Genomic DNA, 72089 nt, shown 5'->3' with positions numbered 1-72089 from the left:
AATATGCATGTTGAAAACAGCCCAGGTATGAGGTTTGGGAACTGCTGAAGTGCATGACCTTTAAGGTTCTTTCTAAGCATGACATTCTATGATTCCAAACTGACCTGACATTTGATCGGTATCCAGAAGTTGGGAAAGAAGGATATAAGTGGAAAAGAGAGAGGCAAACCCATCAGTGTGCATCAAAGGCAGGGTCAATGACATTCTGACGTAGTCACTGTGGCACGGGATCATTTTGATGCTGCCTAAAACAGAAGGCATCACATGTTATCTAAAAATTACACACCAAAAAATCTGTCATATTCACCCCAATGCTAAGCTTCAACCCATGCCTGCTACTCAACTCAGTCCACCTATGAATCTTATTTCCCCTCCCACCACATACATGAACCTCTCACCACTCTCAACTCTCGCGCTCTCCCTGAACTTCATGTGGCTCCTGAGTTTTGCCCACGGCGACGGCGCAAGGGAGACTTAGGGATGGAGTGTGTCCCGGTTTCTCTGTTATACACGATCCTTATGAATTACATATAGTATTTTTATGTCTGACAGAGCAAAAATAAAGTATCAGTATTCTCAGCCTTACCTTCCTTTGTCCTGTTGTGCAAATTCTGTCTTTGATAGCTTGTTGCTTCCTGGAGTTGAGGAGGTGGAGAATCCAGGCAGTGCTTGAGAGAGGCAATATTTAACAATAAATAAATAATAAAGGCCTTAATTTTAAGATCAGCTCCTGGTCTGAGAGATACTGGGTTTGAGAGAACTAAAGAAATATTATTTTAATAAAGGTGGATGGGATTTTCAGATTTTTATCTGCCTTGACATTATTCAAGAGATTCCAATAAAGATTTGAATTGTCTAAATTACTTTTGATTGATAGCTTATGTTTTTTTTGAAGGCAGCAGTGAACAAGTACTAGGGTATGTCAAGCACCAGCTTTTATTTCGGTTACATGCATTTTGACATAGCCATTTGATGAGATCAGATCTAAATGACTTGCCTAAAAGTCCCATGAGCCCAGGCTCATGGAATGGGTTCTTTTTTCAAATCTCAAGCTAGATCTTCATAACCTACACAGCTCCAACTGGCATATTTCCACAAAGAAGAGGGTAATTTCTACTTAGTTATAGCAGTTCATTTGTCTAAAGACATAGGTGTCAAATGTATTTCCGTTTAATTTCAAATTTAATGGAAACCTGAGTCTTGTGCCATCTCAAGTGTTAATCACCTCCTCAGTTTAAAGGCATTTGCTAAAAATGTCTGGCCTCAGTTTAACTATGTTCTCAGTAGAAGTTAATATAAACATATTAAAGTGACTTCTCTGAGGTGTAAACTGGTGTCATGGATATTTCATAGCTGGCAATTAAGTTACTATGAGAATAAGACAGAACTGGGTTCAAATCCTGGCTCTATAAGTTGTTAACTGCAAGATTTTAAGCATTTCTTATTTGCCCTAAGCTTCAGCTCTTGCAAAGTGAAGCCGGATAACAATATCTACCTCATGAGATTGTTGGGATGAAGAATGATTTGATTTTTCTAAAGTCCTTAGTGCACAGAAACCATGCAAACAAAGAGTCTGAAAAACACACTTTGCATAAACATACAGAAAGAACGTACAAAAACTTCAACTCCCCATTGGATGAAAATTGTAAATGTTGAAAATGTGATAGATGTGTCAAAAGTACATCAATCACCAAAAATTTGTGAAACATAAATTTTTATGTGACACACAATTTATTCTTCTGTTTATGTAAAAAATGTTAAAAATAACAAATTTTTCATGAAGAAAATAAAAAGATCAAAAATTCAACAGCTAATTGTGCTTCACCTGTTCCTCTTGTGCCAAACGTAAAATGTGTTCCTCAATCTCCCAGCCCCTCCCAAAGCATATTAATCATGTTTTATCTGTACCAATGTGGGACAGGCTAATCCAGGTGAATCTGGAGAAAATATGTTAATTTCAGTTTCTATGTGGGTCACAGGTTCTGCTTGAATTCTAGACTCCCCAGTCTAGGAAAGAAAAATCTGAACAAATTTACCAGTCACATCTTCAGTTCTTCACAACCAGTGAGTGATCACCCCACATTGTTAATGTCAACCATTATGCCATTCATTTTACTTTAAAAAAAATGCAACTGTTCCCAACATAAATGATATGGGTTGCCTGTGTCCCCATTCAAAATCTCATTTTGAATTGTAATACCCATAATCCCCACATTTCAAGGGGAGGACCATGTCAAGGTCATTGAATCATGGGGGTGGTTTCCCCCATGCTGTTCTCATGATAGTGAGTGAGTCTCATGAGATCTGATGGTCTTATAACCACCTGACATTTCCCCTGCTTGCACTCACTTCGTCCTGCTGCCCTGTGAAGATGCCTGCTTCTCCTTTGCCTTTGTTATGATTGTAAGCTTCCTGAGCCTCCCCAGTCAGACGGAACTGAGTCAATTAAACTTCTTCTCTTTATAAATTACCCAGTCTCAGGTACTTCCTCATAGCAGTGTGAGAACGGACTAATACAGTAACAAAGAAATGATAAATGTTTGAGATGACAGATATGCTAATTACCCTGATCTGATCACTTTAAGTACCAAAACATTACTACGTACCCCATGAATGTGTACAATTATTAGGATGGTGCAAAGGTAGCTAAGGTTTTCGTTTACCTTTTTTTTTTTTTTTTTTTTTTGAGATGGAGTCTTGCTCTGTCACCCAGGCTGGAGTGCAGTGGTGCAGCTCACTACAAGCTCCACCTCCCAGGTTCAGGCCATTCTCCTGCCTCAGCCTCCCGAGTAGCTGGGACTACAGGCGCCCACCACCACGCCTGGCTAATTTTTTGTATTTTTAGTAGAGATGGGGTTTCACTGTGTTAGCCAGGTTGGTCTCGATCTCCTGACCTTGTGATCTGCCCGCCTCGGCCTCCCAAAGTGCTGGGATTACAAGCATGAGCCACCATGCCCGGCCTTGTCTACCTTTAATGGTAAAAACCGCAATTACTTTTGCACCAACCTAATATTATTTGTCAATTAAAAAACAAAATAAACAATTTTAAAAATGCAACTGAAATATATACCCTCTACCTTTTTCTATTCCACCCTACAGAATAGAGCGGTAACCACGACCAGATACGTTATTTCGTAGATAATGTACATAGTTAATAACCAGTGAGAAAATGGCCCATTGCTTATTTTGTTAATGAGGCTAGTCCACCTACATGGTTTAGTTGAGACATTTCTATCTTTCAGCATGATATAGGCAGCAGGTGAAGACATGAAATTTGTGGTCCAAAGGAATAGAAGTTCTAGCTGGGTAATTCCAGGAGTTACTCAAGACCCACAACCCAGTGATTGAGCACATGCATCTCTTCGGCCAGAACACAGAGCAGACAATTTCTTTTGTGTTGGAGATGATGCTCTGGACATAAACTCAAAACATCAGCAGAGAATCTGGCCCGAGTCCTCTATGAATCCACCCTGGGGAAACTTCAGATAAATTGCTTTAGTCACTCTCAAGTTAGCAAGTAGAATCAAGGGGTTTTTATTCCCCTTACTTTTTTCAAGTGGAAGTGCAAAATACTCCCATGTCATGTGCAGCAGTATATGCTAAAACTTTCCACTGTGAGTGGAGAACCAACTCCTCTCACCCCCCACCAAAATTATATTAATTGCATGGGTGTCATTCATTTGTCTTTATCTGTCTGTTACATTAACTAAACAGAGTCATTATTATTAGTAAGTCCAGGCAATCTCTACTGTATTAGTCAGGGTTCTCTAAAGGGACAGAAGTAACAGGGTATATGTACATATGAAGGGGAGTTTATCAGGAGAATTGACTCACACAATCACAAGGTAAAGTCTCACGATAGGCCGTCTTCAAGTTGAAGAGCAAGGAAGCCAGTGGTGGATCAGTCTGAGTCCCAAAACCTCAAAAGTAGGAAAGCTGACAATGCAGCCTTCAGTCTGTGGCCAAAGGCCCAAGAGCTCCTGGCAAAAAACTGGTGTAAGTTCAAGAGTCCAAAGGCTGAGGAACTTGGAGTCTGATGTTTCAGGGCAGGAAGCATCCAGCATGGGAGAAAGATGAAGGCAAGAGAGACAAGAAGGCAAGAAAGATGAAGGCAAGAGATGAAAGCAAAGAGTCAGCAAGTCTGCTCTTCCATCTTCTCCTGCCTGCTTTATTCTAGCAGTGCTGGCAGCTGATTAGATGGTGCCCACCCAGATTAAGGGTGAGTCTGCCTCTCCAAGTCCACTGACTCAAATGTTAATCTCCTTTGGCAACACCCTCACAGACACACCCAGGAACAGTACTTTGCATCCTTCAATTCAATCAAGTTGACATTCAATATTAACTATCACATATACCAGTTGGTTATTTACACGAAATCTCAACTTAAAAGACTCCTGTAACTACTGGCAAATACGCCTTGATTGGGTGAACACTACTTATTAGAAGAATTTACAAATGAGAAGCCCATGAGCAGGATGTAGCCCAAAGACATTTGAGCTATTCTACAGAGCTTTTAAAAATTTGACTTAGCTGCTATCTTGACATTTTTAAATGGAATATTTCACCCAAATTTTGGATTCCCAGTTTTTCTTGGCAAAGCCAGACCCACAGTCTCAGAAGATGGCAATCAAATAGGACTGAATAGCAGCTGCCCACTTTAGACACGGCACATCCTCTCCAATTTGGCACAGTCCCTACCATGCCACTTTACTCACTTATCTGCCAGCCCCCTGCAGACATCTGGGATTGTGACTGCTGGAGTAAAGAATCTAGCAGTTCCATGAGCCAAACTAGAAAAGCAGCAGTCCCCTCAAAGAACTCTCATTTAATACAATTTACATCTGTCTTGCTGCGCTGCTTATTATATTTGTATCTCTCACAGCACAGTGCCTTTCACAGAATAGGTGCCATATATTTTAGTCAAATAAATGAATAAATTAAAGACCGCCGCTCAAGTTCAGCAAAACCTCTCCTCCCTTGTTTTCAGCACAATACTTCTTTTAATGAAGCCCAAGGTCATATTAGCTCTTTTGGCAATATTCAGCTGAAGCCCACCTCCCTTCTGCCACCCTAAAAATAAAACGCTGAAAATCATCTCTTTCAATCTATGGGCACATACCCAGGAACATCTTTCGAGCAGCAGAAGGGAATGTTTCTAGTTAAGTGATTTTAGCAGATTTCTCCAGCCTGGTTTAGGGGATGATCCCAACGACCCAGTGCTGAACCATCTCTCAGAATCTGCAATGCCTTTCGCCATAAGAGTGTCTGGCTCTGCTGATTCAATCATCCGGAGGAGAGACCTAATGTGAAGACCAGCACAGCCATCATACAACAACATATGCCAAGGATGCTGAATGAACATTTGGCATAAAGCCAATCACAGAAACTGCTTGGTGTGGAAGAGATGGAGGGAGGGAGGAAAAGGAGAGAAAGGAAATTAATATGGGAAAAGTCAAGCTCACTGCTAATGGGTGACATTTTCTCCCCTAGGCACTCTTAAAGAAAGCCCTTAAGAGCTTCCCAAATGAGCAGACCGACTAACCGATTATGTTAACAGAAAATTAGAAATTACAAAGAAGTTTATCTCCATTTGGCTAATGTGGGGTTGCATGCGCTGCTTGTTGCTGCTTATAAACTACAGGCCCCACAGTTAGCTTTGACATTTCAACCATGTTTTCTCAGGCTCATGGGCACAGAAGGATTTCTGCCTACTTAGCATGGCAAGGTATACCTCTGTCCTGTCTCTACCACCTTTCACTGCCCTTGCATTTGCACATGGCAAGGAAATCACATGGATAAAGGGATTAAAATGCAATAATTTAGGTAAGATAAAGGCTTCAAGAGGATATGTTCTGAGCTGGCTCCTCTTATACATATATGACATTAACATTCACGGTGGTATGGTAGGCTTGCAGTATAAAATGCAGATCAAAAACTAAATATTTGCTGCATATTTTATTCTAAAGGCATTACGAACCAATCTCAGCAATTTGTGTTCCCAAAATTTGACTACACTAATTTCTAGAAGCTTTTAGGAGATAGCCAAGACATGAAAAGGAAACGCTTACACTTGGGGAGTTTACAACAATTTTGTTAGTAACTTGGAACACACCCAATGGAAACATTTAAATAGCATGACCAGGGCAATACATGAAGCATAAATGAAGAAAGGCCAATTCAGACAAGCGTGTGTATGAAACTTCTTATCTCTAAGCCAATGTGACATGTTTTCTTATTCAAAAGAAAATGAAAATGTAAATGCACTCCCTCTCTGTGCTAGGCACTTGTGCACATATTATCTCATGTAACCTGTTCAAACTCCCAGAAGGTGGGTATTTCTGCTTGTATAGAGGAGAGAGCTGAATTTCAGAGAGGTAATCAATTTGCCAAGAGTCATCTCAATAGCAAGAACTAGAGCCAGGGTCTGAGCTGCTCTCTTAAATCTCACTCCAGACTTCTCTGTACTACATCACCGCCACATCCCAGTTCAAAGCTTTTCATTTTGAATGCAGGGAATTAAATTCCTCAAAGGTAGAGAGGCTGTCCAAGAGGGGATGTAAAACACGTTAACATGACCAATCTATCCCAATTTAGCAGAACCTCCCTGGCTTTAGCATGAAAATGCCACATCCTGGGAAAGCACTCAATCCTGGTTTTAAAAAGAACTGTTTTATGACTGAGACAATCCCTCAGTCCCAGGCAAACTGGGATGGTTACTCATGCTATCTGTGGTTTCCCAACATATACGGGGCAGAGGCAACCCTAATGTCTCTTCTTTAACGTAATTCCTCATGTCCCCACCTCAGCCCCCATATGATCCTCTCAGGCCTTGCTAAAGCTCAGAGACAAAAAACAGTTCTTAGAACACAGCAGAAACTCAACAAATATTTGCTGAATTAGTGTCCACGTTTGTCTAGTCTCCCAGTTCATAGGCCATCACGTTTTACATGTAGCTGATGTTTGTCAATGTCTACTGAGTCAAATATAGATGAAATCAGTCCGTAATTGATATGGTTTCACTGTGTCCCCACTCAAACCTCAATTTGAATTGTTACTACCACAATTCCCACAGTGGGAGGTAATTGAATTCTGGGGGCGGGTCTTTCCTGTGCTGTTCTCGTGATAGCGAATGAGTCTCACGAGATCTGATGGTTTTAAAAATGAGAGTTTCGGCCGGGCGCGGTGGCTCACGCTTGTAATCCCAGCACTTTGGGAGGCCGAGGCAGGTGGATCACGAGGTCAGGAGATCCAGACCACAGTGAAACCCCGTCTCTACTAAAAATACAAAAAATTAGCCGGGCGTGGTGGCGGGCGCCTGTAGCCCCAGCTACTCGGAGAGGCTGAGGCAGGAGAATGGCATGAACCTGGGAGGCGGAGCTTGCAGTGAGCCGAGACTGCGCCACTGCACTCCAGCCTGGGCAACAGCGCGAGACTCCGTCTCAAAAAAAAAAAAAAAAAAAAAAAAAAACGAGAGTTTCCCTGCACAAGCTCTCTTTTTGCCTGCCACCATCCATGTCAGATGTAACTTGCTCCTCTTTGCCTTCCACCATGATTGTGAGGCCTCCCCAGCTACATGGAACTGTGAGTCCAATTGAACCTCTTTCTTTTGTAAATTGCCCAATCTTGGGTATGTCTTTGTCAGCAGCATGAAAAGAGACTAATACAATAATAAACATCAAGGGTAATCTTTAAGAGTTAAGGGAGACTCAGAGGGAGACTTTGTCCCTATGTCTTGGTGATGATGGAGGACTTGTGGGTTGATGGCACATTTATGAATATTACATCTCTTGCTTTTCCCCTCCCCAGCAGCAGCCTCCCCAAATCACTGCTCAGCTGCTAATACCATTTAGGCCCCATCTGGGCCCCCAAAGATCCAGCTAGGGTAGGTGCTCCAATGACTGCATTAGACAAAACATCTATTGTCTCAAGCAATGTGCTAATAATTTAACATACATCGTCCTATTTAATCCTTGCAACGTGATGCAGTTACTATTATTATTCCCATCTAATGGATAAGTTAACTAATGCTTCCAAAAGTCAAGGGAATAAATCCAGAGCCCAAGCTCTTAGGCAAAATGACATGGTGTATCCCAAGTTATCATACAGTGATGGACATATTATGCCTAATAAGATGGCACCTCATCGATATCTGATGTCTTTGGGGTACCTTGATAACAGTTATTTTCTGATCATTGAGAGACTTTAGAGAGCCAAACATTATATAAACAGACCTCTGTATAATTTAAGGTAGCTTAAGTTTGCCCACTCCTTCTTTGGACTTTTGGAGCTTTGTGCTAGGGGCTTATAAATTTGAACTTGTACTAAACACTGCAGGCAGTTTTCCTATCTGCAAGTACTCTCAACTTAAAAATGCTTCTCTTGAAAAACTCCAAATCTACTCTTCTGGAAAGAAATCCCATAGAAGACTTTTGTCAAATGTTCCCCTTTTTCCTCCCTTAGCCTCCCTTTCCTTTTATGTGAATTGGGTAATGTTGTATTGATATACCTATTGAAGAAATCAACTAAAATGTAAATGTAGACAAAGCCATACTCCTTGGGTATAATGTTCTTAATTACTGATAATTACAGAGAATTTATTGGAATTAGCCAAGACCTACAGGAAAGTACTTGTTTAAACACCTCTACTTTAGTTTAACCTTGGAAAACATAGAATCAAGGAATTTTAGCAGTAGAGAGAATCTTAAAAATAATCTAGTTTGGTCCTTATCTGACTTTGATGTGCAGAGCTTTGGAGACCTGTTCAGTGTATGACCAGCCAACAAGGCACCATCAACCCCAAGCAACAGTGACAAGAGAAAGTCGAATAGGGGCTCCTGCTCTGGCCATCTTCAATGAGTGCAGATGGCAGGAACAGCGAGTTGGCCCAAAAAGCACCAAGTCCTGGCTTCTAGCTGGCTTCCTGTTCTGCACTGGGCCTAGGTTTGGTCAAGCAGCACAGAGGCACCGTGAGCTACATAAAAAGACAGCTATGGCTAGGGGCTTAGATCTTCTGGCAAGGACAATGGCAGTATCATTTGGGAGAGGTGTGCAGTTTCTGACCAGACCAGACCATAGTGGGATAGGTATCGAACGATGGGCAAGAATGACAACATTGATTCCAGCAGAAGAGGCACATGGGATGTCAGGGGGTTTTCTCTGGGGGCTTATTCCCGGAGAACATCCATGTTCTCCAGCCCTTCCAGAGACCCTGTAGGCTAACTGGCACCTTTTAGTAAATATCTTCCTGCCCAATTAGCTAGAGTAGATTTGGTTGTTGTGATCAAGAGCCTGGATACATTTGCTGTTATGTCTTGAAATGGTTTTTCTCTTTTTCTTTTCCTTTTTTAAATTTTTTGAGATGGGGTCTCATTCTCTTGCCCAAGCTGGAGTACAGAGGCACCATCTCAGCTCACTGCAATCTCTGCCTCTCAGATCAAAGCGATTCTCCTGCCTCAGTGACCCCAGTAGCTGGGATTACAGGCACATACCACCATGCTCAGCTACTTTTTGTATTTTTAAGTAGAGACAAGGTTCCACCATGTTGGCCAGGCCAGTCTTGAACTCCTGACCTCAAGTTATCCACCTGCCTTGGTCTCCCAAAGTGCGGAGATTATAGGCATGAGCCACCATGACTGGCCTGATATGGTGTTTTCTTATGATTTAATTTAACCTAAAAGTTCTGGGGGAAAAGAAACTATGAATATCACAGATACTTTCAGTGGTCTCATTCTACACATAAAGAACATAGAGGGTCAGAGATGGAAAGTGATGAGTGGTAAGATCGAGTCTAGAATCCAGTTCTCACCAGAGGCTCACCAGGAAACATTCCAGGAAGTGAACTGGCAAGCCACATCCCATATAACTGCCCTGCCCTTAAGAATCAACCACGTGGTCAGCCGGGCGCGGTGGCTCACGCCTGTAATCCCAGCACTTTGGGAGGCCAAGGTGGGCAGATCACGAGGTCAGGAGATTGAGACCATCCTGGCTAACACAGTGAAACCCTGTCTCTACTGAAAATACAAAAACAAAAAAAAATTAGCTGGGCGTGGTGGTGGGAGCCTGTAGTCCCAGCTACTCAGGAGGCTGAGGCAGGAGGATGGCGTGAACTCGGGAGGTAGAGCTTGCAGTGAGCCGAGATCATGCCACTGCACTCCAGCCTGGGCAACAGAGAGAGATTCTGTCTCGAAAAAAAAAAAAAAAGAATCAACCGCATGGTCCATGGCTGGCCTTCCACGCGCCCCAGTCAGAAAGCTCCAGAGTCATAAACAGAAATTTCATTACCTTTTACATATCAAACATTTTTAAATCCCCTACTGTTCACTTTCCAACATTACTTTGTGAATGTGACTGTTATTCTAATAAAATGTGAGCAGTAGTCCTCATGTTCCTCATTTTAGAAAGAATTAATATATCTGGGGACAGCTCCTTGGACACTACTTCAATCCATTTTGTTTTTTGAATTTAGAATCTTTTCCCCCAGTAGACATAGTATCAGTGTTGATATGTTCAAAACAGTGCAGGCCTTTCAGATTCTAGTATTATGGCATAGATAGAATCCGGGACTATAGATCACATCAGAGTTGAGAGCATAAGCTCTGGTATCAGATTGGTGATCCAGGGCACATGATCTAACTTCATTAAGGTCTCAGTGGCCTCATCTGAAAAAAATGAGAGTAATAATAACATCTCACTGTCTCAAGGGATTATTCTAAGAATTGCATATAATTCAAGCAGAAATTGCACCATGCCTAGCACACAGTTCATACTTAATTAGCCATTATTATTACTATTATTATTGAAACTAAAACTTACCTGTGATGGAAAAAATTCCACAGAAAATTGCTTCCTGCTTTCCGGACCCAGATTCCTTCAGGAAGAACTGAAGTCTGAGAGGCAGAGGACTCTCAACTGTCTGGAGGGCATTTAGTCGTTTGTCCCATGGTCTGCTGGCAGTTCTGTTTTCTTCTCAGGCACTGAAATGAAAGGGAGCAGGTCCAGTTGGCTGGTATAATTCTACACTAGACATCATCCACATGGCACAGGCTGCCACAGTCTGTGGGAACCCCATTCTGGAAGCCCACCACTCACAGAGCCTTCCACTATCCCAGCATCACGATAAAATGGTCTACACATCCCGCCATTTGCAAAGTACTTCCCTGAACAGTTTGATTTGATCTGGAAACTGAGGAGGAAGGCCAGATGGATGTTTTTACTATGACTTCTCAGGGAGCGTCTGAAAGCTGACAGACTGTCAGTGGCACATTGAGAGGTACGCGGCTGGTACGTGACACACTCAAATCTTCTGACTTTAGTTCAGAGCTCTCTCTCTCCAAATATATATATATATATATATATATGTATGTGTATATATGTATATCTATATTATATATAGATATATATATTATATATATATAGAGAGAGAGAGAGAGACATGGCTGGCAAGTGACACACTCAAATCTTCTGACTTTGGTTCAGAGCTCTCTCTCTCCAAATATATATACACATACATACATACATATATACACATACATACATATATACACACATATATATACATATATACACACATATATATATACATACATATATATACACACATATATATACATACATACATAGAGAGATAAAGAGACAGCACAATTAACATATTTGGATAGTCAGTTCTGAACCAACTTATACAGCAGTGGGTAAGTGTTCTCTTTTCTACACTTCCTTGCCAAAATTTATCTTTCATCTTTTGATAATAACTACTGTAACAGGTGTGAAGTGATAGCTCATTGTGGTTTTGATTTGCATTTCTCTGATAATTTGTGATTTTGAGCATTTTTTTTTAAATCTACATATACCTGTTGGCCACTTGTAGATACTCTTTTGAGAAATGTCTATTCAGATATTTTGCTCATTTTGTAATCAGGTTATTTTCTTACTATTGAACTGTTTATTTATATATTTTGGATATTAACCCATTATCAGATGTATGGTGTGTATGAGACATATATGTCATCCCATTCTGTAGGCTGTTTATTCACTCTGTTGATTGTTTCCTTGGCTGTGCAAAAGTTTTTTAGTTTGATGTAATCCTTTTCATATACTTTTGCTTTTGTTATCCGTGATTTGGGGTTCATACATAGCAAAGTCACAGACTCTTAAGAGTAAATCCCATGAACTTCAGGGAGGCCTGAGGATCCTAATTAAAGTTACACTAATATAAGAGAAAAATCAAGAAAACTAGATTTTAGCCCAGCTCTCCTATTAACCAGCAGTGGGACCTTGGATAAGGATTTAAATCCAGTCAAATTTCCCAGATGCTCTGAAGTACATGGAAGTGTTGGCCTTCTTGAGACTTCAGTTTGTTCATCTATAAAATGAAAGGGTTGAGCCAGATCATCCATAAGGCTCTTTATAGCTCCAAAACCCTCTGGTCCTTACTGAATTGAATTACAATATGACCTTGCTTCTAGTAACTAGATAAGTCACCATTCATACATCACATATGCATCTGCAGCCTTCTTTCTCCAAAGCTACAAAACTCAAAAACTCAGTCTCCTTTCCAAAAGATAGCTCGGATATGATGCAAAGTTTGAGGAAAGTGATACAGACTCAAGAGTACAATGTGAACTGAATTCAAAAAAATATGGATTTCAACAGATGATTGGTCCAGTAGGTGAATACTTAGTTATCCATGAAAATGCAATATGGGCAATGTTTTACTCAAAAGAGACTGTTAACATACTCAGAGATAACAAGTATGAGAGTTCTCTATTATAAAAATAAAATGAAGTGCAGGCAAAATGGAGACAAACTTGACAGAAGAAGGTACTAAATGAAATGTAGAGGAAATTCTGTGGGCTTCAGTGTTTCCGCAAAATGTGTATAAGTCGATTGTGTCTACTCTATCTGCCAATCTTTCTTTTATAGCCTCATAGGGCCCTAGGACTAAAAGTAAGTGTGGATATTAAATTTATGATAATAGGGGCATTGAATTCCAGTGCAGGAGTCTCTGAGCACTTTCTTATGAGGAACAATTCTGAACTTCCTTAAAGTTTTATGGTAACTCAAAGAAGAAAGATGTTACTGGAAGAATAAGAAGTACGAGCTGCCGGCGAGGCAGCTGACAGTCTTCCTTTCCCTGCTTGAAGTCTCTGGGAACTTCAAGAAGGCACTGTGTTGATGGTAATTAGGTTAGCAATCAACCAAGAATAGTTTTAAACGGAACAGAGAACTGGAAAGCACCGCTCCAGTAGCTGTTCTATACACATTTTGTTTGCTATAATGATGCCCTCCTACTTGCAGGATGTCCCTGAACTAGTCATTTTCTCTCTTACCTTACCAGACTTGTTATGAGGACTAAGTAAGATAATAGCCAACAGTAGGAGAGATGATTGTGTTTCTAATCTATGTTGCTATATTGCTAATACAGATTGAAATATGTTGCACAATTTCTCCGTCTACTTTCTAGGCACATACTTAGCCTACATCCCTCTGCTTCCCTTGCTGTTAGACATAGCTATGTAACTGGGTTCTCACCAATAATAATATGAGCCATTTCTTAGGCTGGCCCATAGAATGTTCCCAGGTGATCCTTTATTCTCTTTCTTTCTCTACACTCTGTGTGAATGAAAAAAATGTCTATAGCCATAGAGGAGGAAGAAGCAAAAAATGGAAGTCACCTGGGCTTGGAATGACTAGGTAGAGGCTACCTGGCCAGAAACATACTCTGTTACTTGAGTATGAAATAAACTTGCCTTATTTAAGCCACTGATGGTCTTTGGTTTATTTGTTCTCAGTGACCATTATATTAACTAATACATTAATGTTAGTGAGTGCTTGCTATATGCTAGGCACATACACACTTCTTTTTTTTCCTTGTGATAGAATATACAAACATAAAATTTACCATCTTAACCATTTTAAGTGTACAGTTCAGTGTTACTAAGCACTTTCCTAATGTTACGCAACCATCCCTACTGGCCATCTCCATAACTCTTTTCATCTTATAAAACTGAAACTCTACACCTATTAAATAACTCCACATTCCCTGATCTCTGCATGCCCTGGCAACCACTATTCTACTTTCTGTATGATTTTGACAACTTTAAGTATCTCATATAAGTGCAATAATACAGTATTTGTCTTTTTGTAACCGACTTACTCCATTTAATACAATGTCCTCATTTCATATTCATGTTGTAGGGTATGTCAGAATTTATTTCCTTTTTAAAGTTGAATAATATTCCATTGTATGTTGATATGGTGTGGCTGTGTTCCCACCCAAATCTCATCTTGAATTGTAGGTCCCATAATTACCATATGTTGTGGGAGGGATCATTGTGGGAGATAATTGAATCATGGGGGCAGTTCCCCCATACTGTTCTCATGGTAGTGAACAAGTCTCACGAGATCTGATGGTTTTATAAGGGGAAACCCCTTTCACTTGGCTCTCAATTCTCTCTTGTCTGCTGCCATGTAAGAGGTGCCTTTCACTTTCCGCCATGATTATGAGGTCTCCCCAGTCACGTGGAACTGTGAGTCCATTAAACCTCTTTTTCTTTATAAATTACCCAGTCTCAGGTATGTCTTTATCGGCAGCATGAAAACAGACTAATACATATGTATATATCACATTTCGTTTACATAGTCATCCCTCAATAGATATTTGGGTTGCTTCCATGTTTTAGTTATTGTGAATAATGCTGTTATGCATGTGGGTGTACAAATAATTATTTGAGACCTTGCTTTCAGTTCTTTCGGGCACATAGTCAGAGGTAAAATTGCTGGGTCATATGGTAATTTTCGTTTTAATTTTCTGAGGAACTCCCATACTGTTTTCTACTGTGGCTGTATCATTTTATAGTCCCACCCACAGTGCACGAGCATTCTGTATTATTCTGTTTTCACACTACTGTAAACAAATACCAGAGAATGAGAAATGTATAAAGAAAAGAGGTTGAATTGGCTCACAGTTCTGCAGGTTGTACAGGAAACATTGCTGGGGTGGCCTCAAGAAACTTTCAATCATGGCAGAAGGTGAAGGGGAAGCAGGCGTGTCTTACATAGCCAGAGAAGGAGGAAGAAAGAGATGGGGGAGGTGCTACACACTTTTAAACAACCAGACCTCATGAGAACTCTATCACAAGAACAGCTCTAGGGAGATGGTGCTAAACCATTCATGAAGGATCCACTACCATGATCCAATCACCTCCCACCAGGCCCCATCTCCAACCTTAGGGATTACAGTTCGACATGAGATTTGGGTGGGTACACCAATCCAAACCATATCAGGTTCCAATTTCTCCACATTCTCGCCAGCACTGGTGTTTTTTGTTTTGTTTTGTATAATAGCCATCCCAATGGGTATGAGGTAGTATTTCATTGTAGTTTTGATTTGCACTTCCCTAATGATTAGTGATGTTGAGCATCTTTTTTATTGTTATTCTTTCAACTTTTATTTTAGACTCCAGGGGTATATGTGCAGGTTTGTTACATAGGTATGCTGCATACGCACCTCTTTAAGCCTCACAAAACTCCACGATACAGGTACTATTACAGGCACAGAGAGCTTAAGTAAATTGTTCAAATTCACACAGTGTGTTGGGCTGGAATGTAAATCTAGGGACCCCAAATCAAGAGCTCTGGCTCTTAATTGTTGCACTAGACTGCCTCTCTCAATTAAAAAAAAAAAAAAACTACTAAATGTAATGTAATGACAAAGAGTTAGTTCTTAGTTTATGTTAACTATTGTTATACAGACAAAAGAGAAATCAGAATGGAGAGCAAACAATTAAAAACAAAGAAAATTCTAAAATTCTATCAACTGAAATCTTTACAAAAGCAAACAAATATTTTTATTTTTTAATAATGTTTGGCTGGCTAAAGGTAAACAGTAAGGAAATAGAAAAAGTTGAATATGTTGACCTGATAATCCAAAGTGTAATTTATATCTATAGCTCAATAACCAAAATAGCATTTTAAACAAGTTTGTTTATTATATGTGATAACAAATAATTGAGAAAGTCCTTATTTCCCACCAACAAAAAGCTGGTAGAATTACACAGCCATTAAGCATTATAGCTTCAAAGACTTTTTAATGATATGAAGAAAATACTCATGAAATAATGTGACCCAATTACATAAAGACATTCACTTATTGATTCATTTATTTTAAAAAATTTGAGTACCTATTACATGGTATATGCCCTGGGCTAAGAGCTGGTCACATCATCCCCCTCCAAAGAGTATATGGTCTAGCTTTCAGTGTAGGCTTTGTAAATAGACTGGCAGAGTTCCTCTTCTAGGGCTTAGTTTCTTTATCTACAAAATAAAGAAGTTGGATTTGATGACTGATATGGTTTGGCTGTGTCCCCACCCAAATCTCATCTTGAATTGTAGCTCCTATAATCCCCACATGTCGTGGGAGGGACCCAGTGGGAAGTAATTGAATCATAAGGGTGAGTTTTTCCCGTGCTGTTCTCATGACAGTGAATCAGTCTCAAGATCTGATGGTTTTATAAGGGGCAGTTCTCCTGCACATGGTCTCTTGCCTGCTGCCGTGTAAGATGTGCCTTTGTTCCTCCTTTGCCTTCTGCCATGATTGTGAGGCCTCCCTAGCCATGGGAACTATGAGTCCATTAAACCTCTTTTTGTTTATAAATTACCCAGTCTTGGGTATTTCTTCATAACAGTATGAAAACGGACCAATACGATGACTGTCAACATCTCTGCAACAACTAAGTTCTACAAGTGGAAACAGGACCCTTTATTCAGTCAGGAATAAAACATTATTTGGTATATCTGCAAAGTTGCAACTCAACTAAAATTGTAACAGCACCATAAACCTATTAATGTTAGTTCTATTTAGAACCACCCACCATCTTGCTTTATCCAAGACTAACGTGCTAGCTGAGATGTTGAGATTTTTAGGACTAAAACCTGGAGATTCCCAGGCAAACTAAGATGGTTGGTCACCTTAGTTCTATGTCAAATTTTTAAGCTTAAATGCAAAAACTAGTTTTAATTACAGAAACCTCAATTAATCCCTTTTTTGTGTTGGGATGTTTCCTATGCAGTAAACAAACAAACAAACAAAACCCTAGAAGAACAAGAATTACGTATATGTAGTAAACCCACTCATTGTCAAAAATTCTTAGAGAAACCATACATTTGGTATGAAAGTTAACAATGATCACAATAGTCACATAATTTTAAGCTGCAGTCATCACCCTCTAAGAGCTTGGTGGTGGTTGTTTCAAAACTATAATTTTAGTTCAGAAATTGGAAAGAACTCTGACTACCGGTACCCTATTAATATTTCAATTAGAGACAGACATATTTTCAACTTTGAAAAATTGCAGTTTTAAGTGGCAGATGCTAATTTTCTTTTCAAAATACAGATGCTCTTCTAAAGATTATTCAAATATGATTATCTTCTGAAGTTTCATCTTTCTTTTTTTTCCCCATTTACCACATAGATCAGTACAATTAGGCTAATACCAATTATAATGTTCCTTCCAACCAAAGCTAAAGAACCTCAAGGGGCTGGTGGGGGAATCCAGAGGGATTTGTAGTGTCTCAGCACAGCCAATCTAGTGGCAAGAACTCTTTACATCAACCATAAGACCTTGTTCTCTTGGGAACTCTTGGGCTCTTGTCTCCAATTCCGTTCTCCTTCAAAGATTCCAAGGTCTTCTACCACACCTTAATAAATAACTATTAAGTGCTTTTTTACTAACTAATAAATTCAGGATGCCAGGACTGGGTGAGCTCACTAGGAGTAATTCAGATGGATTTGAGCTCTTTAAGCAAGAAGCAAGTAAGAGACTTGGTTATGCTGGTTCATTGATTGCGTGTTTCCTCTTCATCCATCCCAATGACAAGGAGCTTTTAAGTGTCAGTTAACAAGACAGTCCCGAAACCCCTTTGAAGAGTTAAAAAATGGTAATTTCTAAAATTTGGACCAAGTACCAATTCAGGGAATTCAGCAAATTTCTAATAATTACACCAATTTCAGACTCTTTTATAATTGTCGTGCTCATTTGTCCTCTTCTGTCCACAGCAAACTCCATCCTCTCACCCAAATTCCTTCCCCCATCCCTGACACACATTTCTTCCTAATGATAATGCTCTTCTCTCTGTCTGGAACCAAATGCATGCACTGGTCAAGTAGAAATCGGAAAAGTTGCCTTTCTCACTCTTGCTTTGGGGAAGAGGGAAATTAGTTTAAATAAATGATATGCTAATTTGAAAAGAAATGAATTGAACAGTGGGGAGACAGAGTCCACCTCCTCCACTGGAGCAGCTAGTGCCTTTGAGATATTCTGTCACATGTGGAATCATTATCCCACCTGTCTGAATTGATGTCTTGTTTTAGTCTTCAATACCTGCCTAATAATGCCTAGAGTTTACATCTGTCGTTGAATGCTTACTATATACTAAGCCCTGTCCTAAGCATTTTACATGTTTACTCCCACTTAACTGTCACAATCCTTTGGGATAAGTACTGTTATTAACCCTACTTTAGAGCCAAGGAAACTAAGGCTTAAAGAGAGAAAGTGACTTGCCCTTAGGGACACACAGCTCATAAATTGCAGCTGGGACCTAAGCAGTGTTGGCCTGGTTTCAAAATTCATACCTTGGTCCCTGACTCATACCTTTCTCATGAAGTCTCTTCCAAAACCTGGAGGCTGTTCTAGATCTGGCCTCCTGAGAGCAACTCTCACCATCATTAATTGCTCCAACTGCTCCTCCAAGACCTATCTCTGTAAAGCTCCTCCTCGAAGGGCACAACCTCATCTCTCTTCCACTCCCAGGAAGGCAGGCTGGAAACCAAATAGAGACTCCCTAAGAAACCTGCATTCTATCTTTCCCTGACCATTCAATTTCAGTACTTCTACCACAGGCCATCTTCTATCAGACAAACTCCATGCTATCCGCATGCTAACTCCATGGATAATCTGCATGAAAAGCGGGAAAAGAGACAAAATCATGTTACAAAACTTGGGTGAGGGTCTAGACTCAACTTGCTTTGAAAGATCTTAAATCTTCCTATTCATTTGTAGACAGCAGTGGGCCTTTTTCTTCCTCTGCTCTGCAGGACCTTCTAGCCCAAGTGCTAATATCATCTTTTCCTAAAGCCTTTTAAGACAAATTGTGACCACTTATATCTACATGACACAGTTTCAGGATAACAAAGTATGAAGACACACAAAGACATCAAACATTTATCAGAGACCTATGCAAGACGCCAAGAAATGTTATAGGGATCAAGAATATGATTACTGACATTGAATTTATCCTGTGGCTTTGAAGAATCCAATGGATGATTCTCTAATAATGTATCCTTCCCAATTCTCCAGAAGTTCTAAGTTTAGACATCATAATTAAATGTCACCACGTTCCTTTGCCAGAAGTTGTTCAGTACTGAGGGGCTAATGATGCTTTCGCTTAAAGCTGATTCCCCCAATAAAGGGTGCCAAGGCTTCTCTGGAGCCCTGTTCCGGGCTGGCGACTTTGAAGTTGAGACGCAGGTTCACGTGCAGTTTCCGAAGACCCATTTCCTCCCCACCCTCCTCCCCTTTCTCTGAGACACCTCCACTTAAGACTGCCTTCTCAGTCCGCCGCCGCCGATTTAAACACAACTTCCACACCTAACAAATCAGAAAGCTGTAATTTCAAAGTTTCAGAAACGTTTTCGGAAAGCCTCCTCAAATGGGAAGCTGCTTCACCACTGAGTTAAGCGTCCGAATCCTCCTTCTCGCGGCAAGGACACCGGCCCGGGCCAGGTCCGCGGAGGACGCCCCGGGGCGCGCACACATAGCCCGAGGACGCGCCCTGTATTTTAAGACGCAGGGTCGGATTTCACCCCGAAACTTGGCTCTCACAACCCCAGGCCGAACTGTGTCTGATCCTCAGCCCCCGAGCTCGAGTTCTACGTTGCAAAGAGATGTGGCCCCATTGTGCCTAGCTGGCCTCCTAGCACGGACGTTTATTTTCTTTTGGTCTGTCTTTTGCTAAGAAACGGCAGTGCGCCTCGCCTCCCTACTCAGCCGCAGCCGGCTGTCCCCTAGACAAAAAGCGGCGGCCGGCTGCTCCCAGCAGCGGCGACCGCGGCGGCGCAGCGCGGCCCGGCCACCCGAGTCCCGCCGCGCTGTGCCTTTGTTGGGCGGTCTACAGATGGTGCCCAGCACGGGGCTGCACCGAGGGCGGGGGCGGGGGCGGGAGGCCGGGAAGAGGCTCGGGCGGGAGGGGAGGAGACGGCGGAGTAGCCAATCCGCGCGCGGCCCATCAGCTGACCGCCTTTGCTTACACCAGGTGCACGCCGGCTGCGGGGAGCACAAAGCGGGGCGCACCGAGGGCGCCGGCAGCGAGCCGGGGAACGAAGCGAGGCCCGGGCGCCCGCGGCTGCAAGCGCCCGCTTGGCGAAGAGAGGGGCCGGCGGCGTCAGCCCGGGCGGCGGCCACGGCGCGGCGGCATCCCTAGGCGCCTGGGGCGCCTTCTTGACCCGGCCGCTTGCTGCGCCGCCCTCTGCACCCCACTTCTCCGACCCTCCTTCCCAATCCTGCCTCCCCCTGCCCTGGCCTCTAAGAGCCGATTGAGCCCAGCCCCGTGCAGCAGCTGTTGCGTGTGTCGCCGCCTAGTCTCCAGTCTAGGTGCTCTGCCGGGGGTCCCCCAAGGAGCCAGTGCGCGCTGCGGGCTGGGAAGGAGGCGCCGCTCAGCTGGTCCTCCTCCTCCTCGTCTTTCTCCTCCTCCTGCTGCTGCTGCTGCCGCCGCCGCCGTGGGTGCCGGGTCCGTGCGCACCCCAACACCCCCCACCAGGTGGGCCTCGGGGTAAGTGCCCTGGCCGGCCGCGCCGCGGCGGGAGGTGTGGGAGGCAGCGAGGGGGAAGTCGAAGCAAACTTGGTGGCGTGGGAGACCCTACAGGGTCTGGGGAACCTCAGGGTAAGATCGCGGGCCTGAGGGGGACGAGGGGGCGCGGCTCATGGAGCTGGGGAAAATGACGAAGTCGGGAAATGGGAATATAGTGCCCCGTTTCCCCGTTACCCTTGCCAAAAAAAAAAAAAGATGTGGGAGACCGATAGTTGGGAAGGCAGGCCAGATAGAAATAGGCAAAAAAAGGCGGTGACTGGAGCCGAGCCTGCTGGATTTCAGGGGCCGACCAGGGGAGGGTGGTGCCCGGGGATTGGGAGGGAGGAGGGCTGCCAGGATGTGAAATGGGGAAGGCAGCTGGGGCTGGAGAACAGCGCGGAAAGGGGGCCCAGGGAGTTGGAAAGAGGGCCAAGTGGAGGGAAAGGAAGGTGGCGGGTTATGGGGAGAGAAAAGAAAAAGGGTGTCTTGGCGGTGGCCTTGGTAAGAGAAAGGGGCAAGGGGCATAATTGACAAGGCATTGAAAGTATTGAAGTCAGAGCGTTGGGAAGAATCTACCCAACTCTCGGCGGTCCACGCGGGGACAGACCTCAGCCTGTGAGCCTTGAGTCCAGAAGGAGTGGCAGCCTCAGGACGTTTGCCAGAGAGCCTGAAATGTTAGGGAAGCCTCATCCCCGCCAGGAACAGAGCTGGCGCTGAGTTCCCGGCTTGGCCGGGGTCAGAAGCGAGGAAAGTTTGCCAGCAAGTGTCCTTTGTGCTGCGTGGAGGAGGGTGTGGGCAGCCGCCGACTCGGCGCTTCCCCGCCTCCCGCGACGCCCGCCTCCCGCCCAGGGAGTCCCTGCCTGGCAAGCTGGGGCTTGGGGGAAAAGTCCAGCAGCGGGAGGGCCGCTCGTCCCGGGACGGTTCCAGGGGAGCCTGCGCGGAAACGCGGACCCGGCGATTCGGCCCGGATGCCAGATCCAGGAGAAGGGGACCTTGCTTGCCGTGTTCACCGCTGTAGCCCCAACGCCAAGAACGGAACCTGGCCGTGAGTGAATGACTGGCCGGGGTACAAATGGTTTTGAAGCACTTGAACCTCACAGGCAAAGGCTAAGAGTCTAAATCCCATCCCGCCGTAAGTATTTTCATTCCCAAACCTAAATCGTAAAGGAAAAGTGGAATTCTAATTGGGTGAGGGAACAGGTACTGCCGACTCGGGCTTTTGTGTGGAGGATTTTCTAACAGAGAACATGTTTTGTTTTGTTTTGCCATGACAGTCTAAATAATATTAGTGGAATATGCTCATTATTTCATTTTTAAAAGCTAGGGCTGGGGGAGTGGAAAGTTCAGGAAGGCACTTTGATCAGTATAAATCTAGAGTAAAAGTGTTATTGGCTCCAGGGCCATATGTGTCCCGAAGTCTCTGATTTGCATGCAAATGTGAGCGGATCCTGGCAGATGTCTGGCCTCATCCATTCACATGAAGGAATTTGAAAAGACAAGGAGTCTTCAGTTAACAATAGACCTTAAGAAAATAGAATAAAGACGCAGTGTGAGTTTTTCTGTTTGGGAATTCCATGGCTTGCTGACACCTTTATTCAAGAGCCAAATTCTTTAAGTGCTATTGTATTGAAAGCTCAAAGTGCTGCTTGCTCTTTACCTGGCTGTATATATTCGTGCAGTATTCTAGCTGGATATTCTGAGCTAGTTAGGAAAAGGTTTGTGTGAAGCAGACAGTAACTTTAACCCACTTCTGGCGGCTTGAAGTGATTTCTGAATTGACCCCTCAACTTTTCGAGTTTTCTTTTAATAATTTGACTCTTGCTCAAATTTGGTCCTCATCTTCAGAGCTATTCATTATAGTAGAAGATCGTTGTCGTTGACCGACATGAAGATCTCCTGAGAATGTCCACTGTCTAGCTGAGAATGTCCACTGTCTAGTCAAAGTCATTTCGGTTCTTAAGGCACCAAACTGTAGAACTGCAGGTGATGCAACTGTCCCAACCCTAGTTACCCGAGTGGTTTTCAGGTCACAGAACAGTGAACAGGGAGGTAGTTGTGCAATAGACTCTGGAGCAAGGGCCTTTCTGCCGTGTCTAACATTAGCTGGGTGACCACACTGCACTGTTCACCTCTTGGCATTGTGCGACAGCTGAACAAAAGGCAGGCAGTGTGGGCCGCATGTGAGGCAGGAGATTATATTAATACCTACGACTAACCAGCCCCAGTGGCCTGTTCTTTTGTCAACCTCAAACACTGTTGAAGGGAAAAAGAACCTATTCATGGAACAGCATTTGCCCCAGTATTCTATATATTCACTGAAAGGGACATTAACATACAACACCCCCCCACCAACTCCCACCAGAAAAAAAAGACAACATTGTTTTGGAGGGCTCAGTGTTTGGGGGGAGGGGTGGACAACAGATGTTAGTCTGCTATTTCACATGTTCCCTTAAGTTATTTTTGCAGGTTCAGTGCCTTTTATACATAAGGCAATATTTTCACAGGAGGGGAAAAATGAATTGAATCAAATTTAAGTAAGAAAATGTTATAGCCGGGTTTGCATTTTCTGTCTTAGAGCTATATAGAAGTCAGAAAGTAACAAATCATTGTAGTAAGCTCTTCATTTGACTCTTCACACCTCGGATTCTGTCTTCCTGATAGAGTTGAAGGGAAACTTAAAATAAACTTGACATTTCCAGACTATAAACCATTTTGTTGTAAAGTTATCTAGATATTTTTGAAACCTGGTAATTTAAAAATGACCCTCACATTTGTGACACCTTATCTTTGGCAATTAACCTGCCTGTGTAATCTTTATTCTGCAAGTCTAATGAAAGGAAAGATTAGAACTCATTCCTTGGTAAATAAAACTAATAAAGTGTTTAATTATTAGAAAAGGATCATCTGCTAAATAAAGGATCTCAAGGACCAGATCCAACTGCAGACTGTGGTTCAAAAAAATAACCTCAGCTAGCTCTGGTTCATGTCTGAAATTCTGGGAAAGCAAGGAAAAATTCAACCATTGATCTCTTTCTGATTAGTCTGTGCTAAGACTACCTTCTTGACCTAAACTGCTAGAGCCATTACCACATACTCTAAAGCAGTGACACTCACGGGAATATACTAGGTACTAAAGAAAATCGGTCTCTACAGGGTTATATTGCTACTTCCCAAGCCAGTGGAATATAAATAATGATGATAAATAATTAGAATGGTGGGCTTTTTATACTACCATAAGTAGGCCATAAGTCATAAATAAAATATGGTAAATTATAGGATGCAGATGCCATTTTTACGAGACTTGCACAATGCTTACTTAAAATTTATTTTTAAGTTACAAAATAATAGTTCTCTGAATGATTCATTTCAGCACTAATGTCAGGTTATTCAAATATTGTATTTAATTTTTAAAAATTATGCTGAACATCTATTTTGGGTTAAGCCAATCTGGAGATAAAGCAAATTCTATTTTAGAATCATATGATCATTTAGAATCATATGTTTCTGGGAACAATGAAAGTATCTTTAACTCATGAATAGAGCTTTGATTAATATTTAATTCAGGATGAAATTATATGGATGAAGTCAGAAAAACATTTATTCTCTCTTGTTTTGGCTCAAAGTACAGAATAGAGACAAAAGTTAAACCCTATCTGTAAAATTCAATACTTTAGTGACCAAGGGATCCATTTGTTCTAGAAGTCTTTGTAGGTGAAGTTTGCTTTTTAATTTCTTGTTTTAGCATATTAGCATTCACCTACTTTACAGATCTATTACAGAATGAATGTAGCCTCCCAACTTTTGAAACATAGATAAATGCATCATAAATGGTTTATTGACATTGCATTATGATCCATTTTAAAATGATAAATGTTTCCAGACTTTATGGGCACCCTGTAGAACTGTTAAGCATATTATCCAATAATTAAAATACATACCATTTTATGTTACAGTTTTTTAAAAGAATATGCAAGCTTTACTACTATTATATTTTTTACTTTTTGAATGTTTTCAAAGCTCTAGGCAAATGTCGGGAGTTATTAACAATTTTATCAGTTGATTGGTTGGTTAGCAAGCTATTATCCAGTCATAGCTGGATGATCTTGGATCAGTTGCTAAACTCCATACCAACCTTCAATTTTGTCATGTTTAACATAATCGAGTTGAGAGAATAAGGCTGGAAGGACTAACTGCCATAATCCGTGAGATTACTAAAAGGTTTATGTAAGCCATGCCTCCAGTACCACAATTAACATAAACATTTAACTTACATGGAACCATTGTACCTAATGAACTGAGGGTCATCCCTGAGATGCGAAGAAACTAGGGGTGAACTTGGAATAATACATTCGCAAGGTCCTGTCTACTCTGACTTCAGAGTACCCTCTGAAGATGCTGCTGTATCTGCTTAAGACACTTAGTTTTAAAATTTGTGGAGTGAAAACTGCTTTTAGAGTGGCTTATTGCCTTCCATTTATACTCTTTATTGCTCAGAGGTTGGAGTGTTATTTGAAAGCTCTGATTAATATAAATGAGTTGTAATTTTCCAACCCAGGCTGTCCTAGCTCACATCTATTATACCACTGGCAGACATGTGGACTCCACAGCTGTCCCCTCATTTGTGTATGAAACAGACACACTGGTGGCATTTTTTGGTTACCATAGTTACATTAACAATATACATGTGACATGACATCCTTCTATGTGAAAGTTTTCTGTGGCAGATATTTTGTAGACCTGGGAGTAAAAGAAAACTATTTAAAGTTTGGGGAACACATAAATTAGTCTGCCATTGTATTCTGGAGCCACCATTTCAATCCAGGGAAGAGAACCATCCTACAGTGGTGTCCAGGAAAGGGCAATCTTGGAAACAAAGATTTTCAAGGGAGGCATTTCCAGCAATGCCTAACCTCTTCAGGAGAATGTCTGTTGAATATTCATTTCAAAATAATTTGCTCTTCCTATTTATGACTGCCCTTTGTGAGATAATGTATTAGCATAGTCATTTTCAATTTGTAGGGGGACAGTGGGCAGCACCAATATTAGCATCTATCTCAGTAAGACCTAGGAAACAAAAAAGGAGTTTGCACTGTTAAGCAGTGACCCACAGAAAGAATCATCCTTTAGAAAAACTAAAAAAGCTTTAAAAGAAAGAAAGATGGCTTAATTAGTTTCATGCCTCTAATTTTCCCCTCTAGAAAAAAGAAATGTTAGCATGGCAATAAAGAATATCATTAACCTGCATTGTTATTTCACAATAGTGATAAGTCTTAATTTGCATCCATAATAATCGGTGTAATCAAGCACTGTACAGAGAATCAGGAAGGCGCAGGGCTCAATTCCCAGCAATGACACTAATGACTCAATGTCTGACCTTCTGGATGTCCTGCAACCCTCCTGGTGCTTCACAGCTCTATCAGATTGTGCATTAAAGGATCCAGGAACACTGGTAGATGATTTAAATATTACCAGTGCAAATAATTTGATTTCTGCCCCAAGGGCTAGAATTATATGGAGAGCTAATGGTCTGGGTACAGCCCCTACCTTTCTGCAAGGTGATGTTTCTGGTCCCTAATCCCATAGCTAAGAGATTTTGTCGTTCTTTTTAAAATTTTCTCTCTCTAGCATTGACAGTTCCTCACCACCTCACCTGGGCCCGCTTGAGGGGAAAAATTTTACCAGGGGTACAGGAAGCCATTTACAATCATTAAACATTTGTTCACCCCACAAGTATATGTGGAGCACCTGCTGTATGCCAGGCATTACGGAAGGCAGTAAAACTAAAATAGCTTGACTTTTCTGCAGCTTGTACATTGGAGCATTTTGTTTCCATCAACCCATGCATTCTCCTACAAGTATTAAGAGTGCTCTGTATGAAAAAGGCACTCTGCACAGAGGATTTCAACCAAGGGTGATTTTTGCCTCTGAGGAGATATTTGGCAATATTTGGAGGCTTCTTTTTGTCAGCTGCTGTCACAAGTGAGGGTGGGGATGAGGGTGTTATACTGGCATCTAACGGGTAGAAGCCAGGGATGCTGCTCAACATCCTAAAATGCACAGCACAGGAAGCCCCCACAACAAAGAATTTTCTGGGCCAAATGTCAGTAGTGCCAAGGATCCTGCCTCTGCCCTCAGTGAGCTTCAGTCTAGTCGGGGTTACAGCAAGGAGACTGACAAGTGCAGCATAGTGTCCTATGATGGTGAGTGCAGGCTACAGAAGTACAGAAGCAGCAGCCTTAATTCAGATGTCGGCTGCCATCAGAGGCTTTAAGAAACATACTGGTTAATTCACAGAACAGGTTTTCACCTGCCACACAAGTGCTCAGCAGGAGACGATTTTCGATCTAGCCTCATTGAACATAAGTGGGTTGGATGGTTGCTTGAGAGAGGGTAGACTCCTTAAGTTTGTCAAGAACTTTAAACTGAAGATGGAGTTAATTCCTTGTAGGACTTAGTCAGAATTCAGTGTGTCTCGAGTAAACAGGAGAGGAGGCTGGAAACAGAGAAAGTCGATAGCAATAAACATAGGACAGCACAAGCTGCATGAAGAGAAGATGCAGCTGAGTTGACAAAGCTGTCACTGCCTCATATTTTAGAGCTTTAAACTTTGCCACATCCTTAAATATTTATCTCATTTGACCTATAACATCCTGAGATACCAAATGTGATTGTTCTTTCTCCTTTTCCCCAAAAACTGAGGGAGGAGAGTCATGGAGAGGTTCATGGTGACTGTGGACAAGTCACTGGATGAAGTTTATCTGTAAAAGAAGAGGTCTCGTGAGGCTCCTCTTCCTAGCACAAGTTGAATTTGTCTAGGGTCACCCATCTAGGAGAAGATTGGAGGTGGGATAAGACCTGAGACTCCTGTCTCTCTCAGACCTAGTGTCTTCCACTCAGATGGTAGCCGCTTCCTAGACTGTGGAGTCCTAACAGGTAACAAGCTGACGGTGACTCAGCATGCTAGCTCTTGGGTTACCGAAGAAAGCAAGGACCTGCGATGCATCAATTAAAAAGTATCATGCAGGGAAACTTAAGCTGGGTTTCCCCTATACCTAAGGATTAACCACTCCCCCTCCCTAATGGCTTATCTTAAGCTGACCTTAGCCACTTAAAAAAATACTTGTGACAATCTAGGAAGAAAGGTTCATGGGAGAGTGCAGCTAGAGTTAGAAAACGAGGCAGAAAATGGGACAACCCAGAACATGTGGGAAGAATGGACTGCCTAGAATAGATGTTATAGTGCTATCATTTTCTGTGTTTGTTGATTTTTGTTTTTTCTTTGATAGGAGCGTTTTAACTTTCCTATCAGAGAATAATGACCAGTGTATACAGATATGCACACATACATGCACACACATTACACATATAGAGCAGGGGAGACATTTTATACAAGTTTATGTTTGTTGTTTGTTTAGTAAGACTTGCACATCACAACGAGTTTTGGAGAGAACCTTCCCTCAAGGTCTTATTTCTGGTGTCTCTGGGATAATGAGAGTGTAGGGTTTCCTATGAGAAGTGAGACCGAGAAGCCACATGACTACTCAAGGTTCTTTTCATTCTCTGTGGTTTCCAGGATCAGGAGTGAGAGTCAGGCAGGATTTCAGCCATATCCTGAGAGTTTCCAGGACACAGGTGGAATCTGCATAACTCATTGGACCATCAGAGAACCATAAGGACAGTGGAGTAGCAATGACTGGCTTTCTCCAGGTGGTTACTCCAGCTGACTGTGGTTCTGTGCAGTGGGGGCTACATGTAAGGCCTAACCCCCAAAAGGACCAGTTAGCTTTGCTGTGTTCTACAGGCACACAGCCAGCCTCCTCACATACTCAGAAACATCCTTTCTCACGGAGAGGCCATGTGAAAAATGTAGGTCACTTCAAAGCCATCTGAAGGCAAAACACAAAATATGTGGGCAAATGCTGGTGGGATATTTTTCTCTTCATGCATTCATTCACACTGTCAAATTGGAGTCCTGGTGAACAAGTTCCCAAATGGCTTCACTACCAGGATTGAGCACTGGAGTGAGAGATTAGTTCTATGCAAATGAGATGCTTTAGTGATTGAAAGGAAAATATTACATAGGGCTCCCAAATTCTATCCCCAGAGCCCACCATTTTTCCTAACGTAGCATATAGTAGTAGCAGTAGATTAATGATATCCTACCTGTGCCTTTCCAATGTGTTGGGACCCATCACCAACACCTTATGTGCATTAACTCCTTTAATCCTTGCAACAACTCTGTAACATAGACACTCACTTTATAGCTCAGGAAACTAAGGCAGACCGCAATTAAGTAACTTGCCCAAGGTCAAACAACTAGTGTGTATGTAATAAATATTTGTCAAGTGAATTAATGAATGAATGGGTACACATCTGTTTTAGAGGAGAGAGTCCTGTATTTGAATTCTCAGTTTATGGCATTCCTGCTTTCCAGCCAGGGCGTTTTCAAGAACTGCCTCTGTGACTTGTGAATGATAGGGGAAGAGCTGGTTGGTGGAGAAGCAGGGGTTGAACTTGGGTCTGTCTGACTCTAAACCTGTACTGTTAAAGTGCTTGGCTATGTTTCTTCCCTTTAATTGCAGCTATAAAACAAGAGGACTGGACTACATTAGCTCTCTTAGCCCATTCCACTCAAAAAGTTACATAATTCCATATTAAAGTCTATATAAAATAAATCACTTTTTTTTTTACTACTTTTAATTTTGAAATCTAGTTTGGTATTTTTATTTAACCAATCATTGAATTATCTTTTAAAATTATATTCGAATTATTAACAGAGCATATTTATAAATGCTGTTTAAATCATTTTAAAGGGATGAGAATGCATAGTTACAGATTGCATTCTCCTAACCCTTACCCTCTCACTGCCTATTAAGTTATATTATCATTGTGTAAATTTAAAAGGTGTCTAAAAATTGAAAAGCATCTTTTGTTACACAAGGAAAAGACAGGTAAAGTGATTAATTTTGAAAAATTACTGCCGATATTTGCAGAAATAAGTAGGTTGCTGAATCTAATGAAAAGTATTGAATGATTTTTTTTTTTTTTCTTTAAGATGGAGCCTTGTTTCTGTCACCCAGGCTGGAGTGCAGTGGCATGATCTTGGCTCACTGCAGCCTCTGCCTCTGGGGTTCAAGCAATTCTTGTGCCTCAGCCTCCTAAGTAGCTGGGATCACAGGTGCCTGCCACCATGCCCAGCTAATTTTTGTATTTTTGGTAGAGACAGGGTTTCACCCTGTTAGCCAGGCTGGTCTCGAACTCCTGACCTCAAGATATCCACCTGCCTCGGCCTCCCAAAGTGCTGGGATTACAGGCGTGAGCCACGGTGCCCGGCCATGAAAAGTATTGAATGATTTTTATGAGCTTCAAACTGCTAGCAGTCTTAAAAGCTACTACTTGAGATTCGCTTGTAAAGATTGTTTTGCTTTAAGGTATCCTTCTGACATGCAAATGAACATCAGAGCAATGTGTCAGTCACTGCCATAGTGTTGCAGGACTTACAGCCCAAGGCAGGGGAAGGAGTGGGTAACAAGGCATGTCCTAGATTTGGGAAGAATTAGTTTCAGAACTGCTTCTCAACTCTGTGATCTAGAATGATTTCATGGAACCTCAGTATCTACAGCTGCAAAATGGGGATAATAATAGAGCCTGCCTCTTAGAATCATTAGAATCATTCAGTGAGAACATGCGTGTATGTACCTTAGCACAGTTCCTGTTCCAAGGTACATGCTTAGTATACAGTATACAGTAGTAATGAGTAGAAGTGGTATTTGTGTTCAAATCTGGTATTTCTGCCTTCTACAAGGTCTGCATTCTGAGGATGCTAATTCTGAGGCAAGTGGAGAGATTTTAAGGGGCAAGAAGACTCAGACTAGATATTTTATGAAGTCAGTAGTTCACATGGTTGTCACCTTTCGTGATGGACCCCTAGAGTGCTTTATATTTGTCTAGACATGAGAAATATGGATTCCACTGATGTGCTTTGAAAGAACTGGCAAACAGGTGAATATATTAGAGCCCTTTTTGTTTGTTTCCAGATTCTCTTCTGTATCCCACTTTCTCTTTTCTCTCTGAAAATATTATAATGCCCCTAAATGGTGACTCACGGAATCACATTTTCTAAATAAAGAGAATAGGTCGGGTTCAGAGCTATCATTCCACCAAGAGGAGCTGAATTTAAGAGATTGTAACAAACAAACCCAAAAGCTTCATCTGTCTGCATCCATTGTGATATTAAGGTTGGCCATGTAAAACTCTTAGAACAATGCTGAGCATCTTGTAAATGGTCCATAGACAATGCAGCTACCATTGTTATTGTTAATTCTTAGTATCATCGTCATCATGCCACATCATCATCTTGTATCTTGACCAAACCACAAGGCTCCTGGTTAGGACCAGATTAGAACAGTGCAATTTAACCACAAATCTTTCTGGAAGCAAGAGAAAGTCACCAGGCATGCTGGGCATGGTGGTGCCCACCTGTAATCCCAGTTACTTGGGAGGCTGAGGTGGAAGGATCACCTGAACCCAGGAGGTTCAGGCTGCAGTGATTCCTGATCACACCACTGCACTCTAGCCTGAGTGACAAAGCAAGATGTTGTCTCTTTAAAAAAAGGAAAGAAAGAAAAGAAAAAGAAACAGTCACCAGGCAAGCCAAATCAGATGTGACCCTTAGGGAGATCCCTGGTGAACCCACAAGAGGCCGGTTGCTCTGAGTTGGCCTCCCTAGCACCTCCCATGTTTCAGCTAGCTGATTTTCACTTGCACATGAAGGGAAGAGTTGAGAATACTATTAACTTGATTTTCTTTGAATTCTTTGTGAAATGGAAATAGTAATTATTTGTGGAGAACTTCATATTCATTGTCTTGTTTAATTCTCATCATCAGTGCTTTCCAATTGCTGTGACCACATGTACAGGTAATTGTAGATATCTATACTCTTAGCTCTGGGGGAAAGCCAGTACCACACAACTGGTCACCTGGCTACCCTTGCAGGCCAATAAATAGAGTTTTCTAAGTGTGCTGAGAGGAACACATACCAACTCTGGAAGTTATGTATTATCCCCATTTTAAAGATGTGGAAAAAAACCCGAGACAAGGATCTTGCCCAGTATCTTACAGCTAGTAAGAAGTATGCATAGGAACAATACTCTTAACTCTGGTTTTCCTCCAGGCTGAGTTAGTCACATTGTCCTTGATTTTCCCACATCTCCTTGTCCTCACTCAAGTCTAGCATGTGTTATCTTTAATTTACATCCTGTAATACCACCACCACCAAACAGCTTCTTAAGGGGAAGGACTGTGACTGAGTCTTAGGTCTCTGGCACCTATAAAAGCATTTGGCACATGGAAAATGTACTTAGCAAATATTCAGTCATTGAAAGAGGAAAGGGGTTTCTGTATCATATGTCTATTTCATTTTGCCATATTGCTGCTTTAAAATAATTTTTACAAAGTTATTTCATCTGTATTTTGGTAGAAAATGAGTAGTTCATAAACCTGTATTATACTCAGAGATATTACTATGTTACTGCTTTAGAGAGGTTATTATAGAAAGTTGAACTCATTTGGGAATGCTTTTTGTGATATTATTGCCAAGGAAGTGTTATTAATCAAAAAGTATTCATTAAATGCATGTCAAATATCAAGTGCTATTAGAAAGGTGATATGAGGGTTGAAGAAAATGTACATGGTGTTATTTCTGTCCAGATGAGCTTCCAGACTCATTGGGGAGGTAGAGTGAATAGAATCAAATCAAAATAATTAAGTGATCATCTGTAGGGATTCTGCAACAAGGCAGAAAAACAGGGGCTCAGACCAGACGGGTTTGAATCTCAACTTTGTCATGTGATAGCTGTGCTCAGTATTGGTTAAAAGACTCAATTTATTGACCACAAACTCATCTGTAGAATGGAGGAATAATGTCTACCCATAGGGCTGCTATGAGAATGTACAGGAAAGCACTTGGTACAATTCTTAGAACATGACAGTCATTCACTGCAATCATTTGGCAGATATCGACAGCCCCACTTGTGTGCAGATCTTTTTCTGGGAGTACAGTGGTGAGCAAAACAGATGATGTGTGTTCCTTTCCCACGTGGAGCTTGCTGTCTGATGTGAGATAAAAGCAATAATCCAATTATCACACAAGTAAATGTAAAATGATGGCTGTATTAAGTCCAGTGAAGAAGAACTACACAAGGCCAGGAGAATGTAACATAAAGCCTTCTAAGAGAAGACCTCCCTAAAGAAGTGACATTTATTTAAGCCAAAATCTGAAGGTCATGGGATAGTTAGCCAGGCAAAGGGTATGGAGAGGGAAGAGCTTTGTAAGCCAAAGCCCAGAGGTGAGAAGGACTTTGGTATGCTTGATCAACAGGGAGAAGACCGATGTGGCTTAGAATAGAATAAAAGGGTACCTTCTTTTCTGCCTACTTCCAAAGTGCACTTGGAGTTCAGAGAAGGCAGAACTTATACAAAGTTCAGCAAAGGAAGAGACTGCATCCTATACCGAAGAGATATGTCATCATGACAGAAGGCATGAATTGGTGGAGAGGATAATTGTGTGAGCAATTCTGTTGAGTCTTGGCTGGTTGGGTGGCATGCCAGTGTCTTACATGTGTGGACTGGCACATGCCAAGTCGGGCACACCAGGAAGAAAGTTTCTGCTCCATTTCTGTGTGGCTTTGAGCATGCCGATTAACTTCTCTGAATCTTGGTTGTAAAAAAAAAAAAAAAAAAAAAAAAAGATGTAGCACCACAAGTTTGTGGGAATGGGAAGATATAATGCATGTGAACGTGGCACATAGTAACTAGTAAATTAGCTTAGTTTGTTTTATTTTCTGCTCCTCATAACCTTTTTCTTCCCTATACTACACTTTGCTTTCATTGTAGTGAACCTCTGATTATGACACTTGGTAATTGAGAACACATCACCTGTGTTGCTCACAGATACAGATTTTTTATAGTAGTTTGGTGATAGCTGAAACATTTCTCTTGCTTGGCATGCAAATGCTATCATTCTCGTTCATGAACTCATTGTGTAAAATGCATTTAGCTACATCTGGCTGCCGTTTGCATGAACAGAGGCGACTGCTGGTGAGTGTAAAATGCACTTAGCTACATCTGGCTGGTGTTCACATGAACAGAGGTGACTGATGGTGAGTGGACAAGATCCTTCACAAGCTTTAGATGGTAATTTCATTGGTGCTCTAATGACCATAACACTTAGTTGTTATTGATTTGTCCTCAGTGGAGAGATGTACTTTTCTGCCTGATCTTAATTATGGTTCATAATATTAGATTATTTCAACACTGAGTTAGCATTTTGCCCTTGTAACAATTTGTTTTAGTTCCATCTTTGCAGTGACTTATAAGTAAATTTAGACACTATTACCAAATACTTATCAGAAACAGATAGTGGGGGTAGAGTTGGTTATTTTTCAGCAAGATGCTGAGTTATCCTTTATTACATGCTTTATGGCAGTAAATCTTGGACTCCCTTGCAGCCTTTTATTACTAACCTGCTTTTCTATGTCCCTTGAGATCTTAAGTCTTGTACTTACTAGATTATGAGAAAAACTCCCAAATTTCTCTCCAACCATAACCTCACTTCCAAACTCCAGTCCTATGTTTCCAAATGCCTGCTGGATATTTTCACACTGAAAATCACAACATCACTGAAGGAGCAAGAGGAAGAGGTGGTTTACAGGATGCAGAGTGAACTGTGGCTGTACAAGAGGAGAGAGAACATCCTTCTGCAGAGGAATGAAGCCCCTGCCTATTGGCCCAGCAGGGAGGGAACCAGGAGGAGAAGTACTCCAGCCTCTCTTTTCCCACCCTCTTCTAATCATTAAAATGGAAACTCACCCCACTCCCAAAATGAGCTCCTGCCAGTGCTGGCCCTTATCTTGTTTTGAGAACTGCTATCATCACATCACTCAGGCTCAACCTTGAAATTATTTGTAACACTTCCCTCCCCTGTCTGCACATCTAGTCAACTGCAGTATCCAATAGATGCCTCTCTAGTTATATTTCTCTAGTGTCTTTTAAATATGGCACTTCTTCTTTGTTCCTGTCAACACCACCCCAATTCTAGCACTCATTGCCTCTCCTTTAGCTTATTGTAAGTGCTTCTTAACCAGTTTCTCCCTATCTAGTGTGCCTCCTCTCCAGTCTAACATACAGGTGGTGGATTCATCTTTCGGAATTATAGAAGCGATCCCATAGTTCCCCTGTGAGGAGGCATTAAATGGTCTCCCCAGCTATAGTAATGTGCTGGTTATTCTTGATGTCCCTCCAGTTCCACCTAGTACCCCTTTCCACTTTGCTTTGTGCCCCAGGAATCAGATGTATATGGACTGTACCCATAAATGGGTCCCTTGCCATCTGGCTTCTTGTTGGGTTCTGCATCCTGTGGTAGCTTACTCAGGGTTGCTTGCCCATCCTTTGTGAGTTGACTTTAACCTCGCCCATCCCTTATGCTATTGTTTGAATGTATGCATCCCTCTAAAATTTGTATATTGGAACTTAAACCCCAAGGTGATGGTATTAAGAGGTGGGGCCTTTTGGGAAGTGATGAAGTAATGAGGGCTCTGCCCTCATGAGTGGACTAATGTTCTTATAAAAGAGATTGAAGGGAGTTCTTTAGTCTCCTTTTGTCCTTCCATGTCCTCTGCCATGTGAGGATGTGAGGACACAGCCTCAGTTTTGTCTTTGCCCCCTTCTGCCATGTGAAGACACAGAAAGGCGGCACCATCTTCAAAGCAGAAAGCAGTCCTCACCAGACACCATATCTCCTGGTACATTGATTTTGGACTTCCCAGCCTCCAGAACTGTGAGAAAATAAATTTATATTCTTTATAAGTTACACAGTCTCAGGTATTTTATTGTAGTGACAGGAATGGAGTAAGAATCTTATAAATGGTTCCTTTTTAAAACTTTTCTGTATTCATTCCCTTTTTAATGTACCATCTGTTTTCTTCTAAGTCTCTGACAAGGATGAGAAATCAGAGAAAACTCCTTAGTGAAGCATAAAGGCCCTCCATATCTAGGAACCATCCTACCTTCCTGTCTTGATTTCCATAGCTACTGGGGCATAACCAAAATCCCATTCAAAATGAAAGCATTCCTATTCTGTCCCCTATTCCAAGTCTGCTGCCTTGGCGCCTTTACACCAGTGGTATGCCTGTAAATGTTTAACAACTGGCTCTCTAAAAAGGTAAGCCCTCCTTTTTATGACCAATTTTAAGCTACCAGTGTGATGTCTCTGAACTCAGATTTGGAAATAAATGCTCACAACTGGCTCAGAATACCACTACTTTGTGTACAACTCCCCGCCCCCCACCTCCCCTGCCACTGCCCTCAGTGCCTTACACAGAAGAGTTGCTCAATAAACTATTCTAACTCATTTCTATCATTCCTGTGGGCATTTGGAATGGTACAAAAACCTACTTACTAGCCCCATGTTGATGGTAATATTTGTGTACCCAGAATTTTTTGGTGAGTGCCACCATAGGTACTAGTTGGATTTTTGAGACTTGAAAACCCTGAAGTGAAAATAAACTAACTGCTTGCTCACATTTTATGCTAAGTTGCTGAAGCATAGCATACTACTTAATGTTGCTTAATTCTCCAATAAAATAATTCTCATTTTCTCGTCTTGTTTTCAAACTATGTCTTCATTATCCTCAATTAAATGTAATTTGAAGTAATAATAAACCACCATTAAAATGTATTTCCTCACTATTATAACCATTTGAATGTTCTATAGTTTAAATTATGTCCCCTTAAATCAAAAACTCTACAGAAATTTTTAAGGTACATGTTCATCCTAGACGTACAAGATTGCACTGCAATTTACTCTAAAATTTATTTTATTAAGAAATAACCCTTTCTTAGTCTTTCTAAGAGATAGCTTTAATTTTGCTTCATTTAAAAAATTTCTATATTGAGAGTTAAAAATGCAACTACAATTTCTATTAGAAAACTAGGAGGTAAACCAATAAAGATGATCTTACCATAGCATTGGATTCTTTTATATTTTAATCGTTATGAAGGACAATATGGACATTCAACTAAAATTATTCTTTTTACTTTTAATAATGAACCTATTAGTTGAAGAGCTATTATAGAATGCACTATGATTTATAATGCATTTTAATGTTCTCAGCTGTTCCTTTGCACCATATGATTACACAAGCCTAGACTGTGTAATTAAGGAACATCCACTAATGTGCACTGGTGGATTTATGGTGTCCAGGTCATCGATGATCTGAGCACTTTGAGTATTGGACCATTAGTTTCAAATGCATACTAAGATAGGGGAACACATTGGCATCAAGGAAAATCTATAATAAGAAACTCTTTCAAATTCAGGGATGTAACTTTCACCTGATTTTAATTTACCAAAACAATTAAAAAACCTGATTAACAGAAATCCTAATTAACTAGATCCCCTCCACCCTCAGTCCACTTTTAGCAGAAAAGGGAAGATTGGAAGAAAATAATTTAACCAGGGCTTTCAATTAAGAAAAAAAAAAATATTCCAATATGAGTTCATTATTAGGGCCTTGAAGAAAACTATGTCTTAGTAAAAAATATATAACCACCCTTATTAAAGGCAAAATATAGGTATTACAATTTGAAACTATAAAAGCTTTCTAGGAAACCTTCAGTCAAACAGAAAATTAAATTTGCAAATTCCCTGAGCCTAATGCTCTAGTTAACCAAGGTTTCACTCTACAAGTTAGTTTTCTTCTACGTGTCTAAAAGAAGGCTGCAGTGTGCTGTTGGGGTCCAATAAGACAATTAAGGCAGGTGGTATCACAGAAAGGCCCTGTGCAACAAACTTGGCTGGTTCACTTATAAGTGAAACAGCTGGTTCACTTATAGCTGTGGGAACTGTGACATTACTTGAATTAGTCATGATTTGCCAGAGAAAGAGAATGAATAGGATGGGTGATTGATTGATTGTTTGATAAGATAGATAAGATACAATAGAGAGATTTATTACAGGAATTAGCCTACATGATTATGGAGGCTGAGAAGCCCCACCACCTGCCATCCATAAGCTGGAAAACTGATGTTCTGTCCCAGTGTTATAAGAATGTAGGTAAAGCACCTTTCACAGTTTCTGTTTTGTATTCTGCTCCCCATCCCTGTCTTTGGCCACTTCCCTAGAGACTCAATGTGGCCCCCAAGCCTTCAGAGGGAAGGTTTCAACAAGCAGGCACACCTCTACTTCATTTTCTTGCGGTGATTAAAAATGTCTAGTTCTTTAAGGCCTTATTAGAAATAGTCATAAAAAATAGTTTAGAAAAGGAATTTGAAACAAAGTTTATTTTAAGAGTTCAGGGATAGATGGCTTTACTTTGCTTCTTTAAAAAAAAAATGGCATGCTATGTGGTTGAGTTCTATCAAGTCAAAGGACAAGTACTGTCTCATTCACCCAAACACTGCTGTCTTTAACCTTGACTAGCAGGAACTTCTATGTTAAATGTATGCACACTTCTGTACATCTGCCTTCGAATTTTAAAGGAACATTTTAATGTGGAAGGGATATGTTCTTGACATTTTCTCAGTCTAAAGTTTAAACAGCACTTCGTCTTCTAATAAGCAAATCCTAAGCAGTCAGGCTCTTTAGAGAAATATCACTAGATCAGAGCTAAAGGCTCCCATCTTAAGGACAGTGGATGTTAGTTTTTTTTTTTTAATAAAAATGTTGTTAAAATGTCAGATAATTAGTACAGATTACTACTGGTTTAAAAAATATAACAAAAGACAGTGCAGAGCTCTAGATGAGCAGAGAAAAATGCAATAAATGTTCTGAAGTGAATGTGAAAATGTTAGCCATTTTCTTGATGAGGAGAATTATCCTCGCCATTACAAACTAAACTTTAATTCAGTCTGGGATCAAAAGCAAATCTGATATAGTCTAATGAAATTGCTTGACTTGATCAGCATCCAAAAATCTATGGCTCAGTATTAGCCACCTACATACTGGCACTTTCAGTGCCCACAGTGACGAGTCTATTTTTTCACTGGTATATGTGTAGTGTTGAATGTACAACCTGGAACCATGGTAGTAACCAGTTCCTTATGCAACATTTATTAACAGGGCATGGTGAAATCTGTCCGAAGTGAGAATACCCAGTGCTATACTGTGAAATACTTAAACAGAAGTAATGCAACTGGGCCTTCCAGGCATATTAAGCCTGCCAAAGTAAAGATTTAGCATTTAACATTTAATCGTGCAGCTAATTACAAAGCAATTATTTCATATAGACATATTACAGGAAGAGAATTAAAATAATCTGTAAAAGACTAAAATTAATTGATTTCATGGTAGTTTTTAATAACTACACTTGCTGGTGCTAAAAAGGAGCAATAAAAACAGCCCAGTTATTGGTTGATGTTTTGTTCTATGCTGGGCCTTCCATTAGTTTCTCAATTCAATAATGTTAAATTGCCACTTTTATGATTCCAGCTATGCAAATAGTCTATTTCTTAAAAAGAAAAACAACTTTCTTGATCTTACAAGTGATTTAAACAGAAAAAAATTTTTCCCCTCGTCCTACTTTCTTTGCTTGTCATAGAATCTTGGGTTTAAAAGGGCTGTGAAAGACTAAAGGCTCAAGATTCTTCAAACTGTATCTGGTGTGTGACTTTCAAAACATGGGAGGAAAATGATTTTGGCACAGAGCTAAGGTAGTTCATGAATAATTATAAGTTTAGCCTGCTGGGTCCTAGAAGAAGTTACAAAGATCATAGAGCTTACCACAGCTTTTAAAGTTAAGGAACAGGTACCTCTATCTCCCTATCTGTAGGATATACAGGCAACAGTAGAAAGCAAACTCTCTCATAATCAGTTATGTGTAGTAAGAGTACAATGGGGAGAAGTAGGGTAAGAAAAGTCAGGACCCTAAGTATTTGATAAAATAAGCATTCATATAAAAATAATTTAGATGGTAGTTAATACCCATATTAATTAACTACTTTACTTTTTTTTTTTTTTTTTGAGACAACAGTCCCACTCTTTCACCCAGACTGGAGGGCAGTGGCATGATCATAGCTCACTTGCAGCCCTGAACTCCTGGCATTCCTCCTGCTTCGGCCTCCTAAGTAGCTAGTACTGTAGGCACACGCCACAATGCCTGGCTAATTTTTGTATTTTTTGTAGAGATGGGATCTCGCTATGTTAGTAGGCTGGTCTTGGACTCCTGGTCTCAAGCAATCCTCCTGCCTCAGCTTCCCAAAGCACTGGGATTACAGGTATGAGCCAGTGTACTCAGCCCAATATTAACTACTTTAAAATCTTACACTTCCTTGGTTTACTAGGGCTGCCGTGGCAATGCACCACAAACCAGGTGGCTTAAAACAACAGAAATTTATTATTTCACAGTTCTGTAGGCTAGAAGTCCAAGATGAAAGCATCAAGGTGTCAATAGGGCCATGCTCCCTCTGAAACCTGTAAGAGAATAAGTCCTTGCCTCTTAGCCTCTGGGGGTTTGCTGGCAAACTTTGGCAATCCTTGGTTTACAGCTGTGGAACTCTAGTCTCTGCCTTCATTGTCACATGGTGTTTTTGCCGTGTGTCCCTGTCTTCACATCATTTTCCCTCTTCTTTAAAGGACATCAGTCATATTGGATTAGGGGCCTAGCCTATAGCCTACTCCAGTAATCTACTCCTCATCTAAACAAATTGTATCTGCAATGACCCTATTTCCAAAAAAAGGCCACATTCTGAGGTCCTTGGGATTGGGACTTCAACATCTCTTTTTTTGAATCCACAATCCGTAACTAACAAGCACTTTGACCCAGATCATGGGATGGACTGATGGTAAGTGATGTAGGCATTTTGTACATATTAACTCATTTCATCTTTTTAACAACCACATGAGGAAAGGATGCTGACACTACTCTCAAAGGAAGACATGGAGACTAGAAAAGTATCGTGTGGAGCTGGATTTTAATCTCAAATCTGTTGACTCCAAAGCCTATGCTCATTCTCATATTCTAAAGAGCTGCCTTCCCAGGGATCCTGTTTTCCTATTCTCGTTTTTTTTTGTTGTTGTTGTTGGAAAATCTAGAGATAATTTCCTAAGTTCTTAAAAACCATTTCTACCTTTCTCACAGTAATATTAATTTGCCCTGCTAGTTCTTAGAATTACTTTTACTTCATATCTTCTGTAATTACGTTGTCCAAGAATGTGGTCTAGAAATGACATATTTTTAATAGGAAGTAACTAAAATGCCTAAAGTACAAAACACCTAAAAGGCGTGTTTGTTCATTCAACAGTCGTTTTCGAGTACCCCCTCTAGAGCTAGCATCCTACTAGGCCCTGTCTAGCAAATTTGCCATCAAAAGCTCTTAACTTCTAAAAAGTTTCATTCAGCCTTTTCTTTAGGGAATATGGTGGGAGTCATGGCATTTCATACAGGGCTAAACATTTTTTAAGTTATTTTCTATGTAAACTGCTTTTCAATTATTCAAATACAATAAATAAGGAGAGCAATGGTGTACTCTGATACTTGAAAAGAGGAGCTCTATTCTGATGGAAACCTTTGCTTGCTTCCATCCTAAGGATTTAGGTAAAAGAATTCTTGTGTATTTCCTTCTGGATTCAAATTACATGAACTTTATAAGAGTCCATACACCTGTTTCAGACAGGCTTTGTTCTCTCAGGTGTAGCGAGAGAAGTGCAATAAATGAAGAAATGTCTAAATATACTTTGTGATGTACTCTGGTTGTTTCATTGAACACTTGCAGGCTAGTCACTGTGATAAGTGCAGTACCTACCAGGATGAATAAAACATAACCTTGGACTTCAAGAGTTTGAGTCATCTCTGAGAACACTCTGATGAGTGACTGGAAGAATGAAACAGTGTGGCTTAGAGCAAAGCCATGGCTACCTGTGTCTTTTCAGTTACCAGGCCCCTGTGTAACTGCTGACATGCCTGCTGGATCCTCTGAGCCTGTGAGTGGTGGCAGGTCAGAGCCAGACTAAGGCTGGAGTCTTTTTAAACATGGTCTGCGTGACAGGACTCTGGTGCTTTAAAAAATATACAGATATTCCCAGACTTACTAAATCAAAATCTCCATGAGGCATGAGAATGTGCATTCCCCTTAAACGATCTCTAGATTCATGAACAACTAAGTTTGGAGATCTAGGGCTGTGCATGCCTAGTGTGGTAGCCACTGGTTACATCTGGCTATTTAAATGTAATTCCAGTCAATTGAAATAAAATGTAAAACCTCCATTTCTCATTCCCACCAGCTACATTTCACTTGCTCAGTAGCCACTCGAGCTACCATGCTAGGCAGTGCAGACAGAATATTTCTGTCATTGCAGGAAGTTGCATTAGATAGTGCTAATAGAGCAAACACAAATTAGTAACTCTCATTCCTCCCTCCCAAAGATCCACCTATGTCTTTATTCCTCCCTTTTGATATGTACCTTTTCTTTTTTTTTGAGTAACTTGTGTACTTGTCTTATTCACTCCCCTTAAGATTAGAAGCTGTTTAAGGGCAGGGTCTGGTCTTCCTGGCCCTGTGACACAGTAAACACTCAATGTATTTTTAATTCAATCAGTGTGATTCAATTTGCACCATTTTATTGGATCTCTTTTGCATTTCAACTGACACTAGATTTCATCAGAGTCTAGAGAAAAGGATGGATCGCAGAGCAGGTCTGTCTCAATCACAAACAGTAGGATGGATTTGTGCTAAATTGCAAGGTTTTCTTAAGCACAAAATGTAGAAGAGACCCACTAGAGCTGTGAGTATTTTGCAAGCCTAAACCTATTGTCATATTTGGGTACCTAGAAAGCACATTTGAATTGATTCAGCTAGCTGTTTGATTTATCTATTGAGTGCCCACTATGTAGATGCCAGACTCATTGCCTCACCCTGGAATGACTCAGAGTGAACAAGACAGAAATGGGTTCCTCACTCCATGAGATGCACACTGTCATACTGGCATATTGAAATATTGGCAAGGACTCTCCCTGCCCAGACGGATTGGGATAAAAAAGCAATGTGATTTGGGTTCTGGCATCAGATGCTTGGATTCACATAGAACCTCAACCACTCTGCTGTACTAGTTCCAAGACCTTGGGTAGTTCATTTTATTTTTCTGAGTCTCCATTCCATCACCCATAAAAATAGGAACATGATGGCATTCACCTCATAGCGTTGCGAGCATTCTGTGAAATAATTTATGTAAATGATTCAATGCAGTGCATGTTGCATAATAAGAGCTTAATAAGTACTAACTGCTGTTACTCTTACAACTACTACTCAGCCAAAACTACCCTGCAATTAACATTAAGATGCAAAAAATGAGGTGTCTGCAAGGTTAGAAAATAATTCATTATTTGGAAAGGGTGTTTTCTGTCTTTCTTGAGCTAGCAGTTTAATTCCTTTAGCTTACTATTTACATTCTTGCATCCTAAATGACTGAGATGCATATATAAATGTTTTGGTAGATGCCTATCTCTTGTTTTTTGTGTTTCTTTGGTGAAGGATTTAACTTGTTTGAAACACTTCTTTCCAGACAATTAAGAATATGGAAATGCTTCAGGTGTCATTCAACCTATCTTGGTGTAGAGAGATGACAAAGAATTCTTTAAAGAGGCTCACCATTAAACTGCAAAACTGAAATCCTAATAACTAGAATGCAAATATTTAATTCTCATTAAAATAAATGTGTGACTTTTTTTCTTACCTTCAAAAATGACATGGCCTTTGAAAATACATACTGGAAATGAGCTGGGAAGAGAAGGGTTGGATTTTGAAGGCAGCCACTTGATACTGGGGAGTTTGCAAGTTGAGCCTTCCTAAGTCCTTCCCACTCTTTCATTGGGGGGAGAAGAATACTTTCTTGTGCACCTGTATATAATAGTGAAATTAATTTCAAATCCAGGACCTGCTTTATTCTTACCTCACATTCCATAAAAACTGCCTTTGCTTTAAACTTTTTCTAATATTCTAGAAATCTACTCTATCCTTACCCAAGGGATAGAGGATATTTCTGTGGCACCCAAGCTGTTCAGTGAACAGATGAACTATCCCAGGGTCTTCACTGTGATTGGTGGGGCTCAAATCATTTGGGAAAAATCGGTGTTGGCTTCAAGAGCTATAAATGCTCTCAGGCAGCCAGACTATACTATTGATACTTCATTCATTTGATTCAAAATTGGGGGTTTTTGGGATGATGGTGTGTCCTGTGGGAGGTGGTACTTAGAGCATGGGCTTTGAAACCAAGACGATTCCATTTGATTCCTTCCTTCACCACTTTCTAGATGTGTACCTTGAGCAGGTATATCTCTATGCATCTATTTCCTCAGTGTAAAAAGGGGACAATCATTGTACCTAGCTCCTGGGGATGTTGTTTAAAAAAAAAAAAAAAAGTTTAGGTTAAAAAGAATAAAAGTTCCAGATAATTTTCAGGAGATTGTTTTCAGGAAATAAATTAATTTTCTTATTGGCAGAGTAGATATTAACTTAGGTTTTCAGCACCTGACTCTAATTGTCTAAGTTGACGCCAAAGGAAATTTGTTGAAATCCTGCTATGATCCACTGCTCAAGATATGTTATCTCATTAATCTTCAGAACATCCAAATGAGGTAGGTATAACTATGCCCATCAAAAAGAGGAGGAAGCCAGGGCTTAGAGAGGTGGAGTCATTTGTTCCAGGTGGCATAGGTAGTACCAGGCTACGGACCCAGCTCTGTCTGCCTCTTGAGACTGTGCCTTTCTTTTTAATTTTTTTTTTTAAAACTAAACACAGTTTCTCTTAAAAATCTGGGAGCAAGTTTTTTGCTCCCAATCAAGAAGTGCTGCTTAACTGGGTATCTTTAAGAGTAGAAACCTGAACAAAGCATCAAATACTCAATACCTGGAGCTGGAGCCCTCGTTTCAGCCCAGCCTCATCATTTAGAGGCAGGAAAGATGGCTAACATGCACTGAGCTGGAGTCAAGACCAGAGGTAAGGACTCAGGTCCCCTAACTCTTGGTCCAGTGCTCCAGCCCCTGTACCATGCTGCTTCTCAAACTACCTGAGGGTCAGATAGGACTCAGAACCAGACAGCATTCAGGCATGGGCCCTGTGTCCATGACTTACTAGCTCACTTGAGACAAATGAGTTGACATCATTGTAAAGAATAGGGATGATCATACCATATACACGTAAGTCACTCAGTGTAGTGATTAGTACGTAGTCTTTTATTAAAGTAAGTTTACTAGTAGAGTTAGTTACATTCATATTATTCATGAGGGCTTTCCTATCTTGAATGTCCAACTCCAACTCCTAGTTATTTTAAAAATCTATGCACTTCTTTCACTTGAATTTCTATGCCCTCATAGACTTTACAGGCACATGTTCTATCACCAATTAAGAGAAGTTTAACTTATGCATTTTACAAATTATACATGCAATTTGGCTGTGCTTATACAGCACAGATCAACATTGTAATCAATTTACTGCCGTGTTAAAAATATCAATGAACATTGTTCGGCTGACCTGACTAATTTTTTGGAATAAGTTGGCCATCAGTGTAATTGATTGAGCTAGCTATACAACCCCCAACCTACCTAAGCAAAGGTCAAAATGGAGGTTATTAAAGAAAACCAGCCACTGAACTATCCCTAAATTGAGTGATGTTTTCCTGTGCTACTGATAAATGATTGATTAATGGAGCACTAAAGACTTATGTCATTCAAAGAATTGTAGACCCTGCCCTCGTGGCAAAGAATATGAATTTAACCTTAGACAAAGCAAAGCAATGTGGGATTGTCTATCTAGAGTGCAGGACAGAGTGCTTGGAGAGTGGAGCTTGGCCTCCAAATATGTGACCTCACCTCTCTGAGGTGTCCTCTGCAAATTGAGAGGCTATTGTGGATGTGTCATGTGATCTGTAAGGCTGTCTCTACCTTTCACAGTTTGCCCGTCTGTATATATCACAGGGAGGCTAGCCTGCTTGCTTTTGATCAGTTGAAGTCAAGTCAGACTCTGAGGTCAATGTTATTCCCTAGGGCTCTTTCATAGACACCCTTCCCGTCTGTCCCAAGACACCTTCCTGGGTTTGGATTCATGCCAGCTGGCACTGGGCTTTTGGCTTTTCATTTTTCTTTTGCTTTTTACATTGTCTGTTGTAATTCTTAAGTCCATCCAGTCCAGCCTACCCTGCTTCCCATGCCTGGCCAACCCTCCTGAAAGGGCTAAAGTGCCATCCATGCCCAGTTCCTCTTAGGAGCTGAATGAATTGTGACCCCAGCTTTTATGCTCGACTTGGAGACCAGCTGCGCCTTTGGGCTTTTCCCAGAGATGTTGGATGAGACTGCACCTGCAGTGTGATGGATTTACCCTTGCCTGAAAGAGGAAGGAAAATGAAGGAGAATCAAAAGATCACTTGTATCCATCCCCTTCTTTGTACACTAGTACATTTATATCACCCAAGTACACCAGAGAATTTTTGTCTCGATGAATTAATAGTAATAATATACAAGAAAAGGAAAGGAGAAAAGGAAAAGAAAATTAGGGGGAGGACAATCTAATTTTCTCTGGGAGCCAGTAAAACCACCCCAGAAATTTAACATGGTCAGATTAGGAAACACTGAATTTGGGAGCAAGGCACTCGAGTTTCATTTTGTTCCCCTGGCAATTAACTGGGTCAATTTGGATCACCTAGGGGATCTCTAAGGTCCTGACTACCTTTTAAAGTAGGTCTTCTGAAAGAAAGGAGCGTAAAGTGAATTTTTGGAAATGTAATGCTTCTTAAAGCACTAAAGAAGTTTTCTTCTGAGCAGAGAGTCACACCATAATAAACTGAGTTTATAATTACAGATTTTCACATATGGAGTATTTGCCAATAATACTTGAAAATTTATATCTAATCATCTAGTTATCATATATTCCCTTTAGCTCACTATTATAGTTGCTATTTTTATACTTATATTCAGAGGTTGCAAACTGGCCATGGGCCATAAAGGGACTCTGAAAGCAGATAGGTTCTGTTTGGCCTGCACAGCTAAAACATTTTGGGATGCCTTTTGGAATTCATGCACTCTCCAGCCTTCTACATGACTACTGCTTCTTACTGTGTTAGAATCAACTCCCTACACCTACCTGGCCCTAGAAAGCATTAAGTTTGAGATCCTTGTCACAATCAAACTCCATCCCTCCAAAACAATTTAATAACACAAGAGGAAGAAAAAAGAAGGGAAGAAAGGAAGAGAAAGGGAGGGAGGAAGCATTGCCTCTCTGAAAATTATTGAAGTAAAGTTTTCCGTAACACCCGAGGAAAGGGTTGATGACTTCCTGAGGTTCCTTTAGGCCTGGGAAGCTATGACTACTTAAGGTAAGAAAAATAAAACAGGATACAAAGTTACATGACTTGTTCAAGGTCGTCCAGAAAGTTTGTGGTGAAGCCAAAATTAAGAATTCCTTTCCTGGTGAACATCCTTGTTCCGTTGCCCGGCCTACTGAGATGTGTGGCCGCCCTGCTTGCTGATGAATAATGTGGGCTTTTAGGAACAGTTCCTTATGCAAAAGAGCCTCAGGAAGCTCCATTGTGTCCTTGCAAGGGGATACACTATATTGTTTCCTTAACGCATTATGGAGACTATTATAGCTCTTCCTCCCATACAACCCTCCGTCTGTGATCACTAACACACACTACAGAGTGTTTGGCTTTGGATAATGCGTGAAGCAGGAACATAATTTTGGAAAATGGTTGGAGAAAGAAAGCTAAGAGTCAGAAAGGGTCAGGTGCCAGAAAAAAGTCTAAGAAACTAATGTCTTTAAAAACAGTCTGTGCAGATTCAGCGTTCAGAACGTATGGGCAAGGCCCTCTTTCCTTCCCAAGAGGAATAAAATACATCCTCAATACAAAATTTACTGTAATTTCTCTCTTTGACCCCCCTGTACTGGCTAGCTACATTATTTAAGGTACAGAACTTATACTGGATCATACCACAAAAGGCATTCTCTACTGATGTCAACGATCTATGCCTTACTTTCATCTTCAACACCCTTGAAAAAGACTCAGATTCAATACGAGACATCAATCCTGTAAATAATAGTAGCTGACATCTACTGGGGGCTTGCCATGTGCCAGGCCTTCTGCCAAAGGCTTTACATTTCACAGTTCATTCTAATTCTCTCACAATCCTTATGAAGCCGGTTTTATAATCTCCATTTTCTTAAAGAGGAAACTGAGACTTAGAAAGTTTCAGTAACTTACCCAAGGTCACAGAGCTGAATTTGAAACCAAGTCTATCTCTCCAGAAGCCACATTCTTAGCTTTATGCTATACTCTTGTTTCAGACATCTGAAAGCCCTTGTTAAGTATCACAATCAGCACTGGGGCCTGTAGCTGAAGGCAGAGTGGCCTCCAGGGACAGGAGGATCCTTCTGGGAGGTCAGTCCACACAGTGGAGTCTGGGTCCATCTTGCCTCAGGGAGTAGCTACAGGGAATGTTGATGTTGAGGCAATCTATTTTTCTTAAACTCTGTAGGGCCAGAAGGAAATCTTGGTTGAACAAAAATCCCATTTCCCCATTACTCAAGCCATTCCTAAAAGAAAGGAAGCAAATTTGAATCCTGCATTAGCCCTGGATCTATTTGGAGCCTGAGAAAAAGCTAAAAGAATGATTTTTTTTGAGCATTATCTACATGATATGAATTTGGCCAATCCAGAAAGGATACATAAAGCTCATGCCTTCAGAAGGCATTTTTCTTCATTTGGGGATCAAAATTTTAGTTCTTTGCTGTGATTATACTATCTATGAGATGGTGATAATTTCCAGGTTGGAGGTTTGTGTTTTATAATTTGCCTGGATAGGGTTTCAATTTAGCTCTAATACAATATTTGGTCTCTGGATTTTATTAATTTCAATAATAATGGTTGAAAACATAATAGAAATGACAAATAATAATGATAATAACTCTTTACCAAGTATCTGCCATGCCCAAGGGCCTTAAAGAGATTATTCATTACTCCCAATAACAAGATGAAAATGAAATTCAAAGGCAAATCTGATAGGGTTCCAGAGGTTCAAAAATAAGTATTTGAGGGCTCACTATGTGCTGGATGTTTTCCCAGTGTGTTAGGGTTCTCTTAGAGGACAGAATTAATGGGAGATATATATATCTCCCATTAGTATATGTGACTATTATATATATAAAGGGGAGTTTATTAAACCAATCACAAGGTCCCACAATAGGCTGTCTGCGAGCTGAAGAGTAAGGAGACCAGTCCGAGTCCCAAAACTGAAGACCTTGGGGTCTCATGTTCCAGGGCAGGAAGCATCCAGCATGGGAGAAAGATGTAGGCTAGGAGGCTAGACCTGTCTCCCTTTTTCACGTTTTTCTGCCTGCCTTGTATTTGCTGGAAGCTGATTAGATTGTGCCCCCCAGATTAAGGGTGGATCTGCCTTCCCACTGACTCAAATGGTAATCTCTTTTGGCAACACCCACACAGACACACCCAGGATTAATACTTTGTATCCCTCAATCCAATCAAGTTGACACTCAGTATTAACTATCACAAGTCCATCCCTTGTTAACTTGAACACACATCTCCTGAGATCATACATTACCTTAAAGACAATAATGAGGTCATAATTACACCTAACATAATACAACTATCCTTCCTACAACCGGAAACACACTAATCCCCAACCCAAATACTATTACATAAAGTTAACAATACTTAAATGCTGATATGAAGTCAATAAATCTTATGTCACATGATAAAGGAAAAAAATGAAGGTATTTTCTTAGTACAGGTATATACAGGCACAAACATGTTTTTAACAAGGAGGAAATACTTGTGACAGTTAACAGTCCTTGTTTCTGCAGCTGGTCATGTGATCGTAGCTGGTATTGATGACTACCTTCTTGTACTACCCATTCTGTATTCCCTTTGCCTTCAGCAAGCACCTCAGCAGGTTGTGTTTTTTTTTTCTTTCTTTTTTTTTTTTTTTCCTGTTGGAGTGACCCAAACCTTCATTCCTGAAAGGTCTGGGCCATTTGTAGTCCTTCCTGGATTGGGCTGTTGTAGTTTTCCATTGACCTTAATCACAGGACATTGTAATACTAAGAGATATCCTAATGGATCTCCTGTATTCCATGCATACTGTCCCTTACATACTCTCCCTTACTTCCATTGTAAAGTAGTAGACTGATTTCATCTTGATAATTTGGGTCAATCACATCAGCCAAAACTGTAACTCCCTTCTTAGCCTGTTGACTTAAAGGTAGGGGGGCCCACAGTGTCCAGGTGGCAATCTTCCAGTTTCATGGAATCGTTGTTATGTCTCCTGGTGGCAGCGTTCCTCCTCCTGGAACTAAGATGTCTAGGCTAGCAGAACGTAATGTCGTGGGAATAGGAAACAAAAATTTTGCTAGCGGATCACTAGGGGTGATGAAGAGTGGCACCACTTCCACCTGTTGATTCCTGGATCCATGAATTCTAGCTATAGGACAAACATTACCATGTATTGGATGCTGATTCAGAGCATACACGGCCTTCTGGAGAACTTTGCTGCAGCCCTGCAAATATTGTCACCTAGTTGGTGTTTTAATTGTGACTTCAAAAGGCCATTCCACTGTTCTGTCAATCCAGCTGCTTCAGGATGATGGGGAACAAGGTAAGACCAGTGAATTCCATGAGCATGAGCCCACTGCCACACTTCTTTAGCCGTAAAGTGAGTGCCTTGATCAGAGGCAATGCTGTATGGAATACCACGATGGTATGCATAAGGCTTTCCATGAGTCCACAGATGGTAGTCTTGGCAGAAGCATTGCATGCAGGATAGGCAAACTCATATCTGGAGTAAGTGTCTATTCCAGTGAGGACAAACCTCTGCCCTTTTCATGATGGAAGAAGTCCAATATAATCAGGTAGCTGGGTGATCATCCCGAGGAATGGTGCCTTATCGAGGGCTCAGTGTTAGTCTCTGCTGCTGGCAAATTGGGCACCCAGCAGTGTCTGGAGCCAGGTCAGCCTTAGTGAGCAGAAGTCCATGTTGCTCAGCCCATGTGTAACCTACATCCCTGCCACCATGGCCACTTTGTTCATGGACCCTTTGAGCAATGACAGGGGTGGCTGGGGAAAGAGGCTGAGTGGTGTCCACGGAATGGTTCATCCTATCCACTTGATTATTAAAAGCCTCCTCTGCTGAGGTCACCCATTGGTGAGCACTCACGTGGGATACAAACATCTTCACAGTTTTTGACCACTTAGGTCAATCCACATACCTCCTCCCCAAATTTCTTTGTCACCAATTTTCCAATCATGTTTCTTCCAAGTCCCTGACCATCCAGCTACAGCCCATGAATCAGTATATAATCACACATCTGGCCAATTCTCCTTCCATCCAAAGTGCACAACCGGGTGCACTGCTTGAAGTTCTGCCCACTGGGAAGATTACCATCCACCACTGTCCTTTAGGGGTGTCCTAAAAAGGGGCTGTAGTGCTGCAGCTATCCATTTTCGGGTGTTGTCTGCATATTGTGCAGAACCATCTGTGAACCAGGCCCTAGTCTTCTCTTCCTCTGTCAACTGATCATAGGGAACTCTCCATGAGGCCATCAGGGCAGGCTGGGGGAGAGAAAGCAGGGTGGCCCGAGTGGAGACCATGGGCATTTGAGCCACTTCCTTATGTAACTTACTTGTGCCTTCAGGACCTGCTTGAGCCCGATCATGTATATACCACTTCCATTTGATGATGGAATGCTGCTGTGCATGACCCACTTTATGGCTAGATGGGTCAGAAAGCACCCAGTTTATGATAGGCAGTTCAGGTTGCATGGTAGCTTGGTGACCCATGGTCAAACGTTCAGTTTCCACCAAAGCCCAGTAACAGGCCAAGAGCTGTCTCTCAAAAGGAGCGTAGTTATCTGCAGAAGATGCAGGGCCTTGCTCCAAAATCCTAGAGGCCCTCCTTTGTGATTCACCTATGGGGGCCTGCCAAAGGCTCCAAACAGCATCCCTATCTGCCAGTGACACCTCAAGCACCATTGGGTCTCCTGGGTCATAAGGCCCAAGTGGCAGAGCAGCTTGCACAGCAGCCTGGGCTTGTTGCAGAGTCTGCTCCTGTTCTGGACCCCACTCAAAACTGGCAGGTTTTCAGGTCACTTGATAAATGGGCCAGAGTAGCACACCCAAATGAGGAATGTGTTGCCTCCAAAATCCAAATAGACCCACTAGGCATTCTGCCTCTTTTCTTGGTTGTAGGAGGGGCCAAATACAGCAACTTATAACTTCACCTTAGGAGTATTTCAGCAGTCCCCACACCACTGGACCCCTAAAAATTTTACTGAGGGGGAAGATCCCTGAATTTTAATCAGATTTATTTCTCATCCTCTGGCACCCAAATGTCTCACCAATAAGTCCATTGTGTTTGCTACTTCTTGCTCAGTGGATCCAATCAGCATACTGTCATCAATGTAATGGACCATTGTGATATTTTGCGGAAGTGAAAAGTGATTAAGGTCTCTCTGAATAAGACTATGACACAAAGATGGAGAGTTGATATACCCCTGGGGTAGGACAGTAAAGGTATATTGCTGTCCTTGCCAGCTGATGGCAAATTGCTTCTGATGGGCCTTATGGACAGAAATGGAGAAAAAGGCATTTGCCATGTCAATGGCTGCATACCAGGTACCAGGAGATGTGTTAATTTGCTCAAGCAATGAAACCACATCTGCTGCAATTGGAGTCACGACTTAGTTAAGCTCATGATAATCTACTGTCATTCTCCAAGATGCATCTGTCTTCTGCACAGGCCAAATGGGAGAGTTGAATGGGGTTGTGGTAGGAATCACTACCCCTCTATCTTTCAAGTCCTTGGTGGTGACACTAATCTCTGCAATTGCTCCAGGATGCAATATTGTTTTTGATTTACTATTTTTCTAGGTAGAGGCAGTTCTAATGCCTTCCATTTGGCCTTTCTCACCATAATAGCCTTCCAGTCAGGGAGACAATGTGGGGGTTCTGCCAGCTGCCAAGTATGCCTATGCCAATTATGCATTCTGGCATTGGGGAAATGACCACAGCATGAATCAGGGGACCCACTGTAAGTTGTACCTGAGCTAAAACTCCATGAATTACCTGACCTGCATAAGCCCCTACTTTAACTGGAGGACCACAATGATGTTTTGGGTCTCCTGGGATCAACATCAGCTCACAGCCAAGTGTCCAGTAGTCCCCAAAATGTCTGATCACTTCCCTTTCCCCAGTGCAGTTACCCTGGTAAAAGGCTGGAGGTCTCCTAGGGGAAGGATGGGAGAAAGATTCACTGCATAAATTATTGGTACTGTAGTGGGGTTTTTCCTTAAAGGGACCCAGCCTCCCCTTCATTCAAGTGGTTCTGGCTCCAGTCTGGAAATTGAATGGTCATGATTCTCTGTTTTTATAATTCAAATTAGTCTTTTGTCCACGTGACCTAGAAGTTTTCTGTTTGTGTAATTTAAGTCGGAATGCAGTAGGCTTCCTATCAATTTCACTTCTAGGAACACCGTGATTAATTAGCCAATGCCAGAGCTCTACATGAGTCAGATTATTCTGATTGCTGCTTTGCCTCTGCTGTCCATTACAGTAGCTATGCCCACTTTGCCTTTGACAGTTGAGTGCTGCCACTTGGCCCCTGCCACCTTGGGATCCAATTCTTCCGACTGTATTTAAATTTTGTAGTTGAGTGACGCTGTTCCCACTGTTAGATCTGACATACAGAGAAGGGCAATTATAGGGCTCTTCAGAGATGCAGGTGCTGCCCTCACAAATCTATTTTGCAAGGCATTGGTCAAGGCTATATCTTCTGGGCCCTCCCAGCTGGGATGAGTGGGTCTAAAGTGACTAATCCACTCCACCATCTCAATCTCCCTAAGCCTTTGGATCCCTTCCTCTACATTAAACCAAGGGAGATCAGGCATTTCCAGCTCTCTCACAGTGGGCCATCTTTTAATCCATACTTCAGCTAACCAAGCAAATAAACTATTAGAATCTTTTCAACTCCCTGAGCTGCAACATTAAATGCAGAGTCCCTACTTAGTGGGCCCAAATCAATAAATTCAGCCTGATCCAGCTCTTTGTTACTTCCACCATTATCCCATACCCTTAATATCCATTCCCAAACCTGTTCTCCAGATTGCTCTTTATATAATTAGAGAATTCAAACAGTTCTTTTCGAGTGTAGTGCAGCTCCTCATGGGTCACACTCTCAACCTCACCTCCAGGGGCCCATTGGGACTTTAGTTATAGGTCTAGAAGCAAACAGGGGTATTAGGGGTGGCTCCTGAGGACAATCAACATTATTTTGCCTGGCAACTGCCTCAGGAGAGAGGCCATCACTGTTGCCTCAGGCAGCGCAGGGTTTGTCTCCTCAGACAAAGGTGGAAAGGCCTATGGCAGCATGTGTTGGGGAGGGGATGTTGCCACTACTGGGGATGGGGAAGCTGTTCCTTCTGGCAAAAAAGGTTCATCAGAGTTTACAAACGTAGTGGCCCCAGCTTCATAGGGTGCTCCCACATGTCCCCATTCCAAGTTGCAGGGTCACATTCTTTTCCAATCAATGCCCTCACTTTAACAGTAGACACCTGGTAAGGCTGTGCATGCACCTTTCATTGCAGGTCAGCCACTTGCATGATAAGAGCTTGTGTCTGTTTTTCCACAATTTCAGCTCTTTCTGTACAGAAGACAAGACTGTCACTTAGGGCAGTCTTAGCAGATTTGAGGCTCAGTATCTGCTTCTGAAGCCAGGAGATAGAATCCCTGAGTTCATCATTTTCTTTCATCACTTTATCCACTGAACTTAGGGGCAATCAAACAGCTTCATTATGTTCCTAGGTTCTCCACTTGTGGTCAAAGGCATTATGTATAGAGTCACTGAACTCCTCGCCTCTTACAAGCAGTGAATCAGGAGTGTCAAATGCATTTATTTTGCATAAGTCTCTAAATAGTTTACACCAACGACTATCAGTGTTCTCCATACTATTAGAAGTAGAGTCCTTAGCATTTTTGGGTCTAATCATATTAAGCAGCCAACTCCAGAAACCCCAAAACCAATGAAAGAACTCCATCCTTTAATATTCTGTTCCTTTAGAACCACTCCTGGTACCAAAATCTGTATTAGCGTTCTCTTAGAGGGACAGAACAGGATATATATATGCAGGATATATATACTATTTTATATATTATATATTATTTTATATTTATTATTATTGTATATTATATATATAATATATGTAAAGGAGAGTTTATTAAGTATTAACATACATGATCACAAGGTCCCACAGTAGGCTGCCAGCTGAGGAGCAAGGAGAACCAGTCTGAGTCCTAAAACTGAAGAACTTGGAGTCTGATGTTCGAAGGCAGGAAGCATCCAGCACAGGAGAAAGATGTAGGCTAGGAGGCTAGGCCCATCTCTCCTTTTCATGTTTTTCTGCCTGCTTTATATTCACTAGAAGCTGATTAGATTGTCCCCACCAGATTAAGGGTGGATCTGCCTTCCCCAGCCCACTGACTCAAATGTTAATTTCTTTTGGCAACACCCTCACAGACACACCCAGGGTTAATACTTTGTATCCCTCAATCCAGTCAAGTTGACACTGGGTATTAACCATCATACCCAGGCCCTAGGCTGAATATTTTTACGTAGGTACTTTTTTGTTATCATAATTTACATGTATGAACCATATATACTTAGCCTTAAGTTTAGCTATGGAAACGGAGGCACAGAGAATTTAAGTACAGATGCTTCTCAGCTTATGATAGGGTTACGTCCTGATACACACATCTTAAGTTGAAAATATCATTATGTTTAAAATGCATTTAATACACCTAACCTACCAAACATCATAGCCTATCTTGAATATGGTCAGAACATTTACATTAGTTTTATTGGGCAAAATAATCTACCATAAAGTCTGTTTTCTAATAAAGTGTTGAATTTCTCATGTAATTGAATATTGCAGTGACAGTGAAAAATAGAATGCTATCATATAGGTACTCAAAGTATGGTTTCTACTAAGCGTGTACTGCTTTCACACCTTCGTAAAGTCAAAAAAATTAAAAGTTGAACTATCGTAAGTTGGGGAAGGTCTACAGCTTGCACAAGGTGACACATCTAGTAAGTAGAGAAGCATCATTCGAATACAGAACACTTGATTCCTCCAGGGTAGAAGTCTTTCTCCAACCCAGAGCTGCCTGATTTTTTTTTTTTTTTTTGGCAGTAACAGAAATACAAATAACCAGCTTGTTATTGTGAGTACATATTTCTTTTTGCCCAACTTCATAAGAAGTTAATGCATATAAATCATAGAGCTAAGTCCCACCAAATAATGTCATTCTGTTAAACTAACATCCTATCTCACAGGATGCTATGGGGAAAATGAAAGTCTTTGCTAAGTGCAGTGATGGTGATGATAATGCAGTTCATTTCCTTCAGAATTTTATACTCAGAACAGAGTGTCCCAAACATATCGTGTTGGAAAAAAAAAAAGAAGCATCAAATGTAATGTATAATTGTTTATGGGACTCTTGAAATGCATCCCGTGCCGATTCTGGGCCTTAAAGCCATGTTTTCTTAATTAAGGGATTGTTTCTTTAAAATGCAAGACTTGTTTGTGGAACATCACCCTGGTAATTAGCAGGACATTTTCTTCTTACATTTGATAGATCTAGTCAGTCAGCCCTAGAAGAAAGCAATTTCACTTAAAAAAAGTCATTTCTTATTTGTTGCAGAATTTAAGATAATTAATTTGTATATGTTTTAAAAGTTGGCCTGAATTATTATGGCTTCGCTTTTTTGTGGTAAAACCACTTAACATTAAATTTACCATCTCTCAATTTTAAGTGTACAGTTCAGTTGTGTTAAGTATATTCACATTATTGTGTAACAGATCTCTAGAACTTTCTCATCTTGCAAAACTAAAACTTTATTCCTATTAAACACTAATTCCCTCTACCTCCAAGCCCTTGGCAACCACCTTTCTACTTTCTGTTTCTATGATTTTGGCTACTTTATGTGAATGGAATCATGTATTATTCATGCTATTGTGAATGGCTTATTTCATAATGTCCTCAAGATTCATCCATGTTGTAGCATATGACAGGACTTCCTTTTTAAAGCTGCATAATATTCCATTGTATGTACACGCCACATTTTCGTGTGTGTGTGTGTGTGTGTGTGTGTGTGTGTGTGTATGTAGTAGTGGTTTTTACTGATTGGCACAAGATCACAGCCTATGCTTCCAATACCCTTCCCTCCTATGCAGCTCAAATGGAAGGAAACTGATTAACACCTAGGAAGCAATAGCATGCTTACAGGTTTAAACTCCTTTCGTTTTTACAAAAAGGAGTGGAATATGGGGGTGGTACAATTTTAGGGGTAGTAGCAAAACTCTCCCTAGACTACAGTGGGTGGGCCTGTCTGTCCCCTGTTGCTGGTACCACATAAGAAGGTACATTAGTAAAGGAGAAAAGGGTTACATGTGGTTGGCCTGCTATTAAGCGGGGAAGATAGGATGGTATCTGCTGTGTACCTGTCTTAGGCCACACCTGGTGCTGGACCAGTGCCCCTTTCTTCTCGGCCTACCTACACAACCCAGCTGTACTGTCTCCTGCACCCATGGGAAGGAGATGTGAAGGAAGCTGAGAACATCCACCTTGAAAAGATGAAACAGGAAACCTCAGTTTCCTTTCACTTTCTCTAGACTAAATTCCACTCCCCTCAGCACTGGAAAGCACTGCAAAAGTCTTCCCTAGGAGTGCTGTGAAGATGCTGGGGAAGATGCTGGCCCAGGCAGGTGGCCCTGAGTGGGCAAAAAGAAAAAATTGACTTTCCGTGCAGTATCAAGCAAGGTTACTTTGTAAACAAACAAAACTGGAAAATAAGACTACATACTAAGTCCTTGAGTGCATTTGGATTGGGGGCAAGGGCTTTATTACTCCTTCCCCCCCATTTTATAACCCCACCCCAAGTGTCAAGAGGTTTAAGATTCACAAACAACCCCACCTTCCCTTCAAGCACCATTCCTTGGGTTCCCCAGTTTTGTTGAGCTCATTTGGGGTTATTCCTGCCACCCTCTTAAAAAATGACTCAGCCTGTTGGTCCATTTTCTACCCTTTCTACAATTATGAAACACACTCTCTAAATAGGAAATACATAAATCCTCACTCTATAGTCCAAGGAACTATGTGATATAATGCTGGGAAGGCTAAATTGTTTGCTTTCCTAGGTGGTCCTGATGTGAATGGACAGCAGCAGGGTTCTGGTGGGATCAGAGCAGTCTAGTTTGAGCCACCGCACCACATTTTTTTTCTTTTTTTTTAATTAATTTTAATTTTTTTTTAAAGCTCCGGGGTACATGTGCAGGATGTGCAGGTTTGTTACATGGGTAAACGTGTGCCATGGTGGTTTGCTACACCTATCAATCCATCACCTACATATTAAGCCCAGCATGCATTAGCTATTTTTCCTAATGCTGTCCCTCCCCTCACCCCACCACCCAACAGGCCCTGTGTGTGTCGTTCCCCTCCCTGTGTGTCCATGTGTTCTCATTTTTCAGCTCCCACTTATAAGTGAGAACATGTGGTGTTTGGTTTTCTGTTCCTGCGTTAGTTTGCTGAGGATAATGGCTTCCAGCTTCATCCATGTCCTTGCAAAGGACATGACCTTGTTTCTTTTTATAACTCAGAAATAAGACCACCCATCTACAACCATCTGATCTTCGACAAACCTGACAAAAACAAGCAATGGGGAAAGGATTCCCTATTTAATAAATGGTCCTGGGAGAAGTGGCTACTCATGCAGAAAATTGAAACTGGACCCCTTCCTTACACCTTATAAAAAAACTAACTCAAGATAGATCAAAGACTTAAATGTAAAACACAAAACTATAAAAACCCTAGAAGAAAATCGAGGCAATACCATTCAAAACATAAGCACATGCAAAATCACCAAAAACAATTGCAGCAAAAGCAAAAATTGACAAATGGGATCTAATTAAACCACATTTTCCTTATCCATTCATTTGTCAATGGACATTTGGGCTGCCTCTCCCTCTTGGCTATTGTGAATAATAATAATAGGTGCTATGAACATGGGTGTACAAATATCTCTTTGAGATTCTGCTTTAATTCTTTTGAATATGTACCCTGAACTGGGATATAATCATATGGTGATTATATTTTCAATTTTTTGAGAAATCACTATATTGTTTTCCATAATGGTTGCACCATTTTACATTCTCTACAACAGTGAACAAGGGTTACAATTTCTCTACATCCTTTCCAGTGCCTGTTATTTTCTGTTGTGATAGTGTCCATCCTAATGAGTACGAAGTGATATCTCATTGTGCTTTTTATTTGCATTTCTCTTATGATTAGTGATATGGAGCATTTTTTCATATGCTTGTGAGTTATTTGTATGTCTTTGGAGAATTGTCTATTTAAGCCCTTCACCCATTTTTTAATAAGGTTATTTTGTTGTAGGAGTTTATAATATATTCTGGATATTAACCCTTTATCATATATATAATTTAAAAATATTGTCTCCCATTCTGTAGGTCATCTTTTTTCTCTGTTGATTGTATCCTTTGATGCACAGACCTTAAGTTTGAAATCATCTCATTTGTCTTTTGTTGTTGTTGTTGTTGCCTGTGTTTTCAGTGTCATATCTAAGAAACCACTGCCAAATACCCTGGAGCTTTTCCCTTATGTTTTCTTCTAGGAGTTTTACAGGTTTAGGTCTTATGGTTAGGTCTTTACTGCATTTTGAGTTAAATTTTGTGTATGGCATAAGGTAACAGTACAACCTCATTCTTTTCATGTAGATATTCAGTTTTCCCCACGCAATTTGTTGAAGAAACTGTCCTTTATTGTATACTCTTAGCACCCTTGTCAAAGATCATAAAGAGCATGTATAGAAGGGTTTATTTCTGGACTCTGTTCCATTGGTCTATATGTCTGTCTTTATGTCATTACCACACAATCTTGATTACTGTTGACTTACAGTATGTATTGAAATCAAGAACTGTGAGGTCTCCAACATTGTTCTTTTTCAGGATTACTTTGGCAATTTAAAATCTCTTGATTTTATATGAATTTTAGATTTTTTTCCTGTAGAAATTACCATTGAGATTTTGATAGAGATGGCATTGATTCTGTAGATTGTTTTGGGTGTTATAGACAGTATAACAATATTAAATTTTCCAGTCTATAAACATGGGATGTTTCATCGTTGTTTTTATATCATCTTTGATTTATTTTGGTTATCTCTTACAATTTTCATTGTATAAGTTTTTTGCCTCCTCAGTTCATTCCTAAGCATTGTATTCTTTCTGATACTTTTGTAAATGGGGTTGTTTTCTTAATTTCCTTTTCAGATTAGTCATTGTTAGTTTATGGAAATACAACTCATTTATGTGTTGATTTTGTATCCTGCAAATTTGCTAACATCATTTGTTAGTTTTAGTGGGTTTTTTGTGGGATCTTTAGGATTTTCTTTATCTGGGAACAGATAATTTTACTTCTTTTCCATTTGAATGCCTTTTATTTATTTTTCTGGTCTTAATTGCTGTGACTAGAGTTTCCAGTACTGTGTTGAATAGAAATGGCAAGAATAGGCATCCTTTCCTGGTTCCCGTTCTTAGAGGAGAAACTTTCAGTTTTTCGCGATTAAGAATCATTTTAACTGTGGACTTTTCATATGTGACTTTTATTATGTGTAGGTACTTTCCTTCCATTCTTCATTTGTTGAGTGTTTTTATCATGAAAAAGTGTTGAATTTTGTCAGATGGTTTTGTGCATCAATTGAGATGATCATATGTTTTTACTTCTTCATTCTGTTAATGTGGTATATTATACTGATTGTTTTTCACATGTGGAACCTTCTTTGCATTCCTCGTATAAATCCAACTTGTTCATAGTATATAATCTTTTTAATATGAGAAGTTTTGCATCAGTATGCATTAGGGATATTGGTCTGTAGTTTTCTTGTTGTGATAATGGATTTACATTTAATCACTATTGGTGAGTAGCTCCTGAGAAATGCCATACATTGTAAACATCTAAACTGGCTTAAGGACTCTATAATAAAGTTGTTCTATGTATAATGTCACATTAAAAAAATTTGGTGAAATTTGCTAAAGAGAATTCAGAATTAAATACAAATAGAAATATCTTAAAAATCTCCTTTTGTATTAAGGATGTTTAATTCCTTGCTGACAAAGGAATGTCTTCTAGGATGTGGAGAGGAAATTCTTATACATACATTCTTATAGAATGTAGGAGAAAAAAATGTCTTCCTCTGTGCTTGATCTGATTTCTAACATTCTGAGTTTCCATGGTTGATTGGTTGGTTAGTTGGTTGAAAAAAGGTGTGTATGTATGTCAAAGAAAAATTTGAACCTTTCAACACAGTTATCTCAAATCATATAATTTAAACTAAAATGGGGGCATTAGATATAATAATGTTCAAACTATAACCCCATAAAGGCTATTTCTCAATACTAATAGACTGTTTTGGAAGTCTCTCACACAACTTTAATACATATTTTACTTCTTGGTACATTTCCTTACATTCAATTGAAACATAAAAATTAGTTGAGGCTGGGTGCGGTGGCTCACACCTGTAATCCCAGCACTTTGGGAGGCCGAAGTGGACAGATCACGAAGTCAGGAGATCCAGACTGTCCTGGCTAACGCAGCGAAACCTTGTCTCTACTGAAAATACAGTTAGGCGTGGTGGCACGTGCCTGTAGTCCCAGCTACTCGGAAGGCTGAGGCAGGAAAATTGCTTAAACCTGGGAGGCAGGGGTTACAGTGAGCTGAGATCGCACCACTGCACTCCAGCCTGGGCGACAGAGCGAGACTTTGTCTCAAAAAAAAAAAAAAAAATAGTTGAAATTCTATCTCAGTTATGAAAGGTAGCTTTATTCTTTTGGTTTTCTATTTTGAGTTATGATTGAGAAATAACCTGTGGCAGAAGTTTTCTTAACAATGTATTGTGGCCAGTGTACCTGTTTCAAGATTACTCTAAACAGAAACAAGAGTGAAATAAATTTGTGGAGTTAATAATAAAAATGTTATTCTCTGTGGTATGTTTTCTTTTCTTTTTTTTTTTTTGTTTTTAAGACAGGGTCTTGCTCTATTGCCCAGGCTGGAGTGCAGTGGCACCATCTTGGCTCACTGCAACCTCTGCCTCCCAGGTTCAAGCGATTCTCCTGCCTCAGGCCCCTGAGTAGCTGGGATTACAGGCACGTACCACCATGCCTGGCTAATTTTTGTATTTTTAGTAGAGAGAGGGTTTCACCATGTTGGACAGGTTGGTCTCAAACTCCTGACCTCATGATCTGCCCCCTGCCAGCCTCCCACAGTGCTGGGATTACAGGTGTGAGCCACCACGCCCAGCCCGTATTTTTTCATTTCATAGAATTTCCAGATAAAAGTCAGAATCAACTAGTTTTATAATACTAAAAAGTTTTGCAAATACAAGCATGTCACTTAATGATGGGGATGTGTTCTAAAAAATGTGTCATTAAGTGATTCTGTCATTGTGCAAATGTCATAGAGTATACTTACGTAAACCTAGGTGGTATGTAGCCTATATGATATATGTGGCCTATATGATATACCCTATTGCTCCTAGGCTGCAAACCTGTATAGCATGTTACTATCCTGAAGGCAACGGGCAATTGTAACACAATGGCAAGTGTTTGTGTATTGAAACATAAAGGTATAGTAAAAATATGGTACTATTAATACAATTGTATGGGACTACCGTTGTACATGTGGTCCATCATTGGCAAAACTTTCCTTATGGTGGCACAAGACTACATAATAAATGGTAAAGTAACCAGACTTGGAGATGGGGAGGAGGGAGAAGAATTCCAAATGTATGTTTCCTCCCACAGACTAGCAGGCATCTAGTTTCAGGCGACACACTTAAATAATCATTTCCTACTCCTGTCTCACACTTGCCAGAATCTGGATTTGATTTTTTTTTATTGTTTGTTAGACCAGTAATGCAGTTTTCATACTTTGTATAACAAAAAAGTTGTAGGACTTTTCCTTCTTACTGTGAAAATATGACTCATTAAATACATAACTTTTAGTACTGGCTATTTGTATTCTTATACTCTTAGTCACAAAGATAACTAAGTTGTTTTACAAAGTCAAAAGGTCAATAATAGCAGCTAGCATGAATTCAGAGCTTGCTATGTATTGAGCACTGGGTTTAAACACATATGCTCTATTTTATTAGATCCTTATAGCAGGAAAGTGAAGAATACACTAGTCACTGAAGTTCCTTCAGTGCTCAAGACTCAAGTGCACTATAGCAAGACAAACAAACACCAGGAAACATGTAACTCTGCTTCGAATACTTTAGCAAGTGAATGGCCCAGTTTGGGAAAGCAAGTCAAACACTGGATCCATAATGGCTTTTTACACCTGATTGGAATGCAGAAAAAATGGAACCATTAACTACTAATATTATCTTTGCCAGCAGGTGAGCAGTACATACCTGACTTCAGAGGACTGTATTGAAATCAATATATAATGGTTAATAAAAACAAATATGCTCAGCTTTCCTTCTTTCACTTGTCGTCTGACAACCACTATTTAGCTAAAACTAAAACGGCTTAGAGATACAAGATGATGAATAACAAATATTATTAACTTTTGTGAGCATATAATGTGAGTCAGCTACTACACTAAGAACTTTACATAGATTCCCTTAATTTTCTCAATAGTCCTATGAGAACTGTACTTGTACGAGCAACCCCATTTTATAGCTGAAGATACTTGAGGCTTCGAGAGGTTATATAAACATGTTCATGGTCAACAGTTATTAAGCAGTGAGTGACATTCTCACGAGATTAATGAAATCATCTGTGTGAGATACAAATACATCTATTGTGTATGTTTGTGTTTTTAATGGAGACCAATGGTATGACAGAATGAAGTCCTTTTATTAGTCAGTCAAGATCTGATGTGGCTATTTGAATACGGGAAAGACTGATGTTTTCCTTTTTTAGTTATGTTAAATTAACTTTAAAAATAATAGCTTTATCAAGATGTAATTCACATAACATAATTTGCTCATTAAAATGTTTGAGTCAAGAGTTTTTAGAATATTCACAGAATTGTGCAACCATCACCACAATGTTTAGAATATTTTCATCATCTCAAAAAGATACTTTGTAGCCTTCAGCACCCTTCCCACTGTGCCCCCCCATACCCCTGGCCATAGGCGACTACTAAATTACTTTCTGTCCCTGAAGGTTGTCCTATTCTGGATACTTTGTATATGTGGAATCATACAATATGTGATCTTTCATGACTGGCATCTTTCAAGCATGCTTTTGATATTTTCATCCATGTTGTAGGATATTAACTTTTTGCATAGAAATAATTGAGCTAGAAAAGCATTGGCTGAATATGTCTGCAGAATGTACCATTTAGAAAAGAAAGAATTCCAGGAGACAAATGGGGTATTAACTAAAATGTAAATAACTAAAAATTAGCTTTGAGTCTTTAATAAACTACCTTTCATGTCTTGCTTTTACTAGGAATGAACTTTTAATTTTTTAGAGCTATAAATACATGTAGTTTCTAAAGACATCTTTGTTTTTAAAGAAAAGACATCTGCAGGCTTTTTCTTAGTGTTCCTATTAAGTATGTGTGAGTGTGTGCATTTGTGTGTGTGTGTGTGCATGTTTAGTGACTTTACATGTGTATACATACAAATGTACACAGTCATATATGACTTTAGTGGTACATGGAATCTCAATTTCATTGTAAAAGTGAAGGAGTTCTAAAACTAGTTTTAGTATAGTAAGTGGGATATAGTAAGAATGTCCTATAATTTAAAAGCCTATTTGGTTATCTTCAACAGATTTTGAATGTATTCGATACTAGATTTGCAAGTGACTATGCCTTTTTAGTAAACAAAAGAAAGGCTGTAATGTAGAGAGTATATGGAATAAGCATAACATCTGTCCTAATCTAATTTTCAGGCACATCTCCAGACTTCAATTTGGCTGAAATAACTCATGCCACGGACCTGTGCACATGCTTGGAATTGAGAGACACAGTTAAAAAACTCCAAACTGCTTTCTGCCTTTTGAAAACTCCTGAAAACCATCCCTTTGGACTCTGGAATTCTACACAGCTCAACCAAGATTTTGCTTGAATGTTTACATTTTCTGCTCGCTGTCCTACATATCACAGTATAGTGTTCACGTTTTGTTAAAACTTTGGGGTGTCAGGAGTTGAGCTTGCTCAGCAAGCCAGCATGGCTAGGATGAGCTTTGTTGTAGCAGCTTGCCAACTGGTGCTGGGCCTACTAATGACTTCATTAACTGAGTCTTCCATACAGAATAGTGAGTGTCCACAACTTTGCGTATGTGAAATTCGTCCCTGGTTTACCCCACAGTCAACTTACAGAGAAGCCACCACTGTTGATTGCAATGACCTCCGCTTAACAAGGATTCCCAGTAACCTCTCCAGTGACACACAAGTGCTTCTCTTACAGAGCAATAACATCGCAAAGACTGTGGATGAGCTTCAGCAGCTTTTCAACTTGACTGAACTAGATTTCTCCCAAAACAACTTTACTAACATTAAGGAGGTCGGGCTGGCAAACCTAACCCAGCTCACAACGCTGCATTTGGAGGAAAATCAGATTACAGAGATGACTGATTACTGTCTACAAGACCTCAGCAACCTTCAAGAACTCTACATCAACCACAACCAAATTAGCACTATTTCTGCTAATGCTTTTGCAGGCTTAAAAAATCTATTAAGGCTCCATCTGAACTCCAACAGATTGAAAGTTATTGATAGTCGCTGGTTTGATTCTACACCCAACCTGGAAATTCTCATGATTGGAGAAAACCCTGTGATTGGAATTCTGGATATGAACTTCAAACCCCTCGTAAATTTGAGAAGCTTAGTTTTGGCAGGAATGTATCTCACTGATATTCCTGGAAATGCTTTGGTGGGTCTGGATAGCCTTGAGAGCCTGTCTTTTTATGATAACAAACTGGTCAAAGTCCCTCAACTTGCCCTGCAAAAAGTTCCAAATTTGAAATTCCTAGACCTCAACAAAAACCCCATTCACAAAATCCAAGAAGGGGACTTCAAAAATATGCTTCGGTTAAAAGAACTGGGAATCAACAACATGGGCGAGCTCGTTTCTGTCGACCGCTATGCCCTGGATAACTTGCCTGAACTCACAAAGCTGGAAGCCACCAATAACCCTAAACTCTCTTACATCCACCGCTTGGCTTTCCGAAGTGTCCCTGCTCTGGAAAGCTTGATGTTGAACAACAATGCCTTGAATGCCATTTACCAAAAGACAGTCGAATCCCTCCCCAATCTGCGTGAGATCAGTATCCATAGCAATCCCCTGAGGTGTGACTGTGTGATCCACTGGATTAACTCCAACAAAACCAACATCCGCTTCATGGAGCCCCTATCCATGTTCTGTGCCATGCCGCCCGAATATAAAGGGCACCAGGTGAAGGAAGTTTTAATCCAGGATTCAAGTGAACAGTGCCTCCCAATGATATCTCACGACACCTTCCCAAATCGTTTAAACATGGATATCGGCACGACGGTTTTCCTAGACTGTCGAGCCATGGCTGAGCCAGAACCTGAAATTTACTGGGTCACTCCCATTGGAAATAAGATAACTGTGGAAACCCTTTCAGATAAATACAAGCTAAGTAGCGAAGGTACTTTGGAAATATCTAACATACAAATTGAAGACTCAGGAAGATACACATGTGTTGCCCAGAATGTCCAAGGGGCTGACACTCGAGTGGCAACAATTAAGGTTAATGGGACCCTTCTGGATGGTACCCAGGTGCTAAAAATATATGTCAAGCAGACAGAATCCCATTCCATCTTAGTGTCCTGGAAAGTTAATTCCAATGTCATGACGTCAAACTTAAAATGGTCGTCTGCCACCATGAAGATTGATAACCCTCACATAACATATACTGCCAGGGTCCCAGTCGATGTCCATGAATACAACCTAACACATCTGCAGCCTTCCACAGATTATGAAGTATGTCTCACAGTGTCCAATATTCATCAGCAGACTCAAAAGTCATGCGTAAATGTCACAACCAAAAATGCCGCCTTCGCACTAGACATCTCTGATCAAGAAACCAGTACAGCCCTTGCTGCAGTAATGGGGTCTATGTTTGCCGTCATTAGCCTTGCGTCCATTGCTGTGTACTTTGCCAAAAGATTTAAGAGAAAAAACTACCACCACTCATTAAAAAAGTATATGCAAAAAACCTCTTCAATCCCACTAAATGAGTTATACCCACCACTCATTAACCTCTGGGAAGGTGACAGCGAGAAAGACAAAGATGGTTCTGCAGACACCAAGCCAACCCAGGTTGACACATCCAGAAGCTATTACATGTGGTAACTCAGAGGATATTTTGCTTCTGGTAGTAAGGAGCACAAAGACGTTTTTGCTTTATTCTGCAAAAGTGAACAAGTTGAAGACTTTTGTATTTTTGACTTTGCTAGTTTGTGGCAGAGTGGAGAGGACGGGTGGATATTTCAAATTTTTTTAGTATAGCGTATCGCAAGGGTTTGACACAGCTGGCAGCGACTCTAGGCTTCCAGTCTGTGTTTGGTTTTTATTCTTATCATTATTATGATTATTATTATATTATTATTTTATTTTAGTTGTTGTGCTAAACTCAATAATGCTGTTCTAACTACAGTGCTCAATAAAATGATTAATGACAGGTTGGGGTTCCCCTGTGCTTTTACCAGTAGCATGACCCCTTCTGAAGCCATCAGTAGAAAGTACTTTGTCCTCCAAAAAGCTAACATACGGTTTTGAAGCAGCATTGAAACTTTTGTAGCAATCTGGTCTACAGACTTTTAACTCAAGAAGCTAAGGCTAGACTTGTTACCTTTGTTGAATGATGTTAGTTGACTGTACTGTAATGTTGTATCAACTGAATTGAATGTTTGCCTTTAAACAATGAGTTTTCTTTTTCTTTCCTTTTTTTTTTTGTAATAGTTAAAGAGGCTTAGAACAAGCTAACAGGCAATAGAAGTATGTATATCAGATTTTTTAATGTAACAAACTACATGTTAATTGTTATCTTATTCTTTTTATCTTTAGCAGACACTTTTAAAAGAAAAGACAATTTTGTTGTGTTTAACTCACCAACACGTGGTGTATAATGAAGATAGAACTATAATAAATTAGTTTTGTTCTGATTTTTTAGAACACTTGCAATAATGTATCATTTATAGTTCTTGCTAGTTGCAGTGGTAATATTTTTCACATCCATAAAAACAACTACGAAAATAAATCAGCTGTAGCATGTTGCTTTTTAAAGCTAGGCCCTAAAAGGTTTTAATTCTTTTTCTAAGGGAAGAAATGTCTATTTTACTTAAGATATTTTAATGAACAGGATTTCTGTATTTTAAATAGTACTGACTAGCACCTAATGGGCAGTGGGAGGGTGGTTTATATGAAGAAAAAAAGGTGTATTGTTGTATCCCATGCATTAATAAAGGTAAATATATATATACCAATATATTCATATATAGACACACACATCCCAACCTGTCACACAATGCGTGTGTATATATATGAATATATTGGATATGTCATTTCTGTAAGAGTTTTGTTAAAACCTGATTTTCTTTTGTAGTATCCACATTCTTCATCAAAGTACAAAAACATCTATGGAGTGTCACAAACTGTATGACATGTTATTTCTTTTTAACAGTTGTCTATATGCTTAGACCCATATTAGTCTCTATATCTGTGTGGCGATATCTGCTGAGACAAGTAAATGATTAATAGAAAACAAAACAACTTCCGTACAGTTGACATTTTTCATCCAAATATATATAGACAGTTTTGGAGAATCGTTTCAAGATTATAGAGGGAATGTGTAACATTCAGAGCAGATGGAGCTAGGTTTAGGTAGAAGGCCAGAGGGCAGAGGGAGGGATGGGATTTAATAGGTAAAGAAAAACCCATTTGAAAATAAAGGTTGTTTCAAAAGGCAGCTGCCGCCAGGCACACACCATTCCATCAGACAGGTGCCAGACAAGCAAAAGCAAGGAAAAGTTGGCAGAAAGAAAGTCCAGGTGATGTAGGCTGAGATATTTCTTTCTTTGGCAATATCTTGGTTTTGTGAATCACTTTAAAAAAAAATCACTTTCTTCCCATTCTTAAGGGGTCTTGGCAAACAGAATTTCAGATCTTGAAACAAATGAGCTGCAACAGAAAAATAAGAAGTACCTGAGCTCGAGGCATCCCTTCCCAAAGCCTTCGCTTATTGGTGAGAAAAACCTGGGCCCAGGGAGGGCTTGCAGCTTATCCAGGTCAGACTCCTGCCGGTTCAGCGCTCTGCACTCCATCGATTGTTCAAGGCCCAGCAGCCTTTTAGGTTCCTGTGCAGGGCCCCTCTTTTACAGTTCTGAATAACCCCTAGTGCCCCTGCTTCAAAAATGCAGTATGTCCTGAAGTTCCCATTTACTCAGGATACATTTTAGCACAGGGCAGATCAGACTCTCTATTGTTAGTATTGCAAAGTATGTATGGGAAACACAGAGAATTGGAGCTGCATTGAATGCAAACTTGGGGTGTTTCCCTTGAGGAATTCTTGTCTTCAAACGTCTGCAGAGAGTAGTGGACCATGTTACAACTTTCCTGTTCATCTGTGAACCATGAAAAGGGATGGCACTGATGCATTAGACCCTCAGCAGCCTGCAATTGCAAATCTGCGAGGCTTCATTCAGCCCATAAAAACAAACATTTGAACTTACACAGAATGAGCACTTAAATACGGGTGCAATAAATGAAGGGAAAAACCTCAGCCATTTCTCCATTCTGAAGATATAGCAAGCACCGGGAAATCTGAGATTTTTCATCAACAGTATCTTCTGCCAGCCCAGTTTGGGGGGAAAAAAACCCCTTTTACATTTTTCTTCGGTAAAGTACTGGAACTTACTTTTCCCTGTCTGTGCTAATGAGTTGATTTTCAGCTGATAGAAAACAAAATGATACAGTACTTTTTTCCTTGGCCAAGTATTTTCTCATTGGTATTTAATTTGATAAATTAGACAGCCAGTGAAATTAGACATCAAACTAGGTCCTGATGGATAATGAATGTTATGTCACCTTTAACAGTGAAGTGGTTATTATAGGTCACTTTCTAATTTCATATTTTCCCTTTTGCTTTCGCTGCCCTCAGGGTATATAGTGTATCTCTAACCTGATTTTTCAAGGTTATTTTTGGAGTAGTTTCTTAAAACAGGCATTCCCTGACTTGCTCATTTAATTAATGAAAAGTTGAACTGATGCCATGGATATAAAAACAAATGCAATGTTTGATTGTCAGTGTTTCTGATTTGGCAAAAAGGAATCATCTCTATTTTTTTTTTGCAAACAATATCAAAGTGCGTATTTTCTCTCATGTGGTTTCTATTTATTCAATCATTCATTTGTTTGCTAAGGACACCATAGTCAACCCCTTACTTGGTGTTTGCTTTTTATTTCTGTATTCATTTTCCAAGGCATTTTCTTTTCTTTATTACTCTTTTCACCATTGGTGGGGTAGGGGTAAGCATTTTATACCTCCAACAGTTTGCTGGGAAAAAACACAATTTTTCCCTTTCTATTCACTGGAAAGGGAAATGTAACTACTTCTGATGCATTCTAAGGACAAGTGGAAATGCTTTCTTCACCTCAGTTCTTTCACTCTGGCCTTGCTTGCAAATAGACTTTTTTATTGTTATTCAAAAGGGATTAGCTTGGAAGAAAAAAAAATGTTTCTTTAAAGATTGGTGATTCAGAATCACCATCCGGAGGTCTAGAATAATTTTGGCCTGGGATCTCTGCAGGACTTGATCTAATCTGGTGTGGACAGTTCCCCTGCCCCAACCCCCACTTCCCCCATAAGCACTGATACCAGCTTCTTTAGTAAAAAGGAGATGCTGAGGGAACTAAAGATTTTTATATCTGCTGGTTCAACATTGCCCAGAACAGGTAAACAGAACTAAATGGGTTTCTCATATTAAAGAATTCCTAGGAGACTTGACGGCAGGAGATGACAATGAAGGCTTTCTTTATGTCTTCAAATTTATTTATCTTTTCTTCTTTAAGAAACCTTATATGCTGGGAATCTGAGGTACATTCCAAAACTATACTTATATCAGGCTAAATTTTAATTCTAATCTTGAACTCCCCCATACTATTCTGTGTTACACACTCCTAAAATTTTGAAATGTATAGATTTTTGTGGAGAAGACACCAAACTCTCTTTCCTTAGCAGAAAACCATGGAAAGCTTTTATAAAATTAATGACAAACTCAAGTGTTTAGCTCCAAAGCTTAAATGGGGAAATGTGAAGTTCATATAAACTGAGCAATTTGCAAGGGTACCTGACATGCCTGAAAACACAGGGAACAGCCAGACGATGGCTCTTGCATAATTACCAAATTGTGGAGTTTGTGGATGTGTTTATATTTAGGAAATCATCTAGTCCCCCTCCCAAGTTTATATGGATGCCGTAAGATATTAAAGTGGCATTATGCATTTGCCCTCCTGACAGCCCATTATATCAATTGTATATTAAATATGAAGAAATCCAGTATCATACCTCATGAAAGTAGTTCTGGTCACAAAGTGGGTCAGATCATGCCTCTCCTTTCCACCTGGGCCTCCCTGTCTCCCTCCCATAAGATTAGATTGACAAAGTAAATTTCAGCCTAGGCCCTGACAGAATGATCATGAATTCCTAGTAAGGGGGGGTATCCTGAATTAATAAGGTAGCATTTTAATGCATCAGTCTGCATATTAGCACATCTCATTCATATAAACAGAAGACAGTGGTCATAAGAAGGAAAACAAACCATGTAATTGGGGCAGACAGGACTATATTTTTACAGCTGTGACTTAAGGCAAAGTGGGGAGAAGCATTTATTGTGCATCTAGCCATCTGCTAGGAGCTACACATAGATTACTTACATTGAATCCTTTCAGTTGCGCATGTCGTCCCTGTGTTAGAGAATAGTGTTTACTCAGCCTCACAGAGCCAAGCAACTTGCCTGAAATCTCACAGCTGGTAAGAAACAACTGAGACTTAACTCAGGACTGTATGACTGAAACCAGTAGTTTTCCAACTGTCTAATGGTCCAAAAGCTAAATCTAGGTAGGAATAGAGAAGACATAACTCC

General features: G+C 40.4%; 1 protein-coding gene across 1 annotated transcript; it reads left to right on the top strand.

Annotated features, from left to right (window-relative positions):
- The first annotated feature begins 20727 nt into the window (after positions 1-20727).
- Positions 20728-67425, top strand: LRRN1 (leucine rich repeat neuronal 1). The gene is made up of 2 exons (XM_063630710.1): positions 20728-21973; positions 64871-67425. Exon 2 carries the CDS (start codon positions 65149-65151, stop codon positions 67297-67299), a length of 2151 nt encoding a protein of 716 aa, XP_063486780.1. The 5' UTR covers positions 20728-21973; positions 64871-65148; the 3' UTR covers positions 67300-67425.
- The last annotated feature ends 4664 nt before the right edge of the window (positions 67426-72089 follow it).

The sequence above is a fragment of the Symphalangus syndactylus genome, chromosome 21 (genome assembly GCF_028878055.3).
Source record: "Symphalangus syndactylus isolate Jambi chromosome 21, NHGRI_mSymSyn1-v2.1_pri, whole genome shotgun sequence".
Classification (NCBI taxonomy): domain Eukaryota; kingdom Metazoa; phylum Chordata; class Mammalia; order Primates; family Hylobatidae; genus Symphalangus; species Symphalangus syndactylus.
This window is presented reverse-complemented; position numbering and strand designations above follow the sequence as displayed.

What these genes read in the sequence shown, in the direction of transcription:
- LRRN1 (XM_063630710.1), top strand. Translation starts at nt 65,149, where the DNA reads ATGGCTAGGATGAGCTTTGTTGTAGCAGCTTGCCAACTGGTGCTGGGC.